Raw genomic sequence first — 70,146 nt, 5'->3', positions numbered from 1 at the left:
CGGGACCGCTACAACAGTGACAATGATCGATCTTCCCGTCTTCTTTTGGAAAGGCCCTCTCCAATCAGAGACAGACGAGGTAGTTTGGAGAAGAGCCAGGGTGACAAGCGAGACCGCAAAAACTCTGCATCAGCCGAACGCGATAGGAAGCACCGGACAGCTGCTCCCACTGAGGGAAAAAGCCCTCTGAAGAAAGAAGACCGGTCTGATGGGAGTGCGGCCAGCACCAGCACTACTTCGTCAAAGCTGAAGCCTCCTTCCCAGAAGCAGGATGGTGGGACAGCCCCTGCAGCAGCAGCCTCTCCCAAGCTCTGTTTGGCCTGGCAGGGCATGCTTCTGTTGAAGAACAGCAACTTTCCTTCCAACATGCATCTGTTGCAGGGTGACCTCCAAGTGGCTAGTAGTCTTCTTGTGGAGGGCTCCAGCGGAGGCAAAGTGGCCCAGCTCAAGATCACTCAGCGTCTTCGTTTGGACCAACCCAAGTTGGATGAAGTAACTCGACGCATCAAAGTGGCAGGGCCCAATGGTTATGCCATTCTTCTGGCTGTGCCTGGAAGTTCTGACAGCAGATCCTCCTCTTCCTCGGCCACATCAGACACTGCCACCTCTACTCAGAGGCCACTTAGGAACCTGGTGTCCTATTTAAAGCAAAAGCAGGCCGCTGGGGTGATCAGCCTTCCTGTGGGGGGCAACAAAGACAAGGAAAACACCGGGGTCCTTCATGCCTTCCCACCCTGTGAGTTCTCCCAGCAGTTCCTGGATTCTCCTGCCAAGGCACTGGCCAAATCTGAAGAAGATTACCTGGTTATGATCATTGTTCGTGGTGCGTCCTAAAGTCCATGTGTAACTTGTATTTACTACTTTGGCCTGGTTTCTCTTTTGTGATGTATAATGGGATACAGCATCAGACGAAATTTTCTTTTTAATTAGTTGTTTAGTTGTAGCTTCTTTCTTTTTTACATTTTTATAAACCTCTTTAAAATAGACAAGACAATTTAGCTATTAAGTGAAAGGGATGCCCAGAAGGTAGCAGGCAGATGATTTACTTTAATTAGGAGTTCCTACTCTATGAGTAACTTTTCCTCCTCTTTGTTTTTTTTTTCTTTTTTAACCTTGAGCTTAAAAAAATCCTCAGAGTTACAAAAGCAAAATTGTGAAAAGTCAAAATTTAGAGAAAATAGCCCATTGACTGTATAAAGATGGTAATGCAGATCTAAAAGTGGCTTGATTTCCTGTACCAGAAATGTTATTTGAACAGAAAAATTTGATCAGGGACCTCAAAAATATAAGCTGATAAATTGTATAGCAATGTAATTATTCAGGTATTTGAGTATTTCTCTTAAAATAGACGGTTTATGCCCAGAGAGTGCTTTAACATCTGCATTTTTATTATTCTTGAGTTCTGTATCCCGTATATGCACTTTTGGTTTGTAGCTGTAACTGTTCAGTAAACGTTGAGGAGCATGTTACAAACCATGTCTTAAGCTTACACTAGTATGTAAGAAACGAGTAGGTGCTTTTAAAATCAGAATTCTTTGGTCAGTTATTGGTGTGTGGTGGTGTTTTTACCGACTTTTTCAGAGGTGTAGCTGATATAGTTCTAATTGTGCATATTTCAAAACTTAAGTGTTTTTCATTAAAGATGAGTTTTTGTCTCCATTCGAATTCCTGATTTCAGTGATAGAAAGAAGAGTTGCCTGCAGGCTCATAAGTCATCTTTTGTTTCAGTGCGCATTAATCAGCCATATCTAGATTGCAGAATTTTTTGAAGTCATTGTGAACTGCCTTTGACATGCTCTTTTAAAATTTTGCTTGTATTTTTTCATATTTAAACAGTAGCGATGGCATTACAATATTGAAAATGTTTGAGTATCTGAAATCTTGTGTTGAATATTTTAACTGGTGTCCAACCACAGAATTGAAATGTCAGTGAAGGAAAATCCTTTTTTATTGTTTTATTTCCCAGATGTCTGGAATTAATTTAAAATAATTTAACCCATCCTCACATTTTTTCAAAGCTAAAGATTATATTGATTTCTGGTTCTTACAATAAGGGCTTTTGCTGCGTAACAGTAATGGGAGATTTTTTTTTCTTTTTTCCCAATCTACCCCTTAGCCCCCCCTCTCCTAGTTTCTCAGGTCATTAGAATATTTTTTCCCCCTTGATTTAAATGCTGAAGACTTGAGCTAAGGCCCTTGATATTTAATTATGATTAGAAACTTTAGGACCTTTTGGATCATGGTCATGTTCCAAATTCTTTGAAAGTGACTTATTGAAAGCCTGGCAGAACCCAACTGTTTTCTTTCTGTTATCAAAGCTGGTAGTTTAAAATAGCATCAATAATAACCCAGGGAAATGTCATGTAATTTTTTTATTTTCCGTTATTACAGGTGTCTAATGCATGTCAGCATGAAAGCCTCATCACTGCTGTCTTTTTTTGTTTTGTTTTTATTATGCATTCATAAATTTTCTTTTTAGCTTTGGAGATTTTTTTTTTTTTTTTTTTTTTTTAAACTGGAAAAACTAGCCATTTTTAGAGAAAGAAAGTACTAAGAGCACTAAAAGGCCTTTGGTTAGCCTGTGGGGAATATACGAGAAGTCCTGCAGTGAAGTCTTTGGGTGCTTTCTGCTTTTATAAGGCCGAGCTTGGCATAGTAAGATGGTGTCAACACCTGTTTAGAACTGAATGCTAGTGTGCAGGCTGTGCATACGTGGGGCCAAAGTACAGTTTGGCTCGATACATTTTTCCAGTTTAAATCTCACTAACCATTAACTTTTGAATATCTTCTGATAAGATGCTGGACAAATAATTGGCTCTTTTAGAAAATGAAGTCTATGACATCTAATTTTATGATAATTCAAAGTGTGTGGTTTTTCTGGGCTTTTTTGTTGTTTTTTGCTTTTTTAGTGACTCTTGCTTCATGTTTTTGTGAATCTTTTTTTGACATTGCAGCTTTTGTTAAATCTGGGAAATTTGTGCTTCCCTGTGTTTGAAACAACGGCTTGATACCATTTCTAAATGTATGTGTTATAAATAACTAATAATGTTTAGTTTGGTGCTTACCTACAGAGTGCCATCATTCAGACGAACCTCTTATTTGTGATGCCCATTCCATTGTGCAGGTTTCTAATATTGGTAAACCATTGACTTAAACCTTCAGAATGGAATGAAAGCAAAAATCTAAAACTATGTGGTTCTAATGCTCATTAGTCAGAATTTCATAATCTCAGCATTGGGAGTTCTTTGTAACAACCAATATTTTTCTTTTTCTTGTACTTAAAATAATTGCTTGTTTAGTTGATGTTTCTGGAACACGATTCAAATGAATGGAAAGAAATTTTCTTCAGTATATCATTTAATGACTTATTAAGTATTACTGGTGAAAACATGAAGCTAATTAAGACTTTTGGACACCACTTCAAAGCTTACGGAAGATTAAGCAAGCCTCCTAGCCAATTTTTTAATACTATTTTGTTGGTTGTAACTGGGATTCTTAAAAAGAGTTTTCCACCCAAAATTTTAAATTCCTGGTTTAAGATGTATACTTTGACTCTTAACTGAGCATAGATAGACTTCCCTTTAAGAATTACATCTTAAAATGTCCATCCTCTGGCTGGTATAAGCTTTTGTCACATTTTGAAGGTAATATTTTCTGGTCCTTCTTAACTCATCATTTGAGGTACAGTAGTAAAAGGAAGGTGTGTGCTTGTTGCTTTCAGAGTCAAACACTGTAGGTTTATTTAAAAACTTTTATGAGCAGGTTTTCACTGACATAGTTTTTTTGTTTGTTTCTTCAATCCACTTTCTTTAGACAGTGAAATTGCTCATTATGCAGGTATAGCTTGAACTGCAGTTTGGGTCCATATAGGAACCATTCACCAAAAACTCTGTGGTAACAGAATTAGGAAATCCTCTTGAGAAGAGGGCCTTTATGACTTTTCATGTGAAAAAAATTTTTTTGGAGAGTATTTCTGGACGTTTTCTTTCTGTCTGCCACAGTGCACAGTTTTGAGAGAGATAGGACTTAGGTATTAGAGCAAGCAGAGAAGCGAATGTGGCCCTATTAACATTCTGGTGATGGTGATGTCCCAGAGGGGATAAAATGATTTCAGGTAACCACAGTGAACTGCCCAGCTTCATGAAAAGTTTTATATGTGTGATATAAACAGCACTGAAAAGTGAAAGTCCTAAAGTGTTCTTTGGCTGTTTAGCATTGGTTTGTATGAGTGTTTTCTTAAAATAACAGCTGCTGTCTTTGATAACTCAGATGAAGGTGGATTTTTAAATGGCTTTGTATCTTGACCCCTTTTTATAGTAACGGAGCAGTGCCGTATTGCTCCATGTAAATTACAGAATGAAAATAAGAGGGGGTAAAAGTTGGACTGAATTTCACCTTTTTACAGTTTTTCTTTTTCTTTTTCTTTTTTACGTTATTTTGTAAAATACATCGATTCCAGGTTGATTATGAACTTGCTTTCTTCTGAAATTTTTCCAGTGTGTTTTACTCAGTTACATGAGTGTAAAGGGTATTTTCAGACTTATAATTCTCACTTAATTGCAGTCTTTAAAAAAAAAATCCACCCTATTCTACTTGTTTTTTGTCTGTTCATAAAGTAAATTCATTTTAAGATTTGTGCCAGTGGGTGTTGTTGGTGCTTTGTGAAGTCAAGGTGAACTATCCAGCAATGTCCTGTTAATGTTATGTTCATCTATGATGGCATAGGGAAATGTATGTATTTTCAAATTGTAAGCATTTGTACTGAATAACACCTTTCTTTCCCTCCTGCAAGCAAAGCTGGGGAACAGTGGATGAAGATCCGGAAATCAAAGCTCTAATGGACGGACCTTTTCGAAGAGAAGTTGTGGCTTATGTGGAGTTTACATGGGCCTCCTGATGGAAGAAAGCTAATCTGTTTAGTATTTGTGCATTTTACTAAAAATGGCAGCTTAAAGTTGTGTATCTGCTATTGTGATGCCAATGCCGGTGTTTTAAGTGGAAAAAAATGACCTCTTGCTTTGTGCTGTGTACACAAGATTTCTGGAAAAGTAAAGAAAAACCCTTTTTATGGCTCACACAGCTTAAGAGTAGCTGTCATTCAAACATGCGCTCACAGTTGAGCTGCTTTTGTTTTATTCTAAATAAATTGTTTCTTTTGAGGAAAATGTTTTTCTGCCTGGAAGTGAATTGACGGCAAACCTTTGACCCCTTTGTTTGCAGCCGGGGCGTCACTTGCTGCTGCTCAGATCTTGTATGTCTTGAGCAAGAAGCAGGGAGACCATCACTTTGACTTATCACGGTGTGTCAATTCTGAAGGATCACTAGTGTTACTGTGACCCCCTTTGTTTGCAGTGAAGGGGATCGTTCGCTTCTTGGTCCTCAACTTGATGAGGACATGGTGCTGTCGGCTGGCGCGCAAGAAGCCGGGGCAAGCACCGTAAGCCTCACCACAGTGCACGAGTCGGGGGCTTTGATGGTTGGAAGAGCCGGAGTTGCTGAAATTTAAGTTTTGATTTATTTTGTTCACCCATCACGTTTGACCTTAGTTTCATTTTTAATTTGAAGAAAAGTTTGCAATTGCTTTATCTTGCACTTTTAACATTTGCACCAAATTGCCAAAAGAAGGAGAATGCTCCGTTTGCTTTTTAAATGTTAATGATGTTAATAAAGCCTTGGCTGACAGTGGAGGAGCCCCTCCGTCTCCAGGGGCTTCTCACCCGAGGTATGCAGTGATGGGTTTAGTTCTGAATGGATGAAGAGTTCCTGAGAGCTAGCGTGTGTAATTAGAGCCGTTACTTGGTATCTGTGCCTTATTTGACCTGTGGTTCCACATGCCTTGGATGTGCACGCACCGTGACGGTTTCGTAGGTCCGAACGCACACTCAGGCCCAGTCACCTCGGTTGGTAGTACAGATGGTGAGGAAAAAAATGGAGGCATCCTTAAAGAGGAAAAAAAGTGTTTGCCTTTAGTTGCTGCATTGTCCTGCACAGGGGGTCCTGAGCTTTGGAAGCTGTTCCCAGTACAGTAGAACAACTCCCCTGTTTGCAGCAGGAGACTTCGGTGCACAGTGACAACGCTGGAGCTCAAGAGGAAGCCAGCCATGCTGCACCAGAGGCTTCAGACACCATGTTGTTTGCCAGTTGTAAACCTAACTAGTTGCAGACGAAGACTACCTTGAAATGCAGGCTTGTTGGGCTTGTTTTGAATTTTAACCTCGGATGGAAGAGCCCTAGTGCTGTCTGTCTCCAGGCGGGATGATGATTACTTAGGCAACAGGTGATTACCAACAAAGGATGCCACGCTTATACTCTGCAAGGTGGTGTTCCAGTGGCAAACAGCTGTGTAAACTCTTATAAACAGGTAAGAGGGTCTATAGAGGTCAAAAACGCATTATAATTAATAGGGTGAGGGCTTTTATTGTTGGGGGTATGTTTCTTGGGAAATCTTCGGGCAGTGCTGCTGTTACAAGCTAGCTCCCTTCACCAAAGTGTTGTATTTATAAAATTCCAGGCCAGAAATTTTGTGCTGCTATTTTTTTTTGGAGAAAATTTAATGTGGGAGCCAAAGCATGAAAATCTTGGGTATGGATTTGGGGCCTACGGCCTTGACGTTCTTTAAAATTTTGATGTTTTCCATGACCATGACCTTCACCCTTGGTGATACTGGAAGAATTTCCTGCTTTTAAGCTCCAAGTTAACAAAATTATAATATATAGCCCCGCCCCCTCCCCCCAAGAAACAACTGGGCCACCAGACTAGGAATGATAATTTAGCCAAAATGGTTAATTTTTTTCTTGTCCCACAAAGGTTAATTTAATTCTAAATTAGGCCACTTCAACTTTAGGGGCGTGACTAGACAATGTTGACAATGCTCTTACCATTCTTTTTTCATAGTCCATTCAATCTCCTACCAGCAATCTGAGCCCTTACTGCTCCCCTGACCAGCCCCCTGACATCAGTCAAGTCTGGGGTTTTGGTAACTTAACACAAGCACAGTTTTTTAGTGTATAATGCAATTTAGGTTTTCTTGCTCTATTTTAAATGAGATGGAAAATTTTGAGTAGACTTTTTTTCCCCAGAAATTATTGTTTATTTCTTTCCAAAGAGGAAAAGTGAATTACAGTAGTTTTTTACAGGTTCTCAATGTGTCTTTTACAAGAGTTTTTAATCATTTGCTTATGAGTTGGCTGCCAGCTAAAACTTTGTCTAAATAATCTCTTACCTACATGTGTTTAAACCTTTTATACCTGTTGGGAATGTCAGTTTCCAGTGTATTTTCTTTCTCTGGCTAGTTTGCATTGAAAGCCCATTAAGTAATTTTTTCAATTATTGAACAAGTATTTTAAATCACTAGCAATTTGAGGAAGATTATATTATACTTCACAAATCTCAATGTGTCTAAGATCCGGGGCTTCCTCTCAGGAATAAGAAGGAAAGGTTGCACCAGGGAATGTTATTTATTTGGATGTGAAACCGTATGCAAAATGGAAAGGTACACAGCGTAACAATTTTGAAATAACTCAAGGATTTTATTTTCAACTACACTGGGAAGGAAAAATTATTGAGTTGACTGTTAGATCTAGAGTTCTGGTTTCATAAATTGGAAATTGTTCTTTTGAAATATTTGTGTGGTTTCCCAGTGTCTTTCATAGGGTTCAAGTTTAGGGTTCTACTCTAAAGGAAATTGTTCTGAGAGCACCTGTGAATTGACTTGTGCTCATTTTGGAAAGCCTGGCTGTGAGTATTAAAATTGAAAGTAGGGATTACCCTGACTATGGTAAAAAAAAAACAACCTTGATTTTATAAATTGCCATTTCCGTAGCTTAGGTCACATTGTTGTTTCAAAGTTGTTTATCTGAGGCAATAAATTTAGTGCTTATGCAATAGGATATCTGATCATGGCCTATCTGACCACCACCTATATCTCCCAGCTTACTCTCTAAGTTTCTCCGGTTAAAAGACCCTTTTACGGCCCTGGCTGGTTGGCTCAGCAGTAGAGCGTCGGCCTGGCGTGCAGGGGACCCGGGTTCGATTCCCGGCCAGGGCACATAGGAGAAGCGCCCATTTGCTTTTCCAACCCCCCCCCCCCCTTCCTCTCTCTCTCTTCCCCTCCCGCAGCCAAGGCTCCATTGGAGCAAAGATGGCCCCAGCGCTGGGGATGGCTCCTTGGCCTCTGCCCCAGGCGCTAGAGTGGCTCTGGTCGTGACAGAGCGACGCCCCAGAGGGGCGGAGCATCGCCCCCTGGTGGGCAGAGCGTCGCCCCCTGGTGGGCGTGCCAGGGGGCGTGCCGGGTGGATCCCGGTCGGCGAATGCGGGAGTCTGACTGTCTCTCCCCGTTTCCAGCTTCAGAAAAATACAAAAAAAAAAAAGACCCTTTTACTTAATAACTTGAATTTATAACCTAGTTTTAAATTGTTAGCAAAGGAATTTGTTAAATAAGTTCCTTCAAACCTCAGACAAGATTGTTCTTAGCAACCAAGAAGAGATTTTGACCTTGAAGTAAAATGATTTAACATGCTTCTGTCTAAATACTGTAATAGTAAGCTTTGAAGTAAGGTGTCTGTGTAATCATTTGAATGCTGATTGTATGTATATTAAGAACTTAGGTGCTGGACATATAGAAAAAAGTATCAAATAGTCCCTCCCTTGTCAGAAACTTATACTTTAATTGGGAAAACTAGATATAAACAGGTAACTAGTTAAATATCAGGGGGAAAATTTTGTTTTAAGATAATTATAGGAGAGCTGTCACAGTCCAATATTTGAGTTGCTTTGCTAATGAATTTTTTATGGGTGATAACGGGTATATGAATGAGTACGTGAACAGGTTACTTTAAGCTAGGGTGGTCAAGAAAGGCTTTTACAAAAGAATATGTTAGTTGGACAAGGATATGGAATGGGGGAGAGAGTTGGGATTTAGATGTCAGGCCGACAGTCATAAATAACAATGGAGCAGCCTGTTGGACGATGGAAAAGATGCAGGCTGAAGCTTGGAAAACAGTTAAAATGGTTGGGTCAACAAAAATGGAATCCAGGGCAAGCCAGTTTGAAGAGGGCCAGGAGTGAGGATGCATAATCAATTGAGACATAAGGATAAAAAGCAAAGTACTTAAAGTAGCAATCATTAAATACCCCCTTCAGACCAACATTCTGCTGAGTCCTGTCCACACTGTCTCATGTCTCACCACAGACCATAATCTGAGAGCTAGTAAGTAATAGAGCCAGGGTTCTACCCAGGCCTTTGTTGTCACTGTACTGTCATACTTCACTACTCTTTCTGGAGGCTGAGATGGAAGTTAAGCTGCAAACTTGAGAATGTGGGCAGCGGATTTCCGACTAGAGAGTATCAGCATCGGTCGTTCTTGGGAAACTTGCTGGCCCTTGCCTCCAGTCCCAGACCTTCTGGGCAGCATGGCACGGGAGTCTTTGTTCTTTTACAAGCTCCCCAGGTCAATTCTGATGTGGCAGTCTATGGTCAGTGGCCACGTGTTGAGCAGCACTGGCCCACAGGGTAGAGTGCTGAAGTAGGTATGTACTTGGTGGTCATGTCGTATTTAAGACAGGGGAAGGGAAGATGGATGGTGCTGGAAAAGAGGCCCAGGTAGGAGAGCTGGAATACTGTTCTCTCTGAAGTTAAGAGGAGGTGCTTCCAGAGGATAAATTCAAAGCTGTCATCGAGACAAGCAGAACAGCACTGTAAGTGCAGTGGAATTTATCACTAAAAGTGTCACTTTAGTAACAGTTTTATAGTCATGTAATTATTTCTCCAAGGAGTTTAGTCTTGCTTAGTATTTAATTTCACCTTAACAGTCTGTGAAGAGGGCCAGTATTTAGTTCATGAAATGCTAAAGGGATACCAAAAAATTTTTGTGACTTGGCTAAGGGATAACACAGCCAGGAACTGATTGAGAGATCCTTGAGTTTTCAGATGTTACTCTAAAAATAACGTGGCTATAGTCTTAATTTAAATTAAAATTGAATATTAATCTAGGATTGCATGTGTATGTACACATAAGTTGTTTTCCATCGATGAACATCACTTATCTACTACCTTTTAATTAGGTTGCCAATAGGATGGAGACAGTGGAATTATTATAGGACAAGTTGGGTGTATCTTTGACTTATAAATGATCGAAAGATTTCCTTTTTTGAATGATCTATACTGGGTTGTTGTTGATGAATATAGCTAATTCTTAAAATATTTAGGTGCCTTTTATATAGCCAGCATTATTCTAGATCTTGAGGGAGTATATTGGTGAAGAAAACAAACAAGTGTCCCTTTTAAGTGTCCCTTTTCTCATGGAACCTACATTCTGATGGACGAAGGGAGGTAGTAAACTCTTAAGTTAGGGCCTTGCTGCCAGGGACAAAGGGTTTGGACTGTGTTCTAAGTGCTGAATGCAGTGGAAAACCACTGCAGGCTTTGATGTGATTTGATCAAGATTTGCTTACCTGTCTCAGGAAAATAACAAATTTCCTTCAAATGCCATTCAATTATTCCCAAGATCTAGCATAATGCCTGGTATCGAATAGGTATCCAAATATTTGAAGAATTAATTAGCTACACTAATTAAAGGTAAACCAGTATAGATCATTCAAAATAGGAACTCTAAACCATTTACAAATCAAAGATAGTATTTCCTTCAAAGATAAATTAGCATTTCGGATTCTCTGTAAGACTGTATATTCTTCAGAGACGAGCAGTGTTCTGTATTTAAATACTGTAATAGACATTTTCTTTCTTCTGCAGGCTCATAACTGTTGGCCACCCCAAGGTTTCAGAGCCATCTCTATCCTAGTACCTCATTTTCTCATCATGTTATTATCTATCTCTGTTTTCAGCAGGCTGTCATGACAGTTTCCACTGCAGTAATAATGTAGTCATGGTGTGTAGTTTCTGCTGTTAACACTGACCCTACTTTCTATGTTTTATAACTTGCAGTCAAACCAAACTTCCTTACTAAAAATCAGTGTAGAGGGTCTTTTTTGTAGAACAGCTGTGATCCTGTGCAAACCAGATACATGTGTTTAGTTTGTAAATGCTGACCTTTCCCAGGTGACAACAGATTTCCTTTTACCCTGGAAAAGGACTCAGTGAAAAAAAATTATGCGTAAGCACGTTAATACATCTGTGTCCCGAGTAGAACTGTCATCACAGGCAGAATGAACTCTTTGAGGTGCTACATACACATATATTTGTGTGTATGTTATTTATATACAGAAACACTTCATAAACTAGAAACCTTAACAAGAATTTTTCTTTGTTCTATAGCAGATGTTTTAAACACATTAGAATCACCTATGGAACTTTTTTTTTTTTTTTCATATTTCTGAAGCTGGAAACAGGGAGAGACAGTCAGACAGACTCCCGCATGCTCCCGACAGGGATCCACCCGGCACGCCCACCATGGGGCGACGCTCTGCCCACCAGGGGGCGATGCTCTACCCATCCTGGGCGTCGCCATGTTGCGACCAGAGCCACTCTAGCGCCTGGGGCAGAGGCCACAGAGCCAGAGCCAGAGCCATCCCCAGTGCCCGGGCCATCTTTGCTCCAATGGAGCCTTCGCTGCGGGAGGGGAAGAGAGAGACAGAGAGGAAGGCGCGGCGGAGGGGTGGAGAAGCAAATGGGCGCTTCTCCTGTGTGCCCTGGCCGGGAATAGAACCGGCGTCCTCCGCACGCTAGGCCGATGCTCTACCGCTGAGCCAACCGGCCAGGGCGGAACTTTTTAATACCAATAGCTGAAATACTTTCTCAGTGCTTTATTTAAATAGATCGAGGTCAACTGGGCCTCTGCCGAGTTCCCAGTATTGTTTTTGTTGTTTTCAGTGCCCTCGGTGACTACTGTGTAGCTAGGGTTGAAAACCACTGCTCTACACACCTGCGCATGTGCGCGCGCGCACACACACGTGGCTGAGGTTGAAAACACTGTTCTACACACACATACACACACACACACACCCATCAATCTCTTAAGGACTGTTTGAAAATGAAATCCCCAAACTTTCAGAGTATAATTTGAGTTCAGCACAGTGGGAATATTGCACAGTCTTCTAGAATCCTTGTTTTTAAAAAGTGTGGTCCTCAGACCAGCAGCACTAGCATCACTTGAGTGTTTGTTAGGAATACAGAATGGCAGGACTCCATCCCTGACCTGTTGAGTGGACCGAGACCCCAGGTGATTTGTATGTATGTACTTTGAAGTTTGAGCAGCACTGCTTAAGACATAGGTGCGTGGATATTCCAGGTCATAAATATGGATGACCTGGCCGGTTGGCTCAGCGGTAGAGCGTCGGCCTGGTGTGCGGGGGACCCAGGTTCAATTCCCGGCCAGGGCACATAGGAGAAGTGCCCATTTGCTTCTCCACCCCCTCCTTCCTCTCTGTCTCTCTCTTCCCCTCCCGCAGCCAAGGCTCCATTGGAGCAAAGATGGCCCGGGCGCTGGGGATGGCTCCTTGGCCTCTGCCCCAGGCGCTAGAGTGGCTCTGGTCGCGGCAGAGCAACGCCCCCTGGTGGGCGGAGCGTCGCCCCTGGTGGGCGTGCCGGGTGGATCCCGGTTGGGCGCATGCGGGAGTCTGACGGTCTCTCCCCATTTCCAGCTTCAGAAAAATACAAAAAAAAAAGAAAAAAAAATATGGATGATTAGATTCATCCTTTATGCAGAAATGTCTCAGATTTGTGCATTAATCAATGACATTTACTTTTAATGCATTTAAAAATATTTTCAACAAGAAAAAACAGGAACAGAAGAGTTCTAAGGTAGTGAGCTTCTGACAGAACATGACCAGAGGTCTCTGCCACCAGGATGGGGGAGGGATCACTACTGTGTTTCCTACTTCATTGGTTCTTGATTATTTTTTATTCTTGCTTTTTTCTCCTGCCTATTCTGTTCTCGTCCACTCTTTTCATTGTGAGATAGAACATGCTACTTTTTATAGCTGCAGATGAGGATATTTGTGACACTAATGATAGGTTTCCCATAATTTAGAAAATTTAAAGTTCACAGTGACAAATAATATAATAAGTGTTAAGATTCATATATATTAAAAAAAGATTCATATATATTAACAGGAATGGTCCGATATGAATGCTCAGAGAGTATTCTAATTACAGTATATCATTTTAGATAAAGGAATGGTATTTTTAATATGTTTTTACAATAAAAGATTCTAACATATATTCGGCAAGAAACCATGTTGATATCAAATGAAAAGCTGCAGCCAGACTGTTCTCACATCCCACAGCTTTTCAATTTTTAAATCAGTGTATGCTTTTTAGGGGGCTTTTTGTCAAACAGCATTGTCAGTGTCTAGAAAACTTTTCCAGGATTAATTTGTGATTCATAGATTTCTCTTGAGACCTGAGAGGTTTGTTTGTAGTGGAGACTTGCCTATATCACCATCTGTTTCTCCTGAGAAATTTCATTTGTGAAGTTTACCCTTTGTAGTGTTAAAATCTTACTGAAAATTCATTCTACAGAAGGAATGAATTCATCTGAACTTTAAAGTTTGGTGGTTGAAAACACTTTATTGCTATGTGTTACATGAGTGGTTTTTTGGTTTCATGTATGGGTTTAAAGGTATTTTGAACCTTCAGAGACACTTTTGCTTCTGTTTTCTGCTCCCTAAAGTTTAGAGATGTCTGAAGCCCTTTAGTACAAACATTTTTTTAATACACATGGTATTGGCTCTACCTCCTCTGCTTTAATAATAGCAAGTAGTAAAGGAGGGAGCATTTCTAAGTACGGTGATTGGTTAAATGTCTTTTTTTTCCTCCTGGGTTTCTTTTTAGGAACTACTGACAATCAGAAACCTATAGCCGGCTTTGGGATACGGCTTTCTTATTCAGCAACTAAAAGATGAGTTCTAATTGGCAGACTTCTGGCACAGGTACTTGTCCTCCTGTTTCTATAGAAACTGGGTTGGAAGTCAGAGCTGCACAAAGGGAAAGGGTAAGTTTCTCTTAAACTCCATATTTATAAACCCATATCTTATTAACTGTGGCCTGGTGTCAGTTTTCACAGAAGGGTATCCATCAGAGAACTAGAACTTAACTATGAACTTTTAATTTTCACTTGAGTGGAAACTGACATCAAGTCATTAAATATAATAGGAGGGTTTAAATATGGATTTATTTTTCTTGTGACTCTGACTTCACATTTCTTGAAGCAATTAACTCAGAATAATTCTCACTTTCAGTTATTTTGAATTTGGGGGGGTCATAAAATTGATTTTTATCCTTCCAGATCTTATTCTGTGGTACTTTTTAGTATGTTAACATTGAAATATAAAATATGTAGGCCCTGGCCGGTTGGCTCAGCGGTAGAGCGTCGGCCTAGTGTGTGGAGGACCCGGGTTCAATTCCCGGCCAGGGCACATAGGAGAAGCGCCCATTTGCTTCTCCACCCCTCCACCGTGCTTTCCTCTCTGTCTCTTTCTTCCCCTCCCGCAGCCAAGGCTCCATTGGAGCAAAGATGGCCCGGGCGCTGGGGATGGCTCTGTGGCCTCTGCCTCAGGCGCTAGAGTGGCTCTGGTCGCAATATGGCGACGCCCAGGATGGGCAGAGCATCGCCCCCTGGTGGGCAGAGCGTCGCCCCTGGTGGGCGTGCCGGGTGGATCCCGGTCGGGCGCATGCAGGAGTCTGTCTGACTGTCTCTCCCTGTTTCCAGCTTCAGAAAAATAAAAAAAAAAAAAGAAATGAGAAGAAAAAAAAAAAAAAAAAAAGAAATATAAAATATGTACAGAAGACATTCTAAAAGTCCATATGAATTTTAAGTCTCTTTGGAGCAAAGTCTGATTCTTTACATTGTAAAACAAGTACTGTACTACTGACCAGTTTTTAGTCTCCCTCCTCTCTTAGCCAAGCAGGATGGGGTCATCTCTGGGCATAAACATTTGTTCTCTCTAGGCAGACACTCATTATTCGTAGAACCTCAGGCACCTGCCAGTTGGTGAGTCATCTTATTGCTATGGCTTCAGAGGGCTCTGCTGCATTGCTGGGGCATTGAGGCTTGAAGTTGTTTAATCAAGTGTGAAAAACGCTGATCTTCAGGTTGGTGTATGTAAGTGATTTTACTACACTGACTAGTTTCGTGGTGTTGGAAGGAAGATAGTATTAACTTTTGTCCTTTGAATATATTTGTCTCATTTCTATGGTCCTGACATACTACTCTTAAGTACATTGTTATAGACTTCTTTTTTTTGTTAAATGATCATTAACGTTGATTGACAGAGACCACAGAATGGGGTATCTTAGCTTTTTATTACCTCAGAGTGTCAGTTTTGTAAAATAGTATAAGAAGTGAAAGTTGGCAGTTTTTCCATAGGGAATGTGAATTTTTATATTTTACTTCACAAGTTAATGCTTGAAAGTAGTCTCACTAAAGATGTACGCTTCCCTTTCCTTAACTGCTGTGTGTCCTGTTCATTTCTGTTTGCTCACTGTGGCTTGAATGAGGCAAAAATAGAATTGAATTTGTGATTTTTTTTTTTTTTTTAGGGGGGAAGGTGGTTAGAAAAAAAGCATGCTTTTGTCTGCATGCTATCAATTATCTAGATGGGCTCTTTGGGCTTTAGTGTAAGGGTGGCCAGCTCATCCTGGTTTTAAAACAGGAAGCCTGAGTCCCAGGAGCTCCCTCATTTCCAGCCAAACCCTGACAGTTGGTCACCCTACCTTAGCTTATTCTCTGCATTTCTAACAAGGCCTCACTAGGTTGTTATTGATCATTTTGGAGATTTCACAATATACTATATAATAGCTTCTGTTTGAATGTCCTAAGGATTAGGTTCCTTTTTTTCTTTTTCTTTTTCTTTTTTTTAAGAAATGATTGTTGGCCTTGGCTGGTTGGCTCAGAGGTAGAGCGTTGGCCCTATGTGTGGAAGTCCTGGGTTCAATTCCTGGTCAGGACACACAGGAGAAGCCACCATCTGCTTTTCCACCTCTTCCGCCCCACCCCCTTCTCCTCCTGCAGCCATGGCTCAAATGAGCAAGTTGGCCCTGGGTGCTGAGGATGGTTCCATGGCCTCACCTCAGGCACTAAAATAGCTCGGTTGCCAAGCAATGGAGCAGCGGCCCCAGATGGGCAAAATATCAGCCCTAGTCAGGGGTTGCTGGGGGGATCCCGGTCGTGGCGCATGCAGGAGTCTGTCTCTCCGCCTCCCTGGCTCTCACTTGATAGTTAAAAAAAAGAAAATGATTGTCATATTTGTCTCTAGGTAATACCAGCTTACCTCTCTCATAGAAGTAAGATGTGAATTTAAAAGTTGATTCCAAGGACTTTTGTTATATTATATTCATTTGTCAGCCCTGGCCGGTTGGCTCAGTGGTCGAGTGTCGGCCTGGCGTGCAGGAGTCCCAGGTTCGATTCCTGGCCAGGGCACACAGGAGAAGCGCCCATCTGCTTCTCCACCCTTCCCCCTCTCCTTCCTCTCTGTCTCTCTCTTCCCCTCCTGCAGCCATGGCTCCATTGGATTCAAGTTTGCCTAGGCGCTGAGGATGGCTCTGTGGCCTCTGCCTCAGGCGCTAGAATGGCTGATTGCTGCAGAGCGATGCCCCAAGATGGGCGGAGCATCGCCCCCTGGTGGGCGTGCTGGGTGGATCCCGGTCGGGTGCATGCAGGAGTCTGTCTGACTGCCTCCCCGTTTCCAACTTCAGAAAGAAAAAAAAAAAAGAAAAAAATATATATATATTCATTTGTCTATGTTAGTACCATAGGGAATAAATGTGAGACAGTGGGTTGATATTTGTGGCAAATGAATAGCCAAATGAGGCAAATACTATATGTAGACAGAAAGCCTTTATATAAGTTGGGTCTGGCTTAAGAGAAACCACTTAAGGTTTTTAAAATGTATTGAGCTTTGGTTTTATTATTGAAGTCTTCGGAGAAACCCCTGTTCATGTTTTGCATTATGTCTTTCTTAAAAATAGTAAAAATCAAATATTAATACAGTGTGTATTTTCACTTAATGAAAAAAGTTGATTTTATAGTTAGGCATGTTTATTCACTAAGGAGCTAATTTTTGCAAATATAGTATCATAAATATTAATATGCCTAGGTTATTTGAAAAGATCACAAAATTATCACTTCAGTCCATTGAAGTATAATTCTTGTTTGTTTTTTATTTTAAATTAGAGAGTTACTAAAGAGAATTCGAGGGCCATGAGCTAATGAACACTGGAAATCGGTTTTCAGAATTGGCTCTCCCAAGGACAAGCCTCGTTACTTTAGGCAAATAACTTGGACTTAATTTGCTTTTGTTTCTTATTTATAAAATATAAATAATAATACATTTCTAGCTTCCTCACAGGATTCACATGATGATACTGAGGTGATAGGTGAGAAAGAACTTAAAAGTACTGTAAGGTTATAGAGTTCTAGTATCAGAAATAATATTTAATGACCTCTATGGAAGATCTTTTAACACTGATGGTATGGCATTTTCTTAAGAGTAAGCGCTGCAAGAAATACCCCAGCAGTTTTAAATATAACTCAATAACTAGCTGAGAAAGTATACTGAACTTTTATGTTCAAATGATCATACCTCTACTAAAAATATATATATTTATATGTATTTCAAGGCTTACAGTTTATTGTAAGTTTGTAATAAATTTATTTATAAAAGCTAGTATCTTCATATTAAGGAACTGGAGTGGCTTGTGCTTAGGCATTACCTTCTTTGGTCAGGTTTGGTGACTATTGGAAGACCTAAAAAGTGGGGTTTTTTTTGTTGTTTTGTTTTTTTGTTTTTTTTTGTGGCAGAGACAGAGTCAGAGAGAGGGACAGATAGGGACAGACAGACAGGAAAGGAAAGGAGAGAGATGAGAAGCATCAATTCTTTGTTGCGGCACCTTAGTTGTTCATTGATTGATTTCTCATAATGTGCCTTGACGGGGTAGAGGGGGGCTACAGCAGACGGAGTGACCCCTTGCTTGAGCCAGCGACCTTGGGCTCAAGCTGGTGAGCCTTGCTCAAACCAGATGAGCCCGTGCTCAAGCTGGTGACCTCGGGGTCTTGAACCTGGGTCCTCCACATCCCAGTCCGACACTATCCACTGCGCCACTGCCTGGTCAGGTGGAAGACCTAAAAAGTTAATTAGTTTAATAGCTATATTATTATTGCATTATAGCAGATGTGTTTGTTTTGGTTCTTGGGTACTTTGCATTTTCATTTCAGTCTGGATGTTATATTTTATGCCAATTTGAATTAGAACAAATTGATTATAAGATAACAGCTTTCAATTAAATTAGCTTCATGAACTCGGGGTACTGCCAAGAAGCCAGGGTGATCTAGAGAAGAAAGAAAGCATAGTGTTTTGGGTTGGTGTATGTTTGAATTATGACTCCCCCACTTAACTGGGTGTTTAATTTCTTGGACCATTTATTCATTTGTAATCATTGTATCTGCTGAAGATTAAATTAGATGATATATGAAATGTCCCCATCGCAGTGACTAGTATATTATTAGGTGTTAAAATCAAGTTATTCACTGATCTGTCTCCCCAAACACACATACTGGTATGTCTGAAGCCTGATACTTGTTTTCCTCTTTGCCCCCTTGTGATATCTTACGGGAAAATGAGAATGGAAATTAATGTACTATTTTGCTTTTCTTGAAACCCCATATACATCTGGGGTAGTATTTCTAGATAATGGCTTCTAAGAAATGTGTTGACATCTTAAAATATTGCCCAAGAACAGTAGTAAATGAAGGAACATCATGAGTTAATTACAGTGAATACATTAGTTAGAGCAGTGTTCAGCTTCCTGTAGTCTACAGATTGTTCAGACTTTTCTTAGCCCACGTCACCCAGGTTTGGGGGGACTATTCCATTGAGTATGATGAAGAACATCTCTTGCCTAAGAATCACAAATCAGAATTCCAACTTGGAGTTCTTTAGTTGATTCTGCTTAAAATGTAGTCTGCTTTCATCGGAGAAAAGCACGGTTGCCCTGGGAAGTTAAAAGTCTCCTTTGAAAACTGTTATTGCCCAAAAGGGAAAGGGTAATAGAGCTGAATGGTTCCTGGTAGTTTATTGATTTCTTTTAACATAGAGAGCAGAAGAATGAAAATTAGAAGCTACTGTGTATGAAGGATTTTTTGCCTGATTCAAGTGTACTTGCATTTAATCCACACAATATATCTGCGAGGTAGTCTGGGGATATTATCCTGAGTGTACAGAGGAGAAAATTGGGACTTAGGTGGAATATCATGAGGTCACATGGTAACAAGTGGCAGAGCTGAGATTTATTATTAACTTCAATTGCTGTTTGTGTGTGTGAGAGAAGTGGGGTTTCTGTTTTTTTTTTCTTCATATTATCTTAAATCTACAGTGTAGAAAGAATGCTAGATATTTGTATTTAAATGTAAACCCTATACATTTTAAATAGGACCAACTACTATTTTTGCGATAACTGAGATTCAGACCCAGGTTAATTTGGCCCAGAGTTGATGCTGCTCCGTGGAGAATACAGAGATGAATAAAACATCATCCACCTTGTTGGTCTTGGAGGCTGATGGAAATGATTGACATGTAAGCTCCCGGAGAACTCTGTTAAAAGTTAGATGGGGTTCCAGTTGAGAGAAGGAATTAATGCTAGGGAAGGTTTTCCAGAGGGATGGCCTTTGAGTGACTCAGATTGGGAAGGACAGTGAGACTGCCTGGTGGTGGAAAACAAGCCTTTGGGATTGTAGCTGGTGGCAGACTTTGCACAAAGGCACCCTTAATGGGAGGGGGTGACATTTTGGAGCTAAAACAGGCTTTCAGTTTAGGATTTTTCTCTGTAGGGAATCAATAGCTACTTTAAAGCAGAAAAGAATGGAAGGATGTTGTATGGCCAGTAGTCACAGCCACCATCACAGCTGCCTGGCCCATGCAGGTTCCCATTTGATTCGGACAGATGGTAATGAAACAACAGAGCCAAGAACTGGTGGGCCATTATTTAATCCTAGCTTGCACCTAGCAGGCAAGAAATACACACAGTGGGAAAACACTTCCCTTTCCATTCAGGGCTCCCAAAGCCACTGACTTATCCGAGTTTCCTAGAATCAAAGGTTTCTAGCTCACCAGCCTTATTCACCTCTGTTCTCCATCTCCTTCTCTCTGCACAAACTCTGCACAAACTGGCTTCTCCTTCAGCACTCCGCCATCTTGGCTGCTTCTCCTCTCCGCCATGTGGCCTTTCTCTGCTCTCCTACAGCATGGGCTCCTTTGCCCTATTTTATAGTGTAGAAATCAAAACCTTTAATCCAATGTACAAACAGGGAAGTCTCTGATACAAAGTCACTTACCTGAGGCATAATGGGATTCCTCATGAGAGTGCACCACCTCACATCATGCAACATTTAATGGTGTAGGGAAAAGCTTAGTTTTGAAAAGATCTTAGTATTAAAAGGGTGAGAAAGGCTTAGTCTTAAAACTAAGCTTTAGGCTATAATGACCCTGCCTGTCCTCCACACCCAATGCAAACTATAAGCAAGCAAACATATATCATATTTACAAACTTATTTGACCAACAGATGCAATATCAACAACAATAGTTTAAAAAGGAGTGTTTTGAAGGAGATGCTAAGAGATGTTGCTATTGCAGAAAATTTTAGGTGTTCTTCCTTCTTAAAAATCAAAGAATAGCCTGACCAGGCAGTGGCGCAGTAGGTGGAGCGTTGGACTGGGATGCAGAGGACCCAGGTTCAGGACCCTGAGGTCGCCGGCTTGAGCACGGCCTCATCTGGTTTGAGCAAAGGCTCACCAGCTTGGACCCAAGGTTGCTGGCTCAGTCTGCTGTGGCCCCATGGTCAAGGTGCATATGAGGGAGCAATCAATGAACAACTAAGGTGTCGCAATGAAAAGCTGATGATTGATGCTTCTTGTCTCTCTCTGTTCCTGTCTTCTGTCCCTGTCCATCCCTCTCTGACTCTCTCTCTCTCTGTCTCTGTTAAAAAAAAAAGTCAAAGAATAAAGGGCTTTCTATTGACATGTAATTGTTTAAGTCACATTATTAATTAGTTAACAATTATTCCATATTTAAGAAACATCGGCCTGACCAGGTGGTGGCGCAGTGGATAGAGCGTTGGACTGGGATGTGGAAGGACCCAGGGTCGCTGGCTCCAGCAAGGGGTTACTCGGTCTACTGAAGGCCCGCGGTCAAGGCACATATGAGAATCAATGATCAACTAAGAAGTTGCAACGCGCAACGAAAAACTAATGATTGATGCTTCTCATCTCTCCGTTCCTATCTGTCTATCCCTCTCTCTGACTCTGTCTCTGTAAAAAAAAAGAAAAGAAAGAAAGGAACTTCGTTTAGTTTAAGAGTATCTCCCATTAAAAGCCACGTATTCAACATTCATAAAACTTATAGTTCTAAAGACACATCTAGATATTTAGCTGGATTATTTTAGATAATTAGATACAGTGAAAATAATATTGTTTGGATGGGTAGGGATACTAAGATGATCTTGAGGTAAAGGGTAGTTTAGAACAATTATTTTTTATTACATAGCAATCCATGTTTATTATAGAAAATTTAAGGCCCTGGCCAGTTGGCTCAGCGGTAGAGCGTTGGCCTGGCGTGCGGGGGACCTGGGTTTGATTCCTGGCCAGGGCACATAGGAGAAGCGCCCATTTGCTTCTCCATCCCCCCCCCCCCCCCCCCCCCCCCCGCTTCCTCTCTGTCTCTCTCTTCTCCTCCCGCAGCCAAGGCTCCATTGGAGCAAAGATGGCCCCGGGCGCTGGGGATGGCTCCTTCGCCTCTGCCCCAGGCGCTAGAGTGGCTCTGGTCGTGCCAGAGCAACGCCCCAGAGGGGCAGAGCATCGCCCCCTGGTGGGCGTGCTGGGTGGATCCCGGTCCGGCGCATGAGGGAGTCTGTCTGTCTCTCCCCGTTTCCAGCTTCAGAAAAATACAAAAAAAAAAAAGAAAAGTTAAGAAAAAAAAGAATGCAAAGAAAAAGAATAGCGCTAATCAATTAGCAAAGATAGACTTTTTGGGTATATAATATTACAGTCATTAAACAAGGTTTTAATATTCAGATTCCAGAGTTCTAGATACCATTGGCTATATTTAATACTTTAAGAAAAAAGGTTGTCTTTACATATTTTATTGACAATTACAGTACAATTGAGAGTTTAGTTAATTTATTATTACAGTACATTCTGATTTTCATTTACTACTTAAGGTAGTGGCTTTAACTGATGACAACCTATTAAATACTAACAAATGGGATAATTTAAATTGCTATTATTTCTTTCTTCCCACCAATTAAACATTCTTTATTTGGTTTGCCTTCTTATTTTACAAGGGAGGAAACTGTTCTCTTCTGAGCTTTATTTTCAGTGAATTATTCCTGTAGGTTTTCTTTTGTTTCCAAGGACTTACTGGTTTAACTTTTCTTTTGTTATGCTTGCACTTGATTGCAGTCCTTTCTCCTCCTGGTCAGACTCTGCTTTTCCATCTCTCAGCCAGTGGTACAAAGAAGAAGGAAGCCGAGGAGAGGAAATAGCATGTGCCAGAGAAGTAGAAAGAGCCTGCGTATGTCTGGGTGTGATCATATAACCAACCTGGAAGGAAGGAACGGTTTCTGTTAGCCAAGCCCACAGAGGGCGATGTTCTGCCCAGCTGGGGCATTGCTCCATTGCTCAGCAATGGAGCTCTTCTTAGCACCTAAGCTGGAGGCCATGGAGCCATCCTTAGCACCTGGGTCAACTCACTCCAACTGAGCCATGGCTGCAGGGGTGAGGGGTGTAGAAAGAAAAGTGAGAGGGGAAGTAGAGAAGCAGATGGGTGCTTCTCCTGTGTGCCCTGACTAGGAATCAAACCCAGGACATCCACATGCTAGGCAGATGCATGAGCCATCTGGCCAAAGCTGAGAAAAGTCATTCTTGACCCAGAACTCATCTTTGATCTTAGAATGGAAGTTGGAGAAAATTAGGGACACGTACCATTTCATTTTATGATGAATCTCATTAGAAGGCCACCATTCTTACAAAGAAAATAATTGTGAACTCCTGATGTTTTTCCAAAGAAAAACAATGAGAGAACTGACCTCACAGACTCCCTAAAAGAGTGTCAGGAACTTTGAGGGGGGAGGTGTCTACTGGCCATACTTGATAGCTCCCTTTCTAGAGACTGTGCATATTATGTTTGGAGACACAGACTTACATTATGGCTTTTATATTTAAATCCAGAAAACCCTTAGAAAGTTAAAGCTGTTATTCTGATCATTTATTCAAAATGTTTTGGTGCTGTATGCTAGCATGGTTCTGGGTACTGGGGATGTGAGCAAAATGGAAAGGTCTGCCCTCATGGAGCTTACATTGTGTCTTGTGATTTTTGGTTCTCTCTTGGAACATGACTTCTCACTGAATGTATAGAGTACATCCTTTCCTTTGGTCTGATTGTATATTCTATCTCCTTTCCTCTTTGCTCTCTTTATTTGGCTCAGATACAGTCTTTACATTTTTTTAGATTTGTTGTTTCAGTAGCTTTATGTTTCCTGGTCTCAATGTAATGAGTGGATGGCATGTTTGATGGCCTCTTAAATTCAGCTAACTTTACTTTTTACTTATTGACTCCTTGTTTGATCAGTGACCTCAGATGTTTCTTAAGCAAAAGAGTGAAATGAAAACAACTAGGACAGGTCCTTGTATTATTTTGACTGTGATTGACCTTTATCTGAGAAATAGGTGACCAATCTATCAACTCTTCTAGAACTCTCTAGAAAGGAAGGAGTATGGAAAGCAGCCCCCTTCTATCCCTTGTCATTCTTGCCTTAGTCCCACTAATACGGCAGATTTACCAGTATATACATAACTTGTGAATTATGCGGCAGCAGTATTAGAAATAATACTATGGAAAGAGACTAGAAATTCTTGGCTGTGGAGGTAAATAGTGTTATGAAATGTTAGGAGAGCACAGCTAAAAATAGTGGAAATGGGTTGTTGTCGTTTTTAAGAAGTCCCAGAGGGCCCAAAACAGTTTAAGAGAAAACTGCTTATAAGCCTTCGGGGTTTCACCCACATACTTGGATAGGGAGGTAGTGTTGCAAAAGGTTAGGAGAGCACAGCTAAAGATAGTGAAAGCAGGTTGTTGTCTTGAAGAAATGTGAGAGGGCCCAAAACAGGTTAAGAGAAAACTGCTTCTAAGCCTTTCATTTCACCACATACACACATTTCAAGACAGAATGTTGCTTTAGAAACATTCAAGATTAAAATATGTTTAATAGCCTGACCTGTGGTGGCGCAGTGGATAAAGCCTCGACCTGGAATGCTGAGGTTGCTGGTTTGAAACCCTGGGCTTGCCTGGTCAAGGCACATATGGGAGTTGATGCTTCCTGCTCCTCCCCCGTCTCTCTCTCTCTCTCTCTTTCTGTCTCTCCTCTCTGAAATTAATAAATAAAATATGTTTAATATATTTTCTTACCAGGGTGAGGGATTGTGTAGAATATTTTAGAACTGTTTCTATGTTATTTCTGTGCAAAATTTAATGAAATCATGTTTTTAATCTGTTTCTCTTATTTATACTTGATAATCGATATATTAATATATGTTTTTGTCCTATCTCGAAGACCCAGTTGCCATTCAATAGAATTATAATGTGCAGTTGAGGAATTTTAGGAGTCTTTATAATAGCAAATATGAGGCGAAATGTAGGATGCAGGACTAGAATGTGTTATTGATTGTCTTATGAAAGTATTAGCTGCTATAATCAGGCTTAGATTTAAGTGGCTCCTAGGTAAGTTAAATTCAGAACTTGTGTTAATATTGAATTATCTACTGTATTTGGTTGGAATAATTAGTCTTTCCCTGCCACCAAAAAGTAAAAGAACACTGTATATTTGGTCTGATTTTGTCAGGTCACTGTACTTTTTTGGTAACAGTAGGAAAAGCTGTACAAAGATGTACTTTCAACCCTAAACAGTTTAATACCTTTAAGTGTATATTTTTAAAATATTTTTGATAGTTCAGAAGCCATTGTATTCCAGCTGTTTTTGTTTTTGTTTTGTTTTTTTGTATTTTTCTGAAGCTGGAAACGGGGAGAGACAGTCAGACAGACTCCTGCATGCGCCCGACCGGGATCCACCAGGGGCAATGCTCTGCCCACCAGGGGGCGATGCTCTGCCCCTCCGGGGCATCGCTCTGCCGTGACCAGAGCCACTCTAGCGCCTGGGGCAGAGGCCAAGGAGCCGTCTCCAGCGCCCAGGCCATCTTTGCTCCAATGGAGCCTTGGCTGCGGGAGGGGAAGAGAGAGACAGAGAGGAAGAAGGGGGGGTTGGAGAAGCAAATGGGCGCTTCTCCTATGTGCCCTGGCCGGGAATCGAACCCGGGTCCCCCGCACGCCAGGCCGACGCTCTACCGCTGAGCCAACCGGCCAGGGCCTCCAGCTGTTTTCAATGAAAACACATGCACATAAGTTAACATTCAAAAAAGTGGGTTCCTTTTGGTCATTGCAAAAGCATTGTGATTGGCAGAGAAAGTCGTGATTTGGTACCAGCCACAATTCAGGAAAATGTGTGTACATCTGAGTGTCTGCAGCAAGCTAGTGTTTCTGTATGCAGCTGACATGGAGAGGTACACAGGCCGCTGGTGCGGCCCTAAGCTGCAGTCCCCTGTGAGCACCTCCTGTGTCTCCAGGCGTCTTGCATCGGATTCACCTGAGACTCATGTTAAGCGTACTTCATCCTGGATGGCACTCAACTGATTCTTAGATACAAAATATTGTTCTCCAAGTTACTTCCTTATATCTAGAGCTGTAAACCATGTTTTGGGCAGGAATACCTAATGTTTCCTGTGATAATTTAAAACAACTAAGAAGGTAGGGCTTAGCTTTCTTTAATAGTTTTGAAAACCAGTTTTCTTGCTGTCAACACAAAAGGATTTAGAATGATCTGTCAAATTTGATAAGTAATACAGTAATCTAAATTCTTTTTTATTTTATCTTTTTAGAGCGAGAGAGAGACAGACAGGAAGGGAGATTAGAAGCATCAACTTGTGTGGCACTTTAGTTGTTCATTGATTGCTTTCTCATGTGCCTTGACTAGGGGACTACAGCTGAGCCACTGACCCGTTGCTCAAGCCAAAAATCTTGGGCTCAAGCCTGATGAGCCTGTGCTCAAGCCGGCAACTGCGGAGTTTCAAACCTGGGTCTTCAGCATCCCAGGTCGACACTCTATACACTGCGCCACCGCCTAATCAGGCTAAATTCATTTTTTTTAATGTCAGCATTTTGGAACTATTTAACATCATTTTATGGGTTAAGCCGTACATGTTTAAAGATGAATTTAACATCCTGTCTAAAACGTATTCGTACCTGTGGTATCTCAGAACTTGATTGAGCTCAGTTATGAATCCTTTTTATTAGGATTACTACTGTAAGTTTACTGTTGGTCATCTTGTGAAAACTTGAAGTACATCCAGATGGCCCTTAATTCAAAGTCCCTTGATACTAGTTCAAGTTAGTGACTAAGCATTCAGCAGGTGACTAGCTGGTGTTGAACCAGAACAGGGGGACTTCCAAGGTGTGCTGAGGCAGTGGTATTCTCTCCTCCCTCCGTCACCAGAGCTGCTGGCTGCTGTTAGCAACCTGTCACTTTACTTTGGGTGTGCTACACAAGTATTTTCTATATGTGCCATGATGGGAGAATACATATATTTTCAGTAATCTTGGGAAATGTGGTTTAGCACATTTAAACCTCAGTGCCTTTTTAAAAATTTTTATTTTTTTATTCAATGAGAAGAGACAGACTCCTGCATGTGCCCCAACCGGGATCTACCTGGCAAGCCCACTAGGGGTGATACTCTGCTCATCTGGGGCATTGCTCTATTGCTCAGCAGCTCGTTTCAATCGAGCCATGGCTGCAGAGGGGAAGAGAGAGAGAGAGAGAAAAACGAGAGGGCGAAGGGTGGAAAGCGGATGGGTGCTTCTCCTGTGTGCCCTGACTGGGAATCGAACCTGGGACTTCCACATGCCTGGCTGACGCTCTACCGCTGAGCCAACTGGCCAGGGCCTCGGTGCCTTTTAAGACCAGAACTCTCCCAAGGGCCCGTGATGGAGACTTGCAGTAAGATTTACTAGGAATGCTTTAGGTGCTAGCTCTGTACTTTGCATTTTATTAAAGGGTTGTGGTCTGTGTTGGGATTTGGTAGCTTGACTCCTTGGCCTTGTAAAGGAATATACTTGCAAGGGAAGGATTAACCCCCTCCTCATTTTTAAACCACACTAAAGAGCTATTTGGATTTATTTTTGATTTTTTTTGTTTTTGTAGGGATTCATCAATCCTGGAAATACTGAATCAAAATCAAACTCTCTAGGGCAGTGGTTCTCAAACTCTTTGAAGTCGGGGCACATTTAAAATCCTACAAGTAGCCTGACCAGGCGGTGGCGCAGTCGATAGAGCATTGGACTGGGATATGGAGAACCCAGGTTCGAGACCCCGAGGTCACCAGCTTGAGCGTGGGCTCATCTGGTTTGAGCAAAAAAGCTCACCAGCTTGGACCCAAGGTCACTGGCTTGAGCAAGGGGTTACTTAGTCTGCTGTAGCCCCACGGTCAAGGCACATATGAGAAAGCAATCAATGAACAATGAAAGTGTCGCTACGAAAAACTGATGATTGATGCTTCTCATCTCTTTCCGTTCCTGTCTTTCTGTCCCTATCTATCCCTCTCTCTGACTCTCTGTCTCTCTAAAAAAAAAAAAGTCCTACAAATAATTGTAGGCACACTGTATACAAGTTTCTGAGAAATATGTTATAATAATTAAGTCAAATGTTAAAGAAAAAATATAAAGTCCAAGAGTGCTTTTATGGTAATTAAATGAAATAAATACAACAAAATTAAATTTATTCGGACATTAAAAAACATTTTTATGTTACATTTTTTGAGTTATGCTTCTTTAGAATTCGTAAAAAAGTTTAAAAAAAACACGACACAAAAGTTCTCTCTCTCTCTCTCTCTCTCTCTCTCTCTATATATATATATATATATATATACACATACATTCTCATTAAGATTAAGTACATTTGGCAGGTCCTGGCGCGAATGTGTTACGTTTTTTCATTCTTGTGTTTATGAGAAACATGAGCCTGATGTGTCCTAGCTATTTCTTCAATGTTTGGGCATGTATTTGAAAGGCAAACTCTCATTTCCTCATCAATACATTGAAGAATTCCTCTCTTTTTACTCTTAATTGTGTTGAGTGCAGAAAACCCCCACCATACATATCATCTTAACTTTACACTAAACAAAGGATAGAAGAAACTTGCCTCCAGTCTTTCCAGGGAACATGGGGGGTAGTGTAAACAATCCAGCACCACAGCTTAACAGCCTTTTGCAACCTCATCAGGCAAGTGAGGTGGGGGGTTGGGCAGACTGTCAGTTTACAGCCAATTCCCCACACCTCTCTCCCAAAAATCTAAACTCCAAAAATCCTGTTGGTGTTTTGGTCCCAACAGGCACATATTTCTCTGGACTACCATAGGGTGCACCTGGAAATCGTCTAGTGCCCTGGCACACACTTTGAGAACCACTGCTCTAGGGCATTGTAGGGAAAATCACTGGGTAAAGAAATGATTACAGGGTTTTCCTCTGCCTCTTCAGGGTCTATAATATGTCCCTCGGGAATTAGGGGACAGAGGCCTGCGCTCTGCATTCTCACCTGTCCCCCACTGACTTCAGCCTCCAGAGTGATTTAAAGCAGACCAAACGTTGAGTGTTTTGTTTGTTTTCTAAATACAGTTTCAGGCCATAGAGAAATTCTCAACTGATAGGCTAAGATGACCGATGAATGTAGAGGGTGGTTGAGAACAGGTGGAGTGAGGACTGAATGGAATATTTGTTTAATGTATCTCAGGTGAGGTGGAAGAGAGGTCGTTTCATCCTCACGAATGAGCTATCATTTCATGAGGAGCTGCACTTACCCATGTTAGTGGGACAGAGCAAGTTTAGAGCGATGAATTTCCATCTAGTCTCTGTCTTTTCTTATAAAACACAGAAAAATAGTGCAGAATTACCAGTTTCACTTCATGGTATTTTTTTTTATTTTTTTATTTTTTTTATTTTTTACAGAGACAGAGAGTGAGTCAGAGAGAGGGATAGACAGACAGTAACAGAGAGAGATGAGAAGCATCAATCATTAGTTTTTCATTGCACGTTGCAACACCTTGGTTGTTCATTGATTGCTTTCTCACATGTGCCTTGACCGCAGGCCTTCAGCAGGCTGAGCAACCCCTTGCTGGAGCCAGCAACCTTGGGTCCAAGCTGGTGAGCCTCGCTCAAACCAGATGAGCCTGCACTCAAGCTGGCGACCTCGGGGTCTCGAACCTGGGTCCTTCCACATCCCAGTCCGATGCTCTATCCACTGCGCCACCACCAGGTCAGGCACTTCATGGTATTTTTGATGAGGTGTGAGATCGGCAAGTAATAGCAAAAGAGAGGTGTAATTAATTATCCTTTAGGAACTACTATAGTTAACTTTAACTTATGCTGGTGTACAATCGACCTAAAATTATGTGGCATTAGAAATGGCTTTTCTGCCTGGCCTCTGGTGGCGCAGTGGATAAAGCGCCAACCTGGAACACTGAGGTCCCCGGTTCAAAGCCCCAGGTTCAAAGCTCTGGGCTTACCAGGTCAAGGCACATGTGGGAGTTGATGCTTCCTGCTCCTCCCCCCTTTCTCTCTCTCTGCTCTCTAAAATGAATAAAATCTAAAAAAAAAAAAAAAAGAAACAGCTTTCCTTGAATTTGTTGGAGAAAATCACTTCTCTGAAGTACCTCCTGGAGTGAATGAATCTTTAATATAAGGTAAGGTCGTTAGGTTATCAAATACTTGTGGTGTTTTAGGGAGTTTTTAGATGGTAATTTGATTTAAATATATTAGCATTATGCACATTTAAGGTTGGGAATGGGGGTTATGTGGAGGAGAGGGAGGCTGCATTCAGTTTTATTTTATGGGCCCTTGGTTTTATTTTTACAAGAAACAGCCTTCAGCATGTTGAGCTCACACGTCAACTGCTTTTGGATATAAGATTAGGAATTTCCCATGAGTAGCTTTATATCTCTGATTTGTGTGTTGGAGAGTATGATTATATATTTGCTTTTTTCCCCAAGGCACTATTTTTGTATTTCTATTGCTTCCTGCAGGGTTTACCTTTGTTAATAGGGCCTACTAGAAATATAATAATGTTTTAAAAGAGCAATAGTTTTTATTTTTCCACCACTGTTTTAGTTTCCATCCTGGTGCCAGCGTGTAGATCTAGATGCCAACTACCAGCAAGAAACAGCAGTTGGGTTTGGACAGGTGATGACATTTGGCCTTCACTTAGGTCTTGGTCGCCTGAAGTCCGGAAACCTAGAACAGCTCTAAAACTGCCCTCCCCTGCAGCAGGCCATGTTATCTCTATGACTTTGTCACTTAAGTACTGGAAAGCAACAGGAGGGGCGGGCTGTGGGCTACAGTGGGTAAGGGTGGCTTGTGGAGGACCTGTGTGTTGTTGGGGAGTAATTTGAAACTTCCTTGTCGGTGTTGAAACAGATTTGGTGAGAATTTGGAGTGCACTCCCTCCCAGGAGCACGTCTGCGCCTTTCTTTCTCAGCAGCACTCCCTTCCTCAGTTCCAAGGGTCCTTGTGAGACTCGCAAGCAGGGGAGCTCTTCCCGGGCTGACCCCCTACCTGTCCCCAAGGCTCCTTTGCCTGCTTCCCAGTGAGCTGACAGCAGCCACCGCCAGCCTCTCCTGCTGCTGCTTCTGTCCTAGGCCTTCCTGTTTCACTGCCCCCAGCTTTAATAAACGTGCCTCAAAGTTAAAAAATAGAAAATAAAAAATGTTGTTGCTACTATATTAGTATAATCAATGTTTTAAAAGTTGTATAAATTTCTTGCCCATGTGCCTTATTTACATTTTTTAAAAGAAAAATGTGTAATTTTAAGAAACTTAGTTATGATTTCTATGGGTTTTCTATGCTTATTTTTCCCTTTTTTTGTTTTATTAAAATATGCTGTATAAGACTAACTTGTTTTTCTTTTTTATTTCTATACAGGAAGGAGAAAAATATTGTTTTGGTAACCAGTGTTACCATTATTAAAAGTGTTTTGACTGTGGATTACTGTGGAAAGTTTTATTGTTTACTGATGCTAATTTAAAATGCCTGTAATCTTTTATAGGAATTTCAACTTTTGCTATTTGGTAATAACAGTCGAACAGGTAAGTAAAAAAAAAAACAGAGAATCTCACACAGTTTTGAAGGCCTAAGCTGGTTGAGAATTTAGTATCGTGTAACCAGCAAGCCTGTTGATTTCTTGAAAGCTAAGACAGTAATGGAGCAACTGCCCAGTCCTGTTGCGAACAAGCCTGTCTGTGAATCAGCGTTTCTGATGTTTCTTTGGCAGTTGGTGCTGGAGTCAGAATTTAGAAACAAATGTAATGGCCTCTGTTAAAGTCCTCTGTTGTTTCGCAAGGAGTGAGTTACAGAGGCAGAGGCTTTCGGGAAGCTGCTTCCGCTCCTGCAGTGTGCAGCGCAGCGTCGCAGTCAGTGGGAGACTGGGACGGAGAAGCAAGCCTGACTTATGTACGCATCGACCCTCATCATCTTGTTTAAGATGCTGAGAGCGACTCGCAAACTAAAAAATCTACACATAAGCTTTCAGTGGCAGCCTTAACACTTCTTTTGACTTTTTTTAGAACTTATATTTGTAATATTCTCAGAATTAGCAGGTAGAAAGTTTATCATGAGCTTTCTTTTTCCTCACATATTGTGCTAGGGTATTGTACCCTTTGGTTAATAAAAGGCTTGTAAATTTTTTTTTTTACTCACAGTAAGAAATGTACTTTACATCATATATTCTTAAAATACATAGGTTTGTGTGTGTAAAAAGTTTCACAATAAAGTGATGCAATGTTTTCTAATCTGCTCTGTTGTAGTCGATCCTTTTTCATTAAAAAACAAATAAAAAGATCATGACCCAACCAATTGATTTCAAAACGACCCCCCCACACAAATATAGCTTTTCCTTTTTAGATAATGGTTGTCACAAAACTTGCCTTGTCTTCTCATATACTGAACTCTGAATATTTTATTTTAAAATATGTACAAAGACATGGAACATAAAATGTCTAGACATGTTGTAGTTTTGTTACTTGCCTTTATCATTTGAATAAGATACTCTGCACTGGTGTTTGCTCCTTCTTTGTATTTTTGGCTTGTTAGCCTGGAAAGTTCCCGGATATCATTGGACAGCCAGTGAAGAAGGAGCAAGATGGAGAAAAATGCATCAGCAAACTGTATTTGGGCTCTGTTCTCTGTCTCTGGCCTGGCATTAGCCAGAAAGTAGTCCTGCTAGGCATCTCTGGTGTCTGGTCACCTTTTACCAGTCCCTATATAACAATTCTGGCTTGACTTAAGTTCCAGCCTGCTCTCCAGTATAGGCTGAGTTTGGCAGTATGTGAAGATGTGTGTCCATACACTCACAGAAGGGTTTGGTTATAGATTTGTATCTAGTTTTCCTTTAGAATAGGTACACCTAAGCTAAACCTCAGGGAGTGGTGCATTTTTTCCTTCCAGTAATAACCTTTGTTATTAGACTTTTTACATTTTCTTTTGCTATGTGCCTTTTCTAAGTCTTGAGTTTATAGAGGTGCAAGCCTAATAGATGTAACTTAATTTTTAAAAAATGATGGTGGGCAAGATCAGATCCTTTTTCTGTCTCACTTCAGGACGGAAGGAGGCCAAAGTAAGTTTTAGGTGGAATTCCTTTTTTTGGGTGATTAGAAATGCTGTAGTAATCTGTATGTTCAGATATATTGAGAACTAAGGTGTGGAAGACTAAAGTTCAAGTCTGTTCCCTGGAAGTATTTCTGTGTGAGTAAGTCAGCCTTTTAATAGTCTTGGATTCAATGTCCCATTAGGTTAAAAGTAAGTGAAAAACACCACACTTCAGTCTGAAAGCTAACTTAAGTGGTCAGAGCTCCCCCAGTTTTTATTCTACTTGTATTTAATGTTCCCCAGAGGCTGCGCCTATCCTGTCCACAGAGCTCTGGCCTTTGGCCAGCCTTCCTCCCACCTTAGCTACAGAGAGAGAATGAAGAATCTCCATCACTCTGACATAAGACATGTTGAGAAGTCCTAGACACGGCTGAAGGGCAGAGGGGTCAGGCTTGCAGTTTCAAGCTCTATAAAAGTGGCTCCTGTTTAGGTAAAAATGGCAGTGTTTCTTTTTCTTTTAAGCATTGTAGGTCTTTGGAAATCTGATAAAGCCTGGTTGTCTTCCCAGACAGACAGACATATAGCCCTAGCTCTTAAGACACCCAAGAGAACATAAGAACCTGCTTAATGCACATCTGTTGGGTTAGCCCTTGGATTCTCCTGGCCCGGTGATGGAGTGTGGGGGCTGGTCCAGGAATTGCCCAGATACCATCAGTTTGTTTAAACTTGACATGGTCATTCCATGTTACTATGTATCAATCATAGGTCAGCGTTTTCTTTCATTGCTCAGAAGATGGCTGAGCTGTTACCTGCTATAGGTGGTCCTGAAAGGATTGCTATCCCAGCAAAGAAGCTGGTAAGTCCCATAAACCTGTGTATGACAGAATTCCCGGACAGGTCCACCTGTAGGGTTAGAGTTCAGTGTTAGCTGCGTTGGGGTTGAAATTCTATGGAAACTTCTGCCTACTAAGGGACACGTGCTGCTTATGTCATCTCAGACTGTGAAGAGTTGCCGTGGGGGGTGACGTGGAAGGCCTGCCTGACACTGAGGTGGGAGGGACAGGAATTCCACCTGGCAGGCTGTGCTTTCCCCTTGTTAGCAGGGGAGGGGACATGGGGTTTTGCTTCTTTTTCTAGGTGGTTCAGGGTACTTTTTTTCTGAACTTGACTGCTATTCTTTGTTAGGAAGTGGTATTACATTCTAGCCGACAATGGTATTGAATCTACCTGAGTTTGAGTACCAGCCATAGGTTTGTAAGAAATCATGTTAGGAGTTTATTTCAACTTTAGAAAGTGGCTTTTGCCTAAGCCTCGTATAGTATCCTACAGCACTTAGGCTAATAGTGACCTGAGGCCAGAACTTTCCCAGGGATTGTGTTCCCAGTATTTTGGGGACCTAGTTTTAAGAACCCAGAAGTTTATATTTCAGTTCCTTTGGGGTCCAGGACTTTAAGTCAGTTGGTAAAAATGGAGAGTTTTTTTAAATCCCTATTAAGATACCTAGACTTTGAACAAGAGAGAGAAGCCACAGTGGGCAGGAAGGCCCCTTTTCTCTCAGGAACTCTTTGATCTTGTCTTAGAAGGTGTCAAGGAAATTTCTGAAGCTGAAGGGACGTGAACAGAAGCCTAACTTGGGAAACTAATGAGCAAAATGAGTCCTGCTGGCCCTCTTTCGTTTCTTTCCTGGGCCAGGTGGACAGTCCTCTTGCCATTCCCACCCCCAAGGTAAGATGAATAACTACCGGAATACAGCTACAGGGTTTCTGAGGCCTTTGGTATGATGTTTTAATTATAAAATTAACACAAAGTATGTATTCTCTTCTAGGGAGATTATTAATCCTTGCTTTTCCTAAATGGTTTAACAATGTTAACGAGAGTGTCTACTCACCATGATAGGAAGTAACAGTGCCAGGTAGCCACCGGAGAACATGGCAAAGAAGATGGTGTAGGTCATAAGGAGTGGGAGTGTGGTGGCCAGGGGAGCAAGCAGGTTAGTGACGCCGCAGAGGATGAGGAAAGACATGTAGTAGTGATGCTTTCTGGTCCAGTTTTGGTCAGCAACCCATCCAGAGACAATCTGACTGACTGTCTCAGTGATACCTGGGATAATTTTGAAACGCTCTCATGAAATCCTAATTTCATTTCCCTAGCCCCTCTGGAAAATGTAAATGCCTAAGGCATCTTTTCCTGAGTCATAATACTTCATCCTGAGGTTAGGAGATATGAGGAAAGAAATGGTTCCGTTTGTCTGTCAGTAGATGATACATTTACCTAAGTATTCGAGATACATCTAATAAAATGCCAGGAAGTTCATACCACCAAGCTGAAGTACGATTTCTTAAAGACTGGTAGGCGCTCTGGTCAGTGTCTTGGAGAAATCATAGGGTGGAGGATGGAGTATAAATAATAAAGTCTTATGTTTAAATTTTTCCATTGATTTGAGAGAGAAAGGGAGGGGAGAGAGAGAGAGAAGCATCAACTCATTGTTCACTTTGTTCCATTTAGTTGTGCATTCACTTGTTGCTTCTTATATGTGCCCTGACCAGGGATCAAACCTGTGACCTTGGAGCACTGGGCCAACACTTGATCCACTGAACCACCTGGCCTCGGCCAATAGAGTCTTATGTTTCAAAAAGAGAGAGCCTGACCTGTGGTGGTGCAGTGGATAGAGCAATGACCTGGAACGCTGAGTTGCCAGTTTGAAACCATGGACTTGCCCGGTCAAGGCACATACCGGAAGCAACTACTATGAGTTTATGCTTCCTGCTTCTTCCTTGACCCCTTCTCCTCTCTAAAATTCAATAAATATAATTAAAGAAAAAGATGTTGGAACTCTTTCTTATAATTGCATATGAGGTTTTGATAATTAAATCCTCCTCCAAAACTTATGCTTAATTTGAAAGTGTGTGGGAAGTCGAGAAATTGAAAATCATATTTTGAACATTAGAGCTATCATGTAACTTTAATAAAATGTAAGAATCACTTTTTTGCTCAATTGCATGATAGAACATTCATATCTTTTATCCTGTTATAGCTAATATAGTGTTTAAATACCAAGAGATTTTCACCAAGAGTAGTAGCATGAGCTACAGTGGTGTTATACTTTAAATCCTTCCTGCAGTTCAAGCAAACTGCTCCACACACACAAAGGAGATAAAAATACAGAATGGAATACCATGTGTGTATTTTTAGTTACTCCCTAGGATACATATTGAGTCTTCATGTTACATTCTTTTGTTCCATTTGGTAGCCCTAATTTGATCTAAATTGATAACTGACCAGACAGTTTAGTAAAAACATCAGTTTAGCTATGTATCTTTTGTGTGTGTGTACATACAATTTATTTGACTGAAGCAGAGGACCTTTGCAATTGGAAACGGAGTGTAGTGGGTTTTATGAGGGCTTGGTAAATAGTCTTAAAACAAATAGAGAAAAGTCATGTTGAGCTACTGAGAATTTCCAGATAACTAGAGCAAACCAGTTCCATTCCATTTCTCCCCATTTTTTTTAGACTTCCTCTTTTGTCAGGTGTGACAAATTCTATGTTCTATATAAAGTATCCTGTTTTTATATATTTTTATACTCAACTAAGTGATTAGTTTTATTTTTTAACTTACATTCTAATTTATTTTAAATATCAGCCAATCCATTAGTGTGACTAGCCTCAACAGGCATATTGATGTCTTACTATGAGTTCAAGGGGGAAAATACTTAGCTACAGATATTAGTAGAACATTATTGAAAACCTTACATGCATTACTTGTTTAATCCTAATAACCTTATTGGGGTAGGTACTATTATCCCTGTATTACAAATGAGGAATTTGAGGCACAGAGAAGGCACACATACCTTGCCTAAGGTGACACAGCTTGGAAATACAGAGCAAAAACTTGAACCCGGAAAGTCTAGCTCCAGAGCCAAAGCTTTCAGCCACTGCACTATGCTGACTACCTAGAATTTCTTTTGTTTCTTCGAGTGGCAGTTACCACTAAGCACCAGCTTTTAAAAACAGTATTTTCCAACAAATACTTAATGTCTAATGTGTCAGACAGACACCTAGGAAAAACTTTATGTTTGGGAGGTTAAAGTAGCTTTCTTACCAGCTACGGCAATGAGGTAGGAGGCGTCCATCATGTCAATACTCAGTGTTCTGGCTCTGGCTACCAGGTGCAGAGTAGGGATCACATATGCCAACTGACTGAAGAGAAGAGACCAGGTGAATATGCAGAAGAAAGGATTCTTCAAAAGTGAGAGATCACAGAGTTTTTGTTTACAGCTCCACAAAGTAGCCTTTTGCTTGAAACGTTCTTCCTTAGTCACTAAGAACAGTCTGTTCCTGTTCAGCCCACTGTTGACCTCTTCATTTTGATTTTGCAAGTCGATTAAACTTGGACCTGCTTGTCCAGCCTTCTGCATGGTACTGTCCCTGATTGGAGACTCCAGTGTCTCACTGTAGTGTGAGGTGTCTGTCCCACACACGGCTTCTGGGCCACCTGCGGACAAACTGCTACCTTTCTCTTTCACATCAGAATTGCTCTCGCTGTTGATACGGATGGGTCTCAAGAGCATACTGGAAGGCACCAAATTCAGTATGATCGCTCCAAATAATAGAAGGGCGCCTAAATAGAGACAAATTGAGAAGTTAGAAATGAATGACCTCTTATTTCACAACACTGTGTTCTTAGGCTTAGAAGAACCCTGCCACTAGCTCTTCATAGAGGAATAATTCCTGGAGATACTGCTTTGCGCATCAATTCTTCGATGCCGCACCTTAGTTGTTCATTGATTGCTTTCTCATATGTGCCTTCACTGGGGGACTCCAGCCAAGCCAGTGTCCCCTTGCTCAAGCCAGCGACCTTGGGCTTCAAACAGGATGAACCCGCGCTCAAGCTGGTGACCTCAGGGTTCAAACTTGGGTTCTCCGTGTCCCAGTTCGACACTCTATCCACTGTGCCACTGCCTGGTCAAGCTGCCCTGCAATTTTACCAAAATATTTAAATCTGATGGCTTGTTATCCGTACACACTGCTGTATCGTGAAGATGGTGCCCTTTGTAGTTACAGTACCAGAAGCTGCACTAATAGATGGCATCAAAGGAGAAAGTATTGTTTTTGCTAAAGGAAAAAAGGGCTTGGGGGGGGGGGGGAGACTTCAAATGGTAGAAAATTACATTGTGTTTTAAATAGATTTTAAATATTCAGAAGCGGGTATAAATTGCAGTATGATAAATATAGAATTTGACTATGGGATCATTTGGAAACTGCCCTGGAAGAGGGCTCAGCCCTGCATCTCATGACATTGTTTATTTAAAAAAAGACAGGTGCTAGTTTTGCCTTTGGAGCCGAGTGGTTGCTTGATTTCAGTGGTTGCTTGACCAAAGCTGCGACTTGTGTGGGGTGCTCCTTGTGATAGACTTGGCTGCAGGTTCTGCTCGCCTGTCTTAGGATTCGACAGCCGGTCCTGTTCATCATGAGACTGCTGGTAGTTTTGTACTTAGAAAAGGACAGAGTCAACAAAACTGCTCTGTGAATTTCTGACTATTTCTTAAGAAACAGACATACACATACATATGTGCATATTATACTTTTCCAGTAATGTAAGATTAATACAAATACGTGAAGGCACAAAGAAAATTGTGGAGTGAATGATATTCATTTGTGAAAATTTATAATGAACAGTATATAAAAGATTAAGTATTAAGGGGAATAATCTTCCTTTTGCTCAGTTTTCTTTTTTCTGTTTGTGTGTGACAAGAGACAGAGAGAGGGACAGTTAGGGACAGACAGGAAGGGAGAGAGATGAGAAGCATCAATTCTTTGCTGCAGCTCCTTAGTTGTTCATTGATTGCTTTCTTATATGTGCCTTGACCAGGGGCTACAGCAGACCCAGTGACCCCTTGCTCAAGCCAGTGACCATGGGGTCATGTCGATGATCCAACGCTCAAGCCGGCGACCTCAGAATTTCAAACCTGGGTCCTCCATGTCCCAGTCCGACGCTCTATCCACTGTGCCACCGCCTGGTCAGGCTACCCAGTTTTCTTGTTTTGGTTCTGTTTTAGTGAGTCTGATGGAAAAGGCTTTTTTTTTTTTTTAATGTATATTATTTTTTTCTTAAAAATTTTGAAGAGTGCTTTGATGGTGGGAGGGGAGGAGGATTCCTATCTCCCAGGAGTATTGCTCTCCCTGTAGGGTGCTTCACAGCCACAAGGAGTGCCCCCCTATGCCCTCAGACAGGACCCTGTAGTGAACTCACAGGTGCTCATGTGGCTGGCAGACCTGCAAAAGAGTTCAAGGTCTCTTCTGCTGTGTATTCTCCAAGGAGGAGGTGTATGCTGCTTTTAGAAACCGTTTCCACTCTGGCTCCAAACTTCTTCACTGCCAGCCATCAAAGGGAGAAAACTGAACATGAAATCTAGCAGAGTTGATAGGTCAGAACCTTACAGTGACTCACCTGTCCAGTCATACAGATCTATCAAGACTTTTGTGAAAGGTGCTAGGAAAAATGTCAGTCCCGTCCCTGAACGGCCAATAGCTGTAGAAAGTGCTAATCGATTTTTGAAGTATTTGCTGATTACCACCATAGCCGATTGGTACAAGAACGCAGAACCCAAACCTAAAAAGAAAAATAGATTGGAATCACTTACATGAAGTGCCCTATTACCAGACCAGACAGTCTCCAGGAGTCGAGATAATAAAAACAGGCCCTTTGGACCCATGGACCGTAAAAGGGAAGGTGCCTAGTTCCCTCTTTATACCCTCTGTGCCGTGGACTCACCAGGTAAAACTCCCATGGTCACACACAGAAAAGGAATGCCTGTGGCCCAGCTGCTGATCAGATATCCACTAGCAACAAGGAAAGCCCCAAGAATGGAGGCAGTTTTCTCTCCACACAAGTCACAGATAATGGCAACCAAGGGACCTTAGGGAAAGAAAGAAGAGCCTGTACTAGGTGATGTGCTCTGGCATCCCTTACCTTCCTGGTGTGCAGTTTAAATGAGCAGCGGAAGGAAAACGGAGTGCTCTACAGAGGATTGTGTGTCCTTCCGAAAGGTGTCCGTGTTGGGTTTCTTACCATCCCCAGGTCCACGTTATTTTGCTTTCTGGAAGAAGAGTCTTGTTTCTCAAGTTTTTAAGGAAAGGATTGTAAATAAGCAGGTTTGGAGGGGAAGCTTATTGAAAGTGCATTGTAAAACTGCAAAATGAAACTGCATCTGGTGATGTATTACTAGAACAAGGTTTGCTCCCTAATCTCCACCACACTAGCTCCAAATAGAACTGAAGGAAGAGGAATCAGTTCTCAGTTGGTTTTAAGTATGCTTAGACAATCGGATCAGAATTCCATGCTCTGACCTTCTAGCTGAGAGGCTGGCTTACTGTGGAAATAAGGCATGAAAAACCCAATCACGGAATTAAATAGTTGGGTTTTTCAACTTTCTTTGAATTCTTAATTTTTTCCAATTTTATCAAGCGGAGGCTAAATACCGGAAGTCTGTACTTTTCCCGGTTTACATATTAATAAGTGAACCTGACTTGAGCAACACTTTCTGACTGACTGACAGACGAGTCTTCTTGGAGTTGACTCAGGAGTGCATCCTGGCTCCGTACCTGCAGAAAAAGCCAGGAACAACATGATGGAGCCAATCCAGCCAGTTTGCTCTGCGGTGCCTTCAAATTCTTCTTGAAAAACCACAAAGAAAATTGCAAAGGTCTTGATCATCCCCAACACAAATATGTTGACCTAAATAAACCAAAGCAGACCAGAGTCCAAGTCAGGTGACGGGCGGGCCGGGACAGAGGAGCCCCAGTTGCTCGCAGCCCTGTTTGCTCGCGCCCCCTCCCCGGCGTTGACCAGCTCATTGGGCAATTCCCCATGCATTTTATATTTCATGGGCTGCTCATCCCTAACTTCTACCTGCAAGCATCCCATTGAATCATTCCAAGACTATATAGAACAGGCGTGTCACTATTATATTAGAGATCAGGAAATTAAGGTTTAGAGAGGTTAAAAGTTGCTCAAGACAGAGGTAGTTGCAGGAGCTGAGGCTTGAAGCCAGATAGACTGACTCCTGACCAGCCACTACTTGACTGTTCTGTTACAGTAATGTCTGTTATGCACAGCCACGCCCAGCTACCTTTGTGAGGAAAGTGTTGGTCCAAAAGTGAATTGTTTCTATCAGTTCTTAGGTTAGCTTTGCTTTAACTCAGCTCTTGAGCAGAGCACCCTAAACAGGATGACCATATAATTTATCCATATTGAAGCACTTTTAAGAGCTAAAGGGAGTGCTTTTAATTGTGCCAGGACAAGGGTAAACCAGGTCACCTGGTTGGGTTGTGCGTGTGCCTTCGGTTTTCTTGTTTCCCACCTAACTCTGCTTTCCTGCACCACCACCTCCTGTCCACTAGGAGGAGTGCTCCTTTGAGATCAGGTTTTCTTTGGGAGTGCTAACTGTGTTTCTTGAATTCTGATAGCTTGGGGCAGTGAGGAGCAGGGCTCTGGAGGGGGAACTCAAGGGAAGCCACCTAGTCAGAGTCTGCACTGTGTCTCCAGGGGCTTCCTAGCTTCCATTTCCTCTTAGTGGCTTGGTTTCTCAAGGTCACTTTCTCTGCTTTCAGCCTGGCCAAACCTTGCTTAAAAATCGGTTCCTTTTCACTGATTGCACTTTCTCTGTCTACCTAGTAAAAAATTTTCTCTTGTGTTTCTGTATTCATCTCGCTTTATTTTATATCTGCCCCATAGTCATTCACTGTCATGGTTTTAATTGCCCCCCACATACTCTCACGGTGTGGTGGTTACAGGACTGTTCTGCATAGTCAGCCTCCTTGGCTGGAATCCTGGCCCTACTGCCTACCAGGGGTGTGACCTTGTTCAAATGACTTCACAGAAGCTAAGCTTCCTCTTTGGGTAAGTGGAGATGAAGTAAACAGCTGGTTCACAGGGCTCCGAAAATTGAGCAAGTTTTTGTAAAGTACGGAACACAGAGACTCCTCAACTTATGCTGGGGTAGCACCCCAATGAACCCATCATAAGTTGAAAATGTATTTAATAAGCCTCAACTACTGAACATCATAGCTTAGCCTACCTTAAGGATGTTCAGAACACACATTAGCCTACAGTTGGTTAAAATCATCTAACACAAACACTTTCATAATAAAGCGTTGAGTATCATGTAATTTATTAGGCGTATCACTTTTGCACCATCAAAAAGTAAAAAACTAAGTCAACCCTTAGTTGACTAAGGTCCCCCCTTGGGGACCATTAAGTAGCACTTAAAACTCAACTGTTAACTATGATTTTATTATCTTGTATAACCAGTCTGCTTTCCCAAGAGTTTCAGACCCATTTATATAACTGTCTACCATAGCTTTGTAACTTGTCAACTCATCCAAAATGCAAAAAATCTTTTCTGTATCCCATGCCCACTTTCCATTTCTCTTTCGATTGTTACCATCTACACACTCAGCCAAGTCAGAGCCTGACTCCTAGGCACCTCATTCCCTTAACACCTGCCTGCTGAATAATCAAGACCTTCTCCCTTTATCCCCAGTTAGTCTCTTCTTTCCACCTAGTATTCTCTTGTCTGGAATAAGGGACTAAGCATCGGTGGTGCTTCAAGGTCGCAGAAGTTGGGGGTGGTGAGGAGGAGGCCCCTCGATATATATTTCCCATTCTGATTGGAGAAAAACTGCCAATTTTTCATTATTTTGAGTAAACAATGCAGTGGGGACCAAGGCTATATATTCAAAAGTGAAAAATATTTTATCAAGCCCTCATTCAGACAGTTAAATCAGAATGTCCCCAAAGATGTTTCAGTTGTGAAACAGGGCTAGAGAACATGTAAGAACTTCAAACAACCCAGACTTGTTTCTATCGGTTCAAAATGCAGAGTGGTGACTGAACCCTATCTTGAGCAAGGAACACCACAATGTGGCATCATTCCGGGAAATATCCTTCCTCTTTTTCTGTGGACGTGGGCTCTGTGCTGGCATCTGAAGGATGCTGACCCCTACACCCTGCACTTGGCTAGCTACTGGCCCCCCAGTTCCTCTGTGGTCCATCAGTGATGTCTGAGCTTAGCAGCATGGAGTGCGGAGGACTTCTGAGTTTGCATCTTCCACTGTGGGTGTCAAGAAGGCCAGGGTCAGCCTCTGCATCCACCCTGCCTCCCTCCCTTAAATTGTAACAGTGCAACTTTGTTTCTTTGACTAAAAGATGCTGAAAATCTTTTCCCCAAGGTCAGGATTGTCCCTCAGGTAAGAGACTAGATAAATCTGTATATCATCCCATGCTTTGGACCAAGGTAGTTGGGTTTCAGTCCAGTCCCAGAGTCTGTATCAGACCTAGTAAATGGGCTCACCCAAGACTAAAGGCTTTAGAAAGTCTCCTGTGGCTGATTCCGCCCTGTCAGTTCCTTTTTATCTTAAAGAGTATGCCGCCACCCCCACCCCGTAAGAACTTCCTCACCCAGACCATCTTAATTAGAATATTGGTTTGGGGCTGGGTCAGCCACAGTGGCCCCTTTTGAATACAGAACATCAGACTTTGCCGGAAATTATTATTGTTTAATAGCAAATTTCCTTCTACCCTCTGGTCCCTCTCTAGCATCACCTAGCTTTTCCTGGCCTGAACAGACAAACTGCAGAATAATAGTCTGTTGGCTGTCCCCACTTCCTCCCATCCCAGCACCCCGTGTGCTGCCTCTTCCGAGGTTATCATCCATGCCTTCCCAGTTGTCACCCTAACAGCCCATTGTCATTTCTATGAGATCTGACTTTGCAGCTTTTTCTGTTCATCTCTTTCTCCTGGGCATTTCTGCCTTCTCTTCTGTGACACTGAATTTATGGATTGTGCTTTTTTTTTTTTTTTTTAAATTGACTTTATTGGGGTGACACTGGTTAACAAAATTATACAGGTTTCAGATGCACAGTTCTACAACGCATCCACCCATTGTTGTGTGTCCACCCCCACAAAGATCGCTCTTACTTCTGACTGCTCAGTTTCCTCTAGGCAGCTCCACCTGTCCCCTAGACATCGATTTCCCCAGGGTTAATTAATGGCTTGCAGTTGCTCTTCTCTGTCTCCCTGGAGATTTGACCCATTGTTCAAACCACCGTGGATGCTGGTGACTCAAATTCCAGGGTGCAGGTCCCGAGCTCCACAAGTCCACAGACTATGCTGAACACATCGGTTGTGTGGCGTGTCCCTCAGACTGTGTCTGAAATCAAACCATCCCAGCTGTGCGTAGATCCACCCCCTTCGAAAGTCCCCAACTCAGTGAACGGCATAGTCATCCTCCACGTTGCCCAAGCCAACTACCCAGGACTCTGATTCCCTCTTTCTGAATGTCAGTTACTCTCCAAGTCCTACAGATCTGCCGAGGCGCTCCGAGGCGCTCAGATCCTTGTTCTCTCCACCCCATCGCTGCTTCTACAGCTCAGGGCCTTACTGTTTTCTCACCTGGATTACTGAACCCTCCCTGCTTCCAGGTCTATCTCCCCGCCCCCAGTCTCCACTATCCACCCTGCACCCACAGCTATTTTCCTGGGGGGCAAATCTGATCCCATCACTCTCCATTTTTCATTTATTTATTTTTTGTAACAGAGAGAGGGACAGATAGGGACAGACAGATAGGAAGGGAGAGAGATGAGAAGCATCAGTTCTTCGTTGCGGCACCTTAGTTGTTCACTGGTTGATTTCTCAAATGTGCCTTGACCGGGGGCTACAGCAGACCAAGTGACCCTGCGCTCAAGCTGGTGAGCCTTGCCCAAACCAGATGAGCCCGCGCTCAAGCTGGTGATCTTGGGGGTTTGGAACCTGGGTCCTCTGCGTCCCAGTCTGACACTCTATCCATTGTGCCGCTTCCTGGTCAGGCTCCATTTTATTTTATTCACTCCTTTGAGCCTCAAGATAAAAACCAGGGTTCTTAACATGGCATACAAGTCCCATGCCCATCTCTGTAATGTGAGCATTTAGCACCTTGTTTATTCATAGGTATGTCCATCAGTCCATCCATCCCCCAGCAGGTATCAAAGTGTCTACTGTGTTCCAGGCTGTTTCCAGGGTCTGGGCTTACAGCGGTGAGCATGCAGTGGTGAGCAAACAGACATGCTCCCTGCCCTCAGGAGACATCCAGTCCAGTGAGACGGCCTGAATGCCGAAACTCATGCCAATACATGAAGTGTGGCGACTTGGAATGAGTCCCTTTTTTAAAACGTAGGGAGTTCCCTTAGAACCGCTGGCTGTCGGACTTTTTAGTCTCCTTTTATTTTTATTTATTTTTTATTTTTATTTTTTTAAAGAGAACTTTATTTTTTATTTTTATTATTTTTTTTACAGAGACAGAGCAAGAGTCAGAGAGAGGGATAGATAGGGACAGGCAGACAGGAACGCAGAGAGATGAGAAGCATCAATTATCAGATTTTCGTTGTGGCACTTTAGTTGTTCACTGATTGCTTTCTCATATGTGCCTTGACCGTGGGGCTACAGCAGACTGAGTAACCCCTTGCTCAAGCTAGCAACCTTGAGTCCAAGCTGGTGAGCTTTGCTCAAACTAGATGAGCCTGCGCTCAAGCTGGTGACCTCGGGGTCTTGAACCTGGGTCCTCCGCATCCCAGTCCAACGCTCTATCCACTGCACCACCGCCTGGTCAGGCTTTTTAGTCTTTTAAAGAGCTCATCTGTTGTAGGAAAGTATACTTGTAACTCATGTCATCACCAAAGCAGTCACCTGAGTGTCCACATCACCACTGCAGGTGATTAGCCGGAGCTCATTGTTAACATTTTGAGAAACTAGTATATTTTTTATGCTTTTATATACAGCATCATACCCTCCCCCTGCAAAAGTGGGACATTGTTTACTAATCTGGTTATGAGGCAGTTTTTCTTACCAGCACTAAATTGGTTAAACAATTTCCTCTCAGAGGGTAATGTAGGGAAAGCAAGTAGTTACGGGGGTGGGAGGAATGGGGGGGGGGGAGATCATCCTGGCAATGTCACCTCTGCAGAGCCGGTGATTTGGGGAGGTGGCCCAGCCTCGGGAGGGGCTGTCAGACTCAGGGCATCCTCTGCTTGCTTACTAGGAACACTGAGGTTCCACGTTTTTGGTAATGAGGCTAATGTTTCACAAATCGTCTGGTAAGAGAGTCTGTATTTCTGTCCGGGCCAGGGGCCTCTGCCCTACTTTCCCTTCTCTGTTGGGAGGGAGGAGGCATGCTGTTTTCCCATTGCCCTGTCTATAGAGTTCTTAGTTGTCCGCATGTGGACTACAGGATTATCAGCAGTCACCAGGACCCGCACTCCATGCCCTGTGAGCCACGGCGGGGTGGGGGGTGGGGGGTGGGGACCGGCAGGGAAGGTGTGTCTGGGTGGGGACACAAGAGGACCTGTGGAGCTAGTGCCAGTCTGCAGGGTTGTTTGGAGCGAAACAGGGATAGGATTCACCAGTATTCTAGAGTGACCATGCTGGCCGTTCAGATTGCCACTGAACCCCAAGAGCTTCTGGGAGGATGAGGGAGGAAGTTCATTGAAAAACGAGTGCCCAGTCCAGTTGCTTATACGTGAATGAGAACACAGGCTCCCGTTTCAGAATCTACACCCTCGCCCTCCCCAGACATATCGGCAGTACACGTGGGGTCCAAGTCTAGCATTTGTTGTGCTGGTGGGGAAGGGTGGGGAAGGGAGGCAGGCAGAACACGGAGGAAATGTCCCCGTCCCCTGTGAGACAAGGAGGTGCTGCCAGCCATGTGGGTGCTGGGCTGAGCTGGGGACCAAAGACCCTTCAGCACTTCCCAGTGCTGCTACTTCGGGGGTGGTTAAATGTATGACTGTCCCCAATTTGAATGGCCCTGCAGCCAGGGCACAGCTGTTTGTGGTGACTGGAGCTTTCTGTGGTTTGAGGGACAGGAGGGGGGAGGAGGAGGAGACCGGAGGGGAACCCTTCTGCTTTCACTCAAGGTGGACATTCCCAGCCTTCTGGATTCAGTGTGGGCTGCTGACTCGAGCAGTTCCTGGCCTTGCTCTGCCCCCCCGTAACATTCACATGCGAAGGATTTCATAGATGATCTTGTCAGGCTGCTTGGAGCCTTTCTCCAGGGTGCCGTCCTCTAGAGAGTAGGAGAGGGGATGTAAGGCCTTACCAGGAAGAAGTGAAGCACGATCACCCATCCCCAGCCTCCATCCAGGGGCTTGGAGTAAGGCTGGGCCTTGCCCGCCCTCTTCAGCATGATGCTTCGTCCGTCTGTCCGTTTTAAGTGTGGAAGATCCCTGTGACCAATCCAAGAAACAGATTTAAACTTCTAAAGTTTATTTTTATTTGTGATGTAAAACTACTTGTGCTGTAATTCATTATTTTAGCCTTCATATATATATAAATATATATATATATATATATGAGGAGGGGAGACAGTGAGGTAGACTCTCGCATGTACCCTGACCAGGATTGACCCGGCAACCCCATCATTGGCCGATACTTGAATCAACCGAGCTATTTTTAGTGCCTGAGGCTGATGTGGTCCAACAGAGCTATCCTCAGTGCCCGGGTCCATGTTCGAACCAATTGAGCCACTGGCTACTGGAGAAGAGTGAAAGAAGGGGGAGAGGGAGAAGGGGAGAAGCAGATGGTTGCCACTCCTGTGTGCCATGAGCGGGAGTTGAACCTAGGACATCCATATGCTGGGCTGATGCTCTATCCATTGAGCCACCTGCCATGGCCAGCAGCCTATCTCTTTAAAAGTAGATGATTTCCTTGTTTCTGAAGTTGTTTATAGACTCTAATCTCAACCTCAGAAATGCAAGCAGGACTTTGTACCATCTTTGGGGATTTTTCTGCTGGTCTGCTGCCTGGCTTCAGCTGCCAGGTTCACATGGCTTTGACATTCTTGTGAAGCATGTCTTTAGTTACATATAAAGTCTTCCCGACTGTAACATCCCATCTCCCTGCTTGTTCTATAATCACGATCTAGGCAGAATCATGGGGGAAGGAAGGAGAAGCTAATGATAGGCTGTGGTTTGAAGGACTTTAAAGCTGCCAGAGAAAGATCTCTACCATCAGTTTGAGTGGCGGCAAGATGACCACTCAGTTTATTTCAGGCAGGAATTTCAGAGGAAGTAATTGCAAAGGCTGACCTCACCGACTGTGGGGTGGCCGCCCCTGGCACTGTCCTGGCTGTTCTACCCCCACGTCTGCAAGCCGGATCCTAGGGGAAGCTGCGTATCGCCCTCCAGTCCTCTGGGGGAGCTCTGGGCTTTAGAGAAATAAAAAAGTGTGGGGTGCCTCAGGTTTAGGAATTCCATTTACAAGGCACCCACTGAAATAAAAATATTCTCAGGGGCTAAACAGACATAATAACAAAATGCAATGGCTGTTCCTTGAATGGACCCTGGACCGGAAACGATTTGTGAAGGACATTGTGAGGTCCAGAGAAGAAGTTTGAATAAGGACTATGTAGCAGATAAAGCTAAGCCTCTTGGGTGTGATGGTGGCCTTGTGGTTCTGCAGGACAATGCGCTAGAAAGTCCTCAGCAGCGAAGTGTCATAGTCTGCTACCTTCTCACAAGCGATATAAAGAGAGAAATAGCAAAAAAAGAAAATGTAGGTGTGTGAGGAAGGAGTCTGTCTGGCATTCTTTATTTCACATGCTCAGGTGCAGGCAGGCTGTTTCTTACTGGAAAGGATAATCCACTGGCCGGGCACGTGGGATGGCCATGTGGTGGGCATCATAGGCTAGGGGAGAAGCTGGTGGGTCATTCAAAACATTATAGAGCCCTGGCCGGTTGGCTCAGCGGTAGAGCGTCGGCCTAGCGTGCGGAGGACCCGGGTTCGATTCCCGGCCAGGGCACACAGGAGAAGCACCCATTTGCTTCTCCACCCCTCCGCCGCGCTTTCCTCTCTGTCTCTCTCTTCCCCTCCCGCTGCCAAGGTTCCATTGGAGCGAGGATGGCCCGGGCGCTGGGCATGGCTCTGTGGCCTCTGCCCCAGGCGCTAGAGTGGCTCTGGTCGCAGCATGGCGACGCCCAGGATGGGCAGAGCACCGCCCCCTGGTGGGCAGAGCGTCGCCCCTGGTGGGCGTGCTGGGTGGATCCCGGTCGGGCGCATGCGGGAGTCTGTCTGACTATCTCTCCCTGTTTCCAGCTTCAGAAAAATGAAAAAAAAAAAAAAAAAAAAAAAAACATTATAGAGCCGTGGCCAGGTGGCTCAGTTGGTTAGAGCGTCATCCTGATGTGCCAAGGTTATGGGTTCGATCCCCTATCAGGGCGCATACAAGAATCAACCAGTGAATGCACAATTAAATGGAACAACAAATTGATGTCTCTCTCTCTCTCTCTCTCTCCCCCCCCCCCCCAAATCAATAAGTACAGTTTTAAAAAATTATAGAAAACCAACCCCAACACGCAATCCTAGTCTTGTCTTACCTTTGGTGTAGTGCTCAGCAAAGGAATCCTCCACAGATGAAACTCTGGGAAGATAAATTCCACAGTTTTCTAGAATGTTACTTTTTCCTGGAAGGCAAGTTCATAACACTGTGCTGCGAAGGCAAGTGAGCATGTGAGTGCCCAGGGTGTCAGAGCCAAGGCCGGCTCCCCTGCCAGTGGACTTTACTTCCTGAGGAGAGGGGGCAAGACCAGGACCTCACCCTGGGCCCTCCCACCACCCACCTGGCTCAGAGACAAGTTATTCACCTTAGGCTCAAAGCACACATCGGAGTAAACCAAGCAGAAAATCCTCTTGGTAACTATGATGAATGAATTAAAGTAGGAGGTCATTAACAGAGGTGGCTGGTGTGGCCCTATATAAGCAAACCAAAATCTGAGCCTGTACATGCCTCAAGGTGAAGAAAAAGTCCAAACCTAAGGACAGCCAATCACAAACAGCCAACCAGGCTTTAAGGGATAGCCAGCCAATCATTCCCTTGCTTTGTTTCTGCCTTTTCCCTATAAAAGCCTACCCCAAGTTGCTGTTGGTGAGCGCGCTTAATTACTTTGGGTTTGATGCTCCCTGATTCAAGTCTATCTTTGCTCAAGTAAATTCACAACAAACCACTCTCCCAGAGTCAGGAGGTCCATTTCCTGGGCTGTAAACGGCCACCCTCAGGAAGTTCAGCCCATTCGTGTGACCTTTTGTGTACTGACTAAAAAATCTGGATAGGCCTTATTCTAGGCCATATATATATATATATATATATATATATATATATATATATAATTTTTTTTTTTTAACTTGGTTTTAGAGAAAAAGGAAGGGAGATCGAGAGAGACAGAAACTTCGACCTGTTCCTGTCTGTGCCCTGACCGGGGATTGAAACCCCCATCCTTTGCTTATGGGGACGATGCTCTAACCATCAAACTATCGGTCAGGGTGGACCCCGTTTTACTTGTGTTTTTTTTTATATTTGATTACCTCACCACCAAACACCTCCTAGCGAGGTTGTATACTTGAATTTTAAGGAAACTTGTTTTCTTACTGCATTTTGGAAATGGTTAAGGCTAAGTCTAGAAAGTTACTGGGCTGTTTCAGCTTTCTTGTCGCATTTCCTTCTTCTGTTCCACCTAAAAAAAAAAAAAGTCAACAGATTTTCCGCTTTCATCTCCCAGTGCCAACCTCCCTCCCAGGTGTCAAACCAGAGTGTATTTTAGGCCAAAGTGTGTTTTTCTTGTTTTATCTGGAAAATCTGCATATATTTAAGCACATTCTGGTTTTATAGAGAGGCTTCTCAGGCTCTTAAAACCAAACTCCCTCATATTTTTTGACGGAAGCGCTAGCAGAATCCCAGCCTGGTGGTTTGGGAGACGCTGTGAGCACGGTGGTAGGAAAGATTGTGCAGTCGGGGTGCTGGTGGTGCGGATGGAACAATCCTGCCGCGGAAGGCAACACCCCAAAAGAGAAAAGGTAAACACTTTTCTAGTGCTGTTTGTTGTTACGAACATACTCTGGAAAGCATTGTTTTACTGTACATCTGGAGGACTGACTTAAGGTTGGGTGGTAGCTCGTGTTTTCAGAGCAGGGCTGTCTGTGACTCTGATCACAGGATGAGACGGGGCGAGGCTTTGTATTGATAGGGAGCTCTGATGCGACGCTGAGGGCTGGTCAGATTTTCAATGTGGCAAATAATGAGTCGTTCAGAGGCAAGGCGAGGCGGGGCGGGGCGGGGCGAGGTGAGGCGGGCTGCAGAGCCCTCGGAGATGAGCCCCTTGAAACAGTTTTTATAGAGGAAGCTTTGCGGAGCCGCGAGAAATGCAGAATTGGGTAGAATCTCAACTTTGCCATCTTTTAAGCCTGCAGACTTTTGGCCGCTTACCTATTCTGAGTATGTCTCTCTGTACCTGTAAAATGTAGTTAATACCATTTTGCAAGTTTGTTGTGAGGACTGACTATATGTAAATATGACAACTACACATTATTAGACCCACGGTTGGTACTATTAATGGTTCTTATTAATCAGGTGTTGCCGAATATCAAGAGCAAAGAAGCCTTGGGCCACCACTGGGAGATATAAATAAGTCCCTTAACCTCTAACCTTCTAACGGTTGGCCTGAAAGCTATTCAGCAAGAATTGCAGCTTGATGCCCTGGCCGGTTTGCTTAGTGGTAGAGCGTCGGCCTGGCGTGCAGAAGTCCCAGGTTCGATTCCCGGCCAGGGCACACAGGAGAAACGCCCATCTGCTTCTCCACCCCCCCCCCCCCTCTCCTTCCTCTCTGTCTCTCTCTTCCCCTCCCGCAGCAAGGCTCCATTGCAGCAAAGATGGCCTGGGTGCTGGGGATGGCTCTTTGGCCTCTGCCCCAGGCGCTAGAGTGGCTCTGGTCGCAGCAGAGCGACGCCCTGGAGGGGCAGAGCGTCGCCCCCTGGTGGGCGTGTCGGGTGGATCCCGGTCGGGCACATGCGGGAGTCTGTCTGCCTGTTTCTCCCCATTTCCAGCTTCAGAAAAAAAAAAAAAAAAAGAATTGCAGCTTGATTCCTAAGTCACCACCATCGACCTCCCTCCACTGGCAAATATAACCCAGGAATAATTTTTAGCACTTAGGGACTTAGTGTATAATACACCACTACCATCTAGAATTAAAAGATATTATTTTTAGCCCTGGCCGATTGGCTCAGCGGTAGAGTGACGGCCTGGCGTGCGGGGGGACCCGGGTTCGATTCCTGGCCAGGGCACATAGAAGAAGTGCCCATCTGCTTCTCCACCCTCCCCCTCCTTCCTCTCTGTCTCTCTCTTCCCCTCCCGCAGCCAAGGCTCCATTGGAGCAAAGATGGCCCGGGCGCTGGGGATGGCTCCTTGGCCTCTGCCCCAGGCACTAGAGTGGCTCTGGTCTTGGCAGAGCGATGCCCAGGAGGGGCAGAGCATCGTCCCCTGGTGGGCGTGCCGGGTGGATCCCGGTCGGGTGCATGCGGGAGTCTGTCTGGCTGTCTCTCCCCATTTCCGGCTTCAGAAAAATACAAAAAAATATATATATATTTTATTTTTAGCTGAAGCTTTCCCTGTCCTCATCCCATCCTGGTACAGAAAAGAGGCATCATACTAGCGAGAGACTCATCCTCTGAAAGGCTTGCTTAGGAGGCTGCCCGCCCTTTGATCTGGGATCACAGATCTTGGGTTTCTACAATTCCCTAAATTGTAAGAGCAGATCACTGTGCTCAATTATTTGTGCAAACAATATGGTTTATGCTGAACATTTCCTTATCCTCTGGGAGTCTAGACTTTTGGGCAAATTCCAGGGAGAGGATGCCTATGTGATCAACCTCCAATAGAAAGTCTTGGAGATTTATGGGGGGGGGGGGAGTGGAGACAAGGAGGGAGGATTTACTCTAAGGAATAGGCTCATGTGATTATGGAGGCTGCGTAGTCCAAGATTTGCAGTCAGAGCTGATGGTGTAGTTTCAGTCTGAGTCTGAGTCCAGACGCAGAAGACCCACATCCCGTCTTAAAGACACTCAGCCAGAGACTGTTCTTACTCAGCCTTTGGTTGTGTTCAGGCCTTCAGTGGACTGGGTAAGGCCCTTCCACTTTGAGGGCAATCTATGTTGCTCAGTCTGTGATTCAAAGATTAATCTCACCTAGAAACTCACCCAGACATCATGTTTAACCAAATAGTTGGATACCCTGAGGCCCAGTCAAGTTGTCACATAAAATTAACCATCACAGCCTGACCTGTGGTGGTGCAGTGGATAAAAAGTCAACCTGGAAATGCTGAGGTTGCCAGTTCGAAACCCTGGGCTTGCCTGGTCACGGCACATATGGGAGTTGATGCTTCCAGCTCCTCCCCCCTTCTCTCTTTCTCTCTCTCCCCTCTCTATAATGAATAAATAAAATCTTAAAAAAAAAAATTAACCATCACAGGGTGGTCTTCTGAAACCCTCACATGCTCCTACGTCAGCTTCAGCTCTGCAGACTGAGACCTGCCTTTTCCATCCCTGATCTCTCCAGCACGGGTCTGTTTCATCAGTAGAAGTGGGTGCACTCCGCCCTAACCTCAACAGATGTGAAGAACAAAGAAGAAAGGACGTGCAGGCATTCCTTTCCCTCAGGGATGCTGCCTGCTCTGCCGGCACTGTGCTAGACAGAGGGGTGTGTGCAGGCGGAGGGCGGCATGAGATGGGCACAAGGTGGGCAGGGCTGGATCGCGCAGGACTTGGGAGCCCTTGGTGAGAACTTCGGCTTTCGTTCTGAATGCAGTGGGTGGGGGCCCGAAGGGAGGTCAGCCCGTGTCTGGTTCCTAGTGGGCACCCAGCACGTTTGTTGTTGAGCACTGAGGCCCTGTCCGCAGTCCTTCTGACAGGTCCAACCTCACACCCAGCCAGCTTTTCTCTGCAGCCCTTCCTCTGTTGACTTGAAAGGCACGCGGTTCCTACCTTCTAAACTAGATGATTCGGTTGTCTTTAATCATTGCCTTTTGTTCCCATTCTGCCAATTTGATTATTTTTAGTCTCTCGGATTTGATTCTGAGCTAATTTATCTTGCAGAGGCTATTTCTTCCTCTATGAAAATGACGCGACTATCCCCTATGATTAAGACTAAATGAGCTAGGCTGGCCTGTGGCGGCGCGGTGGATAGAGCACTGACCTGGAATGCTGATACCACCGTTCAAAACCCAGGGCTTACCCAGTCAAGGCACGTGTGATAAGCAATCAATGAACAACTGAAGAGAAGCAACTATGAGTTGATACTTCTCACTACCCCTCCCTCTGTAAAATCAATAAATAAAATCTTTAAACTAAAAAAAAAAAAAAAAAAAAAGATTAAATAAGCTAAATGTATGTAAATAGCTTAACATGTATCTAGCATGCAGCAAAAATTCATCAAGGTCATTACTGTGGCCGAGGAATTGGAGAAATATAAACAAGAGGAAGTTTTTCTTTTTGAGAAAATGAACTCGGTCTGCCTCAGATTAATCTTAAAGCTGAACTCTGACTCACCTGTTGCAAACCCCATCCTTCTAATAGGGTAAGGCTTAGGATCCTTAAAAAAAAAAAGGAAATGTTCAAACTTCTTGAGGTAGCGGCCCTCCCTCCCAGCTCCTTCACCTTCTCCCTCACAGACCAAACTAAAGCCTTTGGTTTTACTAACCATCCCTTTGGTCTACCACCTGTCTGTCATTGTCACTCCCTGCGCCTGGACAGGCCCCACCGTACCACAAACTCCGTGTCTGCCATGTTCGTCTATTCAGCAGGTACTTATTCAGTGGCTATGTTCGAGGACTGTTCAGGTGCTTGGGACACATCTGCAAGACAAAGAGTGGGCCCTCGAAGCACCAGGCCAGTGGGGCAGACGATAAAACTGAGGCTGCGTGTCCGGCGTGGCGAAGACAACTTCACGCATGTCCGTTTCAGAGTACAGCTCAGAGGCTGGGGCCACGTCTTATTCAAACCTCTGCATCCTCACGTAGTATTTTCTAGATGCTTGGTATTTCTGAATAAATAATAGTAAGAGTCTAGAATTTTTTATACTGTCAATTAAATTGCTAACGAGCAACAGAAGCTGCATTCAAGTTCACCAAAGCGGGGCCTTCCCCGCATGCTCAGGCAGCACTCAGTGGTGAACTGCGGAGGGTCAAGATCATGTTCTGTACTTTCAAATACTAGCAGATTGTTTTTCTGGCTGTTTCCCAGCGGTCTGCGCTAAGAGTACAGGCTCTGAGCTGGACTCTCATCGCCACGGCACGGTGACCGCTGGTCCCCTTAGCCTTTGCTACAGAAATGGAAACGGGGCAAAGAGGGCCGACCATGGGGGCTCTAAGTGAGAATGAGTTCCTGGCGGCTAGGAAGTGCTTCATGATATTCACCGTTATATTTTACTATGACGTAGGAATATGCTTGATTTGTTTTAAATATCCACAGACACTTTTGTGAGAATATATCAATATATACTTCAGGAAGATTCTGAAAAAGAGACTAATTTGGAGCCAAGACCTTTTTTAAAAAATTACAATTTGATAACTGGAAAAATGAACATTTGATAAGTTTAAAGAATGCAGAAAAGATCCAAACTTTCCTCCAACCAGATTTATTGAACATGACAGAATTCTATATACAGAGTCACCTGGACCCAGCACTTAACCTAAGCTTAATACAGAAGTGCGCAAAGCTCACTCAGGGAACAGCCTAACTACTGACGCGTTTGTAGTGTGTAGACCAGTCCGCACGGACAGCGCGTCGCTCCGGCAGCCGCGGGGCGCACGGCGTCAGGAGGCCATCTTGTGCACGGCCACCGTGATGCCGTCGTGCCTCTGGATCAGGATGTTCCTACAAGGCGAAGCGGTCCGGGGAGGTCAAAGCTGCGGTCTGGCTGAGGACACAACTAAAAACATATTTATCATTTTCCTGTGTATAACAGCAATATATGAACACAACCAAACATTTGGGAAATACTGAAAAGTATAAACAATAAAAATGAAATGAGCCCTATAACCCCCCAGACAGAGACAACCACTGGTAACATCTCCCTGGTTTTATCTGATCTGCATGCATACTATTTATTGTACATTTTCTCTTTACAAAACTGTGCTGAGAGTGTACACAGTTTGTATTCTGCTGTGTCACCGTTACTCTGCACACATTCACTCGGAATATCTTTAGTATTTCTACTACTACAGAAGCAGTTTCTGTTCTTGGATTGACCTTCCTCTATTTCACTTTCTTTTTCTTGACAGACACTTCTTCAGGACATTTCTTTCTCTTGATTTAAATGTCACTGTGGTCTGAAAGCCCATTAGCTTCATGGGTCACTCCATGTGTGTTTGGAAAGGGCGAAGACTCACCAAGGAGCACAGGGCAGGCCCCAGGCAAGCTTCCCAGGGACTTTTCTGAATAAGAAGAAAAGCAAGGTCCAGCTGACTTCTACTCACCCATTATCTGATTCTAGACACACCACAGGAATATCCGTGGGGTCTGAGGTTAGCTTAGCTGCCTGCTGGGCGAGAACAGATATCACCCCTGCGTGCTCATCTGACAGGGTCCCCCGGCCTGCAAGACAGAGAGGCTATCATGTTACCCAAATGTCCAAAAAATGTGTAGAGCTGTAGCAGTGTCTCTCATTGAATTATTCACAACAAGACTTCAGTTCATGGTCTCTTCAGTTCGTTCCTGACATGAAATGATTTTGCTCTGGTGTACTCAGCTGGTTACATCAGTGAGAAAGCCAGACATCAGTTCTTAAATCAACAAAGCCATAAGAGACACTCCATTTCAAAGTCCTTCCCATCACCATCTCTAAACACCTTCTCAAACATGTAAGGAAGCTGTAATTCAAGTCAACCTGAAAGTCATAAATCCATTTTATAGGAACCTTGCTGAAACCAACAAAAAAATTCAGAAGTGAGATCGACAAAAAGCAGTCAGCGAGGGCAACAGACTTGTTGAAACTAATTCCTCATAGGAAATCAGATTTCCTTTTCCTGAGCTCAACCTCAAAGCACATAAAAGTCTTGGAGGAGACCACCTTGACAGCATATGTGGATATTCTGTGAGCAATTAGTGCCCCTTGAATAAGCTGGCCCTTTTCCACTATCCATAGAATTGGCTTTTTACTGTCTGTTTTAGCCTGCAGATAATAACCAAATCTTGGCTGGCAGGTACAAAAATGACTAAGTGTACATATTTGCATGTATAAAGGCAACACCAGCATACCTGCCTAAAACAAAGTCAGGTACCAGACACGCTACTACGGCAGAGCTGACGGGTTGACTGTTGTTACACAGAAAGAGCATTAACTGGACAGACAGTGCCGTCCTTCGGGCCTTGAAGGTTTCTCGAAGGAACTCACCTAGTTTTATGTTTCCTCACCTGAATGTCCATTAGCGAGCCTGGCAAGCGCCCTCATGCCCCCTCCATCCACCTTTCTTCTCCCAACCTCTTTGCATGTAAAACCTGAGTTGCAGGGACAGGCTCCTTTCAGTCACCTCCCAGCAAAACTTCAAAGCTTTAAAAAGTTCTGTGGCGAACAGGAGTAAGGAGTCCTGGGCTTACTAGTTCTGATAGTAATCAGCCGAATGCTTTAGTTATTTGCCTTTCTGGATATGTTTCCTCATCTGTAATTGCTGCCGTTTAACTGAGCATTACATCCGGGTTGTGTGCTCCAATCTACACATATAATATAGAACCTTGTAGTACTGTGATTAAGAGGCTTTGGAGCCAGACTCAAATCCCAGCTCAATCACTTAATTTCTTTATTTACATCATGTTACGAGGAGTAAATAATATAGATAGTGTAAAGCACTAGAATGGTGCCTGGCACATAGTAAAAGCTCAATAAATGCAATTCAATCGTTATTATCATTATTAAACAAAAACCCAGTCAAAACAAAACAATAACAAAAAACAAGGCTCAGAAAAGTTCTTTTTGGTCCAAGCAAATGGAAGAGCAGAGGGTTGAACCCAGGAGGGTCCAACCGTGAAGCCCCATTTTACTGCCTACTTGCTTACTGTTAAGTGTAGTTAGACTGAAAAAGTGTTTTGCAGGCCTAATGGAAAAGTCAGAAATGAGTCTCCGAAGCCTAGCAGTCTGTGCAGATGGTACACATTTAATCACTGAAACCACTATCATCCTTTGAAGTCCTTTCTTGACCCACTTTAAAATGAGTCCAATTATTTTAGTAGAAACAACTGTGTAGTTTAAGGAATGTTCTACCTTTATAAATTTCAATTTTCTAATCTCCTTATTTGGAGATAATCTTTACTCTCACAAAAGTAGCCAGAAAGTAGCAAGGTATGAACACACTGACTCCCAGTCAACATCCAATGAATGCTCTGCAAGCCACCAAAGGGCTGGCAGGAGACACTTACAGCCCAGGTTAAGCCCTTGTGAATCTGTGCAGAGGACTCCAACAATGGATGGATTCTTCATCCTAATTCCAGGAACACATGAGGTCGGAAAATGAGTTTAAATAATTACAACAAAACACACACAGGCATTTTAAGTACTAGGCATTGTAGTAAGAGTTTTAAATCAGTGTTTCTAACCTTATTTCGTTATCACCCTCCCAACCCCAAGAAAAACTACATTAATTAATTTAAATAGTTAAACCAATTTCTCTCTGATGACAGAAAAGACTGTGTCAAGGAGTTCTGGAGGGCCACCAACGTTGCAACATTCAGAATTCTGTTGCCCTCAGTACAAACGCATGCTTTAGTCCACTCTTCAGGTAAAACTGCTGAGACCTCAACACGGCTGCCTCCTGGCAGGGTGGGAAGCTGGGGGCTTGGTTGCGACGGAGGTGTTTCTCTGTACAACCTCTTCTTTTGGGTTTTACGTAGATATTCCTCGTTGAAGAACTGAAAAGACTATCTTCCATTTTCTTTATTACCAAGTAAGTGGTTGCACACAGGGGATGTGTTCGCGCGCGCGCGTGTACACCGCCGGGCTCGCCTGCACGGGTACATCCTCCCCAATGAGCCCGTTTCCCGACCCTGGCGCAGCCGCCCCCGTCCCGAGACAAGTTACACACGCCGGGCGGCTCGGGGCTCGGGCCGCGGAGACGCGCTCCAAAGAGAGGGGACTGAGCCCCGGCCGGTTTTCAATCCGGGTCACCGGCCTCCCTGCGGCCCCGGGACCCTGCCCACCGCCGGACCCCGCCGCCTGGGCGTCGCACGGCGTCCCCAAGCCGCCGGGCCGGCACCCGCAGCTCGCGCCCTTTGTCCCGCTCAAGTGCCCCCACCGCGACCTCAGGCTGGCCAGAGGGCCGCACCACTCACGTGTCCTCCAAGTGCTGCTCCAGAGTCGCCTCCATCTCTCCAGCTGGGCCCCCGACCCGGTCCCGGCCGTGCGCCACCGCCTCCTCCGGCACCGGCCTCCAGCGCTCCCTTATCACATGACAACGCGCCCGCCCGGACGGCGTCACCGGAGGGACAAACTTGGCGGCGCGGCCTCCGCGTTGTGAACGGGAAGCGTTCGTTCTGCTCCCGCAACCCGAGCCCCGCCCAGGTGCTGATTCCCGAACCGGGACCGGCGCTCCGGACCGGGCGGCACGGGCTGCCGGGTCTGCAGCCCGTCCTCGGAGCGTCGGTTCCTGGCCGATCACTTTGTGTCAGGGATGTAGCCTTGAGATTCTGATTGGATACATCGGCCAGGTCTTGTGTTAGTTTTACCGCAACGTGGTGGCCGGGCAGGGTCGGCTCCCGGCAGTGGGTCAGGGACCGAGAGGCGACACGGGACCCCGTGGAGGGCTCCGCGGGCTTGGAGGGGAAGGGAAGTGCGCACGGGTTAGAGGACGAGGAAGAACAAGGTGAAAACCCAGCTAGGTAGTGTCAAGGTTTTAACACTGGTTCTTCCTTTCGCAAGGGCTCAGGACAGTTTGGGAAAGGTAGCCTTCGAAAAGAAGACTGGGTAGGATCACTTTTAAAAAATTAATTGTAAAGCAGTTGTAGAAATAGGAAAGAAAGCCACCCATAGTCTGTCCAGAGATGGCCTCATCTCTTAGACATCTTTTCAGTCCATCGTCTTTCCAAATGTATGCTTTTAGCTTTTTTTTTTTCTTTTCATTTTTAAGTACAATTGACATACATACTGGGTATAGAATTCTGGACCTGGCCTTTTCCACAGAGTTTAGCGAAGTGTCTTTCCATGTCGATAAGTATTTATTTACATCCTTTGTAATACTTACAACATATTACATGTTATAGCTGTGCCTTAGTTGATTTAACCAGTCCCTTATGAATGTGCAGGTAGGTGGGTTGCTTAGAATTTTTGCCTCTAGTCCTTGCCTAGCTGTGATAGTGGAACTAGCAGCTTCCTTAAAATTCCAGTCATGAATGTTGTAATTCAGGAGTTTGCAACTCCTGCTCTAGGGAAATCACTGTTATTATTATGATTAAACTTAAGGATAACATAATATGGACCATTTAAAATTTTAGAAAAAAGTTTAAAACTACCCTTACAAGACATCCGAGGCAGCTCGGCGCTGCAGTACCGCCCCCTTGTGGTTCCAGGTGGTGCAAAGCTTTGCTGGGCTCGCAAGCTTTGGCTTTTTAACCTCCATAGCAGTGTTGCCCATTAGAAATGTAATGTGAGTCACATCTATAATTTTAAATGGTCTGGTAGTCACACTAAAAAGTAAAACAGGTGAAATTAATTTTAATATCCTTCATTGTATTTATCCAAATAATACATCCAAAATATTATCATGTCAACATGTAATCAATTTAAAAAATACTACTGAGGCCTGACCTGTGGTGGCGCAGTGGATAAAGTGTTGACCTGGAAATGCTGAGGTCGCCGGTTCGAAACCCTGGGCTTGCCTGGTCGAGGGACATATGGGAGTTGATGCTTCCTGCTCCTCCCCCTTCTCTCTCTCTGTTTCTCTCTCTCTCCCTCTCTCTCTCCTTTCTAAAATGAATAAATAAAATAAAATAAAAGAAATTTTCCCTTCTAAAAGAAAAAAAAAAAAAGAAAAATAAGGTAAAAAAAAAATACTACTGAGATATTTTACCTGTCCCCAACGAAGTTCAAAATCCAGTTTATGTTTTCCACTGACAGCACATTTCAGTTGAGTCACCACATTTCAAGGGCTCCGTAGCCACGTGTGGCTAATGGCCACCATATTGGCCATTGTAGCTCCAGGGTATCTGATGATCTTAAAGCCTGATCAGTGATTAAAGAACCCTCAGAAAAGCTGGTGCTCACGTTGTGACCTGTAAGGAAGGCCTCTGAAGGGGAACACGAGCACAGGAAGAGGATGACCACTGGCCCAAGCAGCCTTGCCACACTGGAGTGGGAGGACAGGCTGCCCCACTCCATCCCCTTTCTCTGCCCAGTTGCTGTTTTGCCTCTGTGGTGGGTAGACAGGGAGTCAGTCGCTTTATCTAAGTGGGAGAAGTGGGGGGGGGGGCTAGGGTGGTGGTGGGAGGAGGAGTCTGACCCCTAACTGTTTTCTGCTTCAGCTGGGAGAGGATTTGATGATTCTTGAGTCTCCGTTCTGAGTGCTGATGACCATTTCTGGAGTGACAGGGAAAGTCCTGTGACTCCCACATTAGAGTACTTACCTCATTGCATTGTAAATTTTACTCTTACTTTTCAAAGACAGGAAGAGTGTCTCCTCCATTTCTTCATTTGAGCATAGTGGAGCACAGTAGGAATCTAGTCAATATTTTCTGAAGATCTTGATGGGCCTTCTGTGAGCAGGCTCTGTAAGGTAAAGAACCTTTAAGTTCCAGATTTAACCGCTGTTAGCCTCATCTTTTTCCCCTCCTCCAAAAAACAAGTTCTTGGAAAATGGAAATCCCAGGAGGGCCTGGGATGCTCACCTAGGCCATGGAAAACCTTGCTCAAGATGGAGGGGTCTAGATCCACTGAGCTGGTGAGGCTCAGAGAGGAAGCTCAGTGCTGGGTGGTGGCCTTGGAGTCAGACACAGGTAGAATTGTAGCCTGGTTTCACCACTGCCTCCTGTGTGACCTCTGAACCTCAGGGACTCACCTGTGACCAAGGAGTGCCATCGCCTGCCTCATCAGATGGTGGAGAGGATTCTATGAGATATGAAAGAGGGGCTGGTGCATTGTTGGAATCAGTAAATAAGCTTTGCCAAATCCGAGAAAGATGACTCAGATTGTTCCCTCAACTTGCTTACAATCTAGTTGAGGACACACAGGAGAAAATCACTGATGGTTCCAGGAAGGTAAGAGCCAGACGATTGCTACAGACCTCCAACAGGTAGCATTCACACAAGAGTGAGATCGCAGGGCCAGGTTTACGTGGCTGCTCCAGAGCGCTGTGTTAAATGAGATGATCAAATGATAAAAATACAGGGTAAGGAGTAACCTGAAATCCTAGCCCTAACTCCAGTGATGTGAATGTGCTAAGTAGAGTGGATAAGGTGGAGATGGGGAAGATATGTCAGAAGGTTCACAAGCGTCTTGCCAGCTAAAGCATGTCACTCCACGTGAGCTACCCGATAGGTCCCTGCGGCCTCACCGGAGAGCTGAGTGCTAGATCCAAAGCCTGACTCCTAATACTAATAACATACTAATAACAGCAGTTATAACATCAGCAGTTCACATACATGGAGTGACAGCCATGTGCCAGGAGGCAATTCACAGGCCTTATTAGTCTTCACAACCTTAAAAAAAAAAAAATATATATATATATATATATACAGGCCCTGGCCGGTTGGCTCAGAGGTAGAGCGTCGGCCTGGCGTGCGGGGGACCCGGGTTCGATTCCCAGCCAGGGCACATAGGAAAAGCGCCCATTTGCTTCTCCACCCCCCCCCCCCTCTCTCTGTCTCTCTCTTCCCCTCCCGCAGCCGAGGCTCCATTGGAGCAAAGATGGCCCAGGCACTGGGGATGGCTCCTTGGCCTCTGCCCCAGGCGCTAGAATGGCTCTGGTCATGGCAGAGCGACGCCTCGGAGGGGCAGAGCATCGCCCCCTGGTGGGCAGAGCGTCGCCCCTGTTGGGCGTACTGGGTGGATCCCGGTCAGGTGCATGCGGGAGTCTGTCTGACTGTCTCTCCCCGTTTCCAGCTTCAGGAAAATACCAAAAAAAAAAAAAAAAAAAAAAAAAATATATATATATATATATATATATATATATACACACACACATATATATTTAGCTATTTATTCATTTTAGAAAGGAGAGGAGAGTGAGAGACAGAAAGAGAGAAGTGGGGGAGGAGCAGGAAGCATCAACTCCCATATGTGCCTTGACCAGGCAAGCCCAGGGTTTCAAACCGGCGACCTCAGCATCCCAGCTCAAGGCTTTCTCCACTGCACCACCACAGGTCAGGCCACAAGCTTTTTGAAGTAGGTGCTATCACTATCCCCATTTTATGGTTTAAAAAGCCCTGCAGCTCAGAAGATCAGTACTTGCTCAGGATCACTGTGCTGGTGAGTGGTGCAGACTCGCCATGACCCTCACTACGAAACTGCCTCAACTCCCCTCATTTCATCAGCAGCCCAGTCCTGGAAACGGGAGAGGGTCTGGAGGCCCAGTCCACATCGCTTACGCTCTAGAGAAGGAATCTCAGGCCCAGAGAGGGGGAAGAGGCTGATTTAGAACTTGAATCACAGATTCTTAACCTTCTCTCCAGGGCTCTGACTGGAGGCTGTTTTAGAGTTTTAGTTAAACCAGCTTCGGAAGCATGCTATCTTTCTCTTGAGCACTGTCTTCTTTCCTCACCCCTTCTTTCCCCAGAGTTTCTCTCTCTCTCTCTCTCTCTCTCTCTCTCTCTCTCATATCTGAGCCTTTCCCCACTCTGCTTTTCTCTCTCCTAAGCTCCAAGGGCCCTTCTTCTGTAACTTGCCTCTGTAACTTGTTTCCTGAGTCCACGCAGCCTAGCTGGCTCACTTCTTCTACCTCTGTGACTTTCTAAGTAATAAACAAAACACCAGCTTCAGAGACACTCACTGTTACGGGTTGGGTTGTGTCTTTGCCACATTCACATGCTGAAGTCCTAGCCCCAGTGCTTCAGGGTGTCACCTGAGTTAGAAATAGGGTCTTTAGAGAGGTAATCAAGTTAAAATGAGGTAATCAGGGTGGGCCCTAATCCAATATGACTGGTGTCCTTATAAAAAGGAGAGATTAGGCCTGGCCTGTGGTGGCGCAGTGGATAAAGCATCAACCTAGAACACTGAGGTTGCCGGTTCGAGACCCTGGGCTTGCCTGGTCAAGGTACATATGGGAGTTGATGCTTCCTGCTCCTCCCCCCTTCCGTCTCTCTGTGTCCTCTCTAAAATGAATAAATAAAACTTAAAAAAAAATAAAATAAAAAGGAGAGATTGGGGCACAGAAGACAAACAGTGTGATGAGACAGAGGGAGAAGTGGCCATCCACAAGCCGAGGAGAGGGGCCTGGAACAGACCCCGCCCTTACAGTCACAGCAGGAACCACCCCTGCCAACACCTTGATTTTGGACTTCCAACCTCTTAGAACTGTAAGGCAACAAATCTGGATTGTTTCAGCCACTCAGTTTGTGGTACAGTATTCTGACAACCTTGGGGAAGCCAAGACACACATATATCAGTAAATTCTATCATTCAAAGTCACTATCTGTGATATTGATATTACCTGCAATTGGCAGCCCTTATGTCATAGAAAAACTGGTTGGGAGGGTTACCTTCCCAGAGGCAACAGGATAAAGCAGATCATCTTTCCAGCTTGCTTCCAACCTTGATACTTGGCTGGGATATTTTTCTTACACTGGCCAACCGTGGTGCCATGATCCATCTGACTGTGACCTTGAGTCTGTTTTACATCCTTGAGCCCGTCCTGTTCAAAGTGCTCACTAAATGTGTGGAGGGAACGAGTGGGAGAAGGCACTCCCATCCCAGCCTCTAGGCAATGAGCTGGGCCGTCAGGAGGTGGCGGTTGAAGTCGGGCACTGTCTCCTCGAGTTTGCAGCTGAGCCCCAATACTGGAAAACATGGCAAAACAGATTTGGGGTGACTCAGGATTGGCTAGAGAAGTTCCAGCACAGGGAGCTATTTTTCTGCGGCGTTATTAATTTTGCTGTTGAGGATAAATGAAAGGCAGACTTCTGTATCTAAGCCTTCATTAGCTGTCCTGTTAATGCAGCCATGACAGATCGGAATGAAGCCCTTATAAATAACAGAGAGATCAACCCAGGATAAAAAAAATTGTAGACCAGAGAAAAGAAAATTTAAAGAAGCTGATAAAATAACCTTATTCATAATTCGGCTGTCTGCATCACACATCAAATCAGCCAAATCAGCCTTAATGCTAAGATTTATTTGCCTTGGAATTATGCAAATCAAATAAGTGCCTTAAAATGAATGGAGAAGAATTACGTGTATTCGCCTGTGTTGGAGACGCAGACCTGCGCACTGACGCTCGGCAAGTGCAGGCTTGCAGCGTCGTCCCTGTGCTGCTGCCCCCCCCCGCCCCCCCCATCCGGGTGGGGCTCAGAGAATACACCTGTGAGGTAACAATATGTCCCATTGTCTATCATCTCTGCCATCCTGGGAAAATCCACGGACAATGCAATATCGTCGTGTTATTTCACCATCTGTGAACGGGGTGGGATGTCACTGGTCCTTACTTCAGGAGGCAGTATTGTGAGGACAAAGTGGCCCAGTGGCCCACTGAATTTTGCCCACCCCGCTGTGGAGAGCAGAACGAAGGGCTTTCCTGTTGACCTCTTCCGTCTGTCTTGGAATCCATGTTTAGCCTCAAGAGCTCGTCTACTGTCACCACCCTGAATTACCCTCTTGTAGGACTTTGACCAAGTCCTGTCACGCCCTGACAGCTGTTTCCTCCCACTGTCAGTGCAGATAGGAACAGTGCCCACCTCGTGGCGGCGTGAGAATTCTATGAGACCGTGCGTACAAAGCCCGGGCGCAGCCCCCAGGACCGTCGCAAGCAAGGCACAGATAGCAGCTGTTGTTGCTATTGGCGCGACCTCAAGAACTGACAGCCCAGGTGAACGTGACTGAGACGGTCACTGAGGGGCTTAGTGGCAAGCAACAGGAGCTGGCTCTGGCTTGTGGAGTTGGAGAGGAAGTTTTAAAATGACATTGGGGAGCTCGTGGGTACCCAGACTGTTGGTGGGGGTGGGGGATCTGGAGAACTCAGACTAAACCTCCAGTCCCCCCCCATGAGGAAAACACCCCTGCCACCGATACCGGCTTGACCGCACCCATGGCAGCTTGCTATAGCCATGTCACCGATACCCGCTTGACCGCACCCATGGCAGCTTGCTATAGCCATGTCGCCGCTGCAGAAGGAACCCGGTCCTGCAGCCCCTGTGCCCCCGCTCAGCTGCAGCCTTTGCCAGCGGAGTGGAATTTCCCCAGAGCCTCTGAATGGCAGTCCTGTGTAGGTAAATGTGAGCAGTGGGCCCGGGTCACGTGCTAGGCTTCAGTTGCAAAGGAAGCTGAGGAGGAAATGTTCTGCTTTCTCTGTTTGTTTTGAAAGTGCCCTGAACATGGCCAAGGTGTTCACGTTGGGGACATTTCAGGTGTCTCCTGCACAGGACTTCTTGTTTTCCATGAGGAGAGGCTCTTAGGTGGAGCACCCCCAGCCCCCTCCACAGTTCAGACAGCCACTGGGCACGGTCCGCCACCTGGCAAAGGAAGGGGGGTGCCTTCCGCACTCTCCTGCCCAGATATACGGGGCATTCGAGAGCTTCGGTCCGTTTGCTCCGTGCTGCTACGGATAAAGGCCGCAGACTGCATCCCCGGTCCGCTCGTCCGTCAGCTTCGTGCTGCGGCCTCACTGTGGCCCACAGTTCCTTTTCTTTACTATTTCTCCCTCCCGGTTTGTCACATTCTGTGCCGGGAGCAATGGTAAATCAGGCAGAACCTCTTCCGTCAGGGGGCTTGTGTTTTATTTGGTAAATAAGCTAGAGATCGTGGGAAAAACACAGGCTCGGTTTTGGGTTAGAGAAACCTTTCAGACCAAAGGCTCTGACCTGTAACAACCTGCACGCTGGGCCTGCCCGAGCCGGCCAGCGCTGCCTTTTCAGGCACCAGACTTCAAGGAGAGGTCTCAGTGGGGCAGGCAGGGTCCCGCCCCACGCCGTTCAGGGAGGGAAAGGCAGGAGGGTAGAAGAAGAAACACCAAATCCGCAGGGTTGCGGCCATTTCAGAATTTGCGTCTGTTGTGTTGCCTTTACCCCCATGGTGCCTAGAGAAGCATCTGTCACACAGAAGGTGCTCAGTCAACATCTGTTCTATTACAGAAGGGGTCCCCTGTGGGAATCCCAGAGGAAGCTGACCCTCTCCAACCTGTCGTCTGCATATTATTCTAGCTCCCAAGGAACCGGGAGAAACAGGGGCAGTCACCTGTGCTAACAGCAGTGAAGACGCTGGGCTGTCCTCCTCACTGACCGACTGCTCGGGTTCCACCTCTCTAGGCCTCAGTTGTCACATAGGTAACTCGGTCAGTTTCGCACTCAAGACCACTGCACTTACTCTTGCATTTAAAGATGAAAAATTAACTTTTGCCAAGCACATCCATTCACACAATTCATCCCGTTTTCATTGCATAGTCATTCTCTGCAGAATCTCGACCCCATTTTGTGGATGAAGTAACTGAGGTCTGGAAAGGTCAACTCAGTTGTCAAGGCCATAGAACTTGAAAGTGGCCGTGGCCTTGGGACTTCAAGACTAAGCCCCGCTAGTCTCCAGGACATAGTTTCCAGATGAGTCAGCCCTCTGCAGCGGGCTCCTTGCCCAGGCTAGACAACACAGGCCTGTGAGTCAGTTCCATCAAGTGGCCAAGGGCGGCCTTCTCCTCTCCCCTCCCAGCAGTGGGAGGACTTGTCCTCATGCCTTTAGACACCACACTGTAAATCAATTGCCACATTAATTCTGGACCATCAGCATTTCCCCCCAGGAGAGAGAGGCAAGGAGACTAATGTGTCATTGATCTTTTCAATTGCCGAAGGGGTAGAAAGACGAATGTAATCCCATCTGTTGAGGTGGAGAGGGCTGGCCTGAAGGCAGCAGAGATTACTCCAAGGAGGTAACAGTTTATCATTCTCCGGACAAGCGAATATGGAATCGGGACTAAACTCCGTTATGAGTTGAAAGAAACATCGATCAGCAAAGAGAATGTCTGGGGAGATGAGCAAGTTCTCTGGCTTTTTTTCTACTTGTACTTTTCCTACACACACACACACACACACACACACACACACACACACAGAACAGAGTCCACCTCCGACCCACAAGAAATAAACATTTGTTGAAGACCAATGGTTGCCGGTGCTAAGTGCTTTACATTCCCCATCCAGCAGCTTTCTAAGGTGTTCTGATTGGTACCATTTGCACATGTGGAAACAGGCTCAAGGCTATCCACTGGAGAAGGGCGAAGCCACATGCAGTCTGCTGCCCCTGAGCCTGCCCTCAACCGCACACAGGACGTGCAGGTCACTCGGGCTGAAGAGAAGCCCGGACGGCTGCGCTTCGAGACCCCTGTGCCTTCCCTCCGCTGCCCGGCTCCTCCCTTTCCAGCCCTTAGGGAGCCCTGCTGGCCCCAGGGGGATGTGCCTTGTGCTCACTGTAGAGGCTGAGTCAAGGCTGAGGGGCCTCAGTCAGGGCGTCTGGACAGCGGAGGCTCAAGAACGGGGTAAGGTGGGCGGTGGGAGGCGGTGGGTCTCGGCACACGGGGGCTCGGGCTCTTCCCCTGGGTTCCTCCTATGCACGAACTACCTACCAGTGGAGGAGAGGTGAGGTCAGCCCCTCTCTCAGCCAGGCAGAGCCGGGACACCCAGATATCTAGCCACATTCCGGCTGCTGTGGCCACTGAGAGCCCGAGGAAGGGTCGGAGCCATGGGTTACATTTAGGAAAGCCTAGAGCCCACGCAATGTGATTTCAAAAACCCCAGAAGGAACGTGCACACCGAGATCCTCAGAAAACACACACCTGAGCATTGAATTCTGATTCTTTGCTTCGACCAGGGGCAGGGCAACCTCCGGGGTAAAGAGCCCCGAGAGAAGGGAGGGCTTGGCCATCAGCCGGGGCTGGCGACACACTTGCCACGGCTAAGGTCACTCGAGGGCTGCAGTTTTATCCTCTGTGGCTAGAATAAGTTTTCCAATTAATACCACTTTGGGTCTGCCAGAGATGGCTGCTCTGTTTCGGGCTTGTTTGTGGTTTATCCCTGTGATCGATGCTGGAAACATTTAGAGTCTGTCAGGGAGATATTTCATGGATGCCTCATGCGGTGGGATGGAGTCAGCCAGGAAACACGATTCCCTAGTTAAGCGTGTTAAGGCAGAAGCTGAGATGAATCCGGAGTGTTGATGGAAATGCCCAGATCCTTTTAGCCTCGTGTGGGGTAGGGGCTGGGAGTGAGGGGCAGATGGGGGCGTGGGAGGTGCTGGCTTGACCTGGAGCTGCAGTGGGGGCCCGTGTGAAGGGCTGTGATGAGGAACAACATATGAGAGCTCAGACGTGTTCTCCCAGGCTTCCTCACGTCAGAGTATCACATCCGCACTGCCCACCGATTTTAATAAGACACACGCGAAAGGGAGCAAGTAAGAAAGCATTCTTCCTGCCATTCCTCGGGTCTGAAATGTGTGCCCCAAACCTCCTTTTCTACCTCCCCGAAGTCCACCCATTATCCATAAGGCTAATCTCAAAAGGGAAAAAAAATGTCTGAATCACCCAGCTAGAAGTGATCTTCCCCTGACACCTACAGCCCTTTATATGTTACTGTTAAAGCATGATGTTCAAACATTTCCAAACATGGCTTTCAAAAAATATGGAATGGACAGACGTCAAAAATTTAGTAAGCCATGAATGAAGGAATCAGTAAGATGGTAACGCTGGTTCAAAAAGCATTTTGAGGAACTGGATATTGATAATCATTTAAAAGAAAATGTTTGAGTAAAATTTCTAGGTTAAAAGACAAAACTGGCCCTGGTGGGTAGGTCAGTTGTTTGTTGTGCTGTCCCAATGCATCCGGGTTGTGGGTTTGATCCTCATCCAGGGCACATGCAAGAGACAACCAATGAATGTATAAATGGGTGAAACAACAGATCAGTATTCTTCTCTCTTTCTCCCCCTTCCTCTTTCTCTCTGAAATCAATCAATCGATCAATCAAAATAAAGTAAAGAACAGAACTGGTTGCCCTCATGTGAATGAGAAAATGATTTTTGACAAGAGTGCCAAGATCATTTAATGAAAAAAACAAACAAATCAGTCTTTTCAACAAAAGGTGCTGGAGAAATGGAATATCTATATGCAATAGAATGAAGTAAGGTTCTTACCTAGACCATCTACAAAAGTGAACTTGAGCCTGACCAGGTGGTGGCGCAGTGGATAGAGTGTCGAACTGGGATGTGGAAGACCCAGGTTCAAGACCCCGAGGTCGCCAGCTTGAGCGCAGGCTCATCTGGTTTGAGCAAAAGCTCACCAGCTTGAGCCCAAGGTCGCTGGCTCGAGCAAGGGGTTACTCAGTCTGTTGAAGGCCCGCGGTCAAGGCACATATGAGAAAGCAATCAATGAACAACTAAGGTGTTGCAACACACAACGAAAAACTAATGATTGATGCTTCTCATCTCTCCATTCCTGTCTGTCTGTCCGT

At 44.4% G+C, this 70,146-nt stretch overlaps 3 protein-coding genes across 7 annotated transcripts in view; 1 reads left to right on the top strand and 2 right to left on the bottom strand.

Annotated features, from left to right (window-relative positions):
• Positions 1-5,159, top strand: part of RBM15 (RNA binding motif protein 15) — a 7,252-nt gene extending 2,093 nt beyond the window's left edge. Inside the window, exons 1-2 of one of the 2 annotated variants that reach the window (XM_066353445.1) lie at positions 1-823; positions 4,798-5,159. The exon at positions 1-823 is cut by the window's left edge and continues 2,093 nt beyond it. In XM_066353445.1, the coding sequence (XP_066209542.1) occupies positions 1-823; positions 4,798-4,838 (864 nt within the window). In that variant the 3' untranslated portion in view covers positions 4,839-5,159. Of the gene's footprint in view, positions 824-4,792 lie in introns of both variants that reach the window. The other variant, XM_066353446.1, reaches the window with a different exon arrangement.
• A 14,777-nt stretch (positions 5,160-19,936) lies between these two features.
• SLC16A4 (solute carrier family 16 member 4) lies at positions 19,937-49,269 on the bottom strand. 3 transcript variants are annotated; one of them, XM_066353115.1, is made up of 9 exons: positions 49,085-49,269; positions 46,810-46,936; positions 40,283-40,415; positions 39,453-39,596; positions 39,129-39,290; positions 36,780-37,298; positions 34,568-34,779; positions 33,489-33,582; positions 19,937-20,210 (listed from the first exon to the last, which is right to left on the bottom strand). In XM_066353115.1, the coding sequence occupies exons 2-9, from the start codon at positions 46,894-46,896 to the stop codon at positions 20,071-20,073; spliced, it is 1,491 nt and encodes a 496-aa protein (XP_066209212.1). In that variant the 5' UTR covers positions 46,897-46,936; positions 49,085-49,269; the 3' UTR covers positions 19,937-20,070. The 3 variants fall into 3 exon arrangements, with proteins under 3 accessions (XP_066209212.1, XP_066209213.1, XP_066209211.1); XM_066353116.1 differs by lacking the exon at positions 19,937-20,210 and adding an exon at positions 21,912-22,548 and having other exon boundaries at positions 49,085-49,267; XM_066353114.1 differs by lacking the exon at positions 19,937-20,210 and adding an exon at positions 29,697-30,773.
• A 5,877-nt stretch (positions 49,270-55,146) lies between these two features.
• Positions 55,147-59,010, bottom strand: LAMTOR5 (late endosomal/lysosomal adaptor, MAPK and MTOR activator 5). 2 transcript variants are annotated; one of them, XM_066353264.1, is made up of 4 exons: positions 58,854-59,010; positions 57,945-58,006; positions 56,009-56,126; positions 55,147-55,461 (listed from the first exon to the last, which is right to left on the bottom strand). In XM_066353264.1, the coding sequence occupies exons 1-4, from the start codon at positions 58,886-58,888 to the stop codon at positions 55,407-55,409; spliced, it is 270 nt and encodes an 89-aa protein (XP_066209361.1). In that variant the 5' UTR covers positions 58,889-59,010; the 3' UTR covers positions 55,147-55,406. The 2 variants fall into 2 exon arrangements, with proteins under 2 accessions (XP_066209361.1, XP_066209360.1); XM_066353263.1 differs by having other exon boundaries at positions 55,147-55,406; positions 58,854-59,009.
• Positions 59,011-70,146: the final 11,136 nt, after the last annotated feature.

Source organism: Saccopteryx leptura, chromosome 11, assembly GCF_036850995.1.
Source record: "Saccopteryx leptura isolate mSacLep1 chromosome 11, mSacLep1_pri_phased_curated, whole genome shotgun sequence".
Classification (NCBI taxonomy): Eukaryota; Metazoa; Chordata; class Mammalia; order Chiroptera; family Emballonuridae; genus Saccopteryx; species Saccopteryx leptura.
This window is presented reverse-complemented; position numbering and strand designations above follow the sequence as displayed.

Excerpts from the sequence above, each read along its gene's own strand:
- SLC16A4 (XM_066353114.1), bottom strand. The coding sequence starts at position 46,896 with ATGCTGAAGAGGGCGGGCAAGGCCCAGCCTTACTCCAAGCCCCTGGAT. Across the intron at positions 39,597-40,282 it reads GTTCCTGGCTTTTTCTGCAG|GTCCCTTGGTTGCCATTATC; the intron begins GTACGGAGCCAG and ends TCTTTCCCTAAG. Across the intron at positions 33,583-34,567 it reads CACTGTTACTTCCTATCATG|GTGGACCTGTCCGGGAATTC; the intron begins GTGAGTAGACAC and ends CTAACCCTACAG.
- LAMTOR5 (XM_066353263.1), bottom strand. The coding sequence starts at position 58,888 with ATGGAGGCGACTCTGGAGCAGCACTTGGAGGACAC. Across the intron at positions 58,007-58,853 it reads GAGCAGCACTTGGAGGACAC|GATGAAGAATCCATCCATTG; the intron begins GTGAGTGGTGCG and ends TCCTGGAATTAG. Across the intron at positions 55,407-56,008 it reads TGTCTAGAATCAGATAATGG|GAACATCCTGATCCAGAGGC; the intron begins GTGAGTAGAAGT and ends TTCGCCTTGTAG.